This window comes from Canis lupus, chromosome 12 (genome assembly GCF_048164855.1).
Source record: "Canis lupus baileyi chromosome 12, mCanLup2.hap1, whole genome shotgun sequence".
Lineage (NCBI taxonomy): Eukaryota > Metazoa > Chordata > Mammalia > Carnivora > Canidae > Canis > Canis lupus.
The window spans coordinates 52,644,883-52,716,971 of NC_132849.1; the positions used below are offsets into that span (position 1 = coordinate 52,644,883).

Consider the following 72,089-nt stretch of genomic DNA (forward strand, 5'->3'; position numbering starts at 1 on the left):
TATTTTAGAATTACCAGAGAAATATGTATTTTTTTGTTTTTAAATTGAGTTAAAGTAAAAATTCCACCCACAGCTGAATTGCTTGTTCATTCCCTATTAATTAAGGGGGTGTAGAGCTACTCTGATTCCCTCCAATAATTCAATGATTTAGGGTTTACTAAGCATTTTCCCCTTATTTTTAACTGTAGGTTCAAGGGAAAGCTTGTTTCTAGTAAATAAAAGTAGTTTAACCATTAAAACAGTCTGCTCTCTGCTACAGGTATCATTTCATCTTTGGAAATCATTGCCTTCTGTATTCCTAGTCTCCCCAAAACAAACTCGTAGAAATACTCTATGGAGTAATAGAGAATTCAGATTATTGTATCCAGACCTAGTTATTTAGGAAACTGGAGACTGCATCTCTTCTTCTCATCTTCTCATTTACGCTAAGTGAAGGAAATCTGAAGGTCAAGAGCTGGATTGGAGCCTTGTCTCCTGGCTTCTAGGTCAGGGCTCTGCCTGTAGTACCTGATAAGACAGTTAAGATGTGAAAGGCTATAGGGTCCAGACGGCATAAGAGAAAGCTTTAGGTTTTCTCATGATCGCTTCTTGGAAAGTCAGCCTATAGTTCATCTGTTCTCCCCTCAAAAGTGTTAGCAAGGGGAGGGTACAACCAAGGAAAACCAGCTTCATTAATGGGTAAGAAGCACATGGTAGCCCAGACTATCAGTTACTCTTACCACCATAAATGTAGGGCTCTCTGAAAAAAGCTAGAGTGAGAATAGGGCTTTTTCTGGGGCTGATGTTGTTTTTACCTACATCATACTCCACATCTGTACGATGGAACATGCAGTAAATCATACAAAGGTAGTAAGAGATCTATGTCCCAGAACTGAAACTTAGTTCCCATGCTGCTGCATGATCAAAGTCTGATGACAGGGCTCCTGAGTGGCTCAGTCGGTTGAGTGTCTGCCTTCACCTCTGGTCGTGATCCCAGGGTCCTGGGATCGCACCCCGCATCAGGCTCCTGCTCAGGCTCCCTGCTCAGCTCCTCCTCTCCCTCTGCCCCCCTCCCTGCTTGTGCTCTCTGTCTCTCCCTCTCAAATAACTAAATTAAAATCTTAGGGGAAAAAAAAAAAAAAAGAAAGGCTGATGCCAGCTTCACACCAGTCATTGTCAAGGCAGGGAGAAGGAGGGATAACCTCATTCCAAAAGCAGCCACTGCCTGGACTGTGGACACAAAGTCATCAAGTTCAATGCCCCCACCAACTTGAAATTAGACTGTGAAATTAGACGCACACCTGAGTATGAAGCTACTGATATGAGCAGAGTTGTGCCAGGCACAGTAGCAAATGCGCAGTGTTTGCTCTTCTGGGACCATCAGGCAGGAAGGGGACAGTCCAGTGTAAAGTGCAGAATGAGGGCACAAGTATGCGGGCACGGGGAGCCTTTTGTCCAGAACTAGAAAGGCTTTCTGGCATTCATGGTAGGAATGGAGATTTAAGCTTGGAAAATCAGAATTCTTCAGGTGAAATGGATCTAACTGGCATGAAATTTCTAAAAAGGGTGGCCATGGCCCTTCCTGTCCCCAGTGCAGGAGGAGCTAGCAGGCCATTGCTGCAGTGTGCTGTGCTGTGCCGTGGGTCAACCCCAGTGTAGTTATCAAATGGCTGGAAAAGAACTTTAGAAATATTCAGTCCAACTCGCCTCCTTTGTCCACTTGGTATTTTTAAAACGAGGAGACTAGTCTAGAGGAAGTGACCCGCCTAATGTAGCCAGTTCTTTAACACCAGAACTGGACCTAGACATGGATTCCTTCTGGATAAAATTCTCAAGAGCCCAATGTAGTCTTTGCATTATAGGAGCCCTATGGCACAAACCTCCACCTGTCATTTGAATCATGTTGTTTTTATTCTAAAAGTTCTCATTGTCCATTTTTTTAAAAAAAAAGGTTTTATTTATTTATTCATGAGAGACAGAGAGAAAGAGGCAGAGACATAGGCAGAGGGAGAAGCAGGCTCTCTGTGAGGAGCCTGATGAGGGACTCCATCCCAGGACCCTGGGATCAGGACCTGAACCAAATGCAGGTGCTCAAACACTGAGCCACCCAGGTTCCCCCAAAGTAAATCATTTCTTGACTGAGCAGAGCCCATGTAAAACCCTTCCTGGTTTGAATCCTGCTGGCATAACAATGCACAGTGTAGGTCTGAGTTTCCGTCAAAGACATTGCCTTTTCTAACTATAAACTTCCCTTCTCTTCCCTCAACTGTTTCATTGTTTGGTGCAGAGGTACAGATGCCAGAGTGTGCAAGAAATGTGGCTCTGGGGTATAATCTAGCCAAGAGTTTTTCTCAAGGAGAAATGAAACCTAAGTTACTAAGCTGTAAGAAGACTTATTTCGAAAGGATTTACTTTCCCCCTGATGAGATCAGGAGCTTCTGTCGGGCGCCTGAGTTTCTCCTCACGTAAAACATCAAAGGGATCAATTACTGATGCTGAGAACTGAGACTTCATTTTTATAGTTTCAGATGGAGAATTTTAGCTTCTGGATGCCTTTTTTTTTCCCCTCTGTTTTCCCCTTTTCAAGCTAGAGAAGGGAGAGGAGGCACCAATGTGGAAACATCAATCAAGAAAGAACTGAGAAAAAAAAAAACAAAAAGAAAGAACTGAGAGAAGAAAGAAAGAAAGAAGAAAGAAAGAAAGAAAGAAAGAAAGAAAGAAAGAAAGAAAGAAAGAGAGAAAGGTGAGCAAGCAAGCTACATATATTCTTTTCTCCCATCAATTATGCTTCTTTTTCCAGATTACTCCTCAGTTGTCAATCTTCTTTATGTTATGCAGTGACATGCAATATTACATGTTGAAAGTAAAAGGGGCTGTACATTTTCCCACTTATTTTTGGAGACAAAGCACCTGTACATACATTAATAATAATGAGGATGTTCATAATTATGAAGATAATGGCAACACAGCTAACATTTGCATAGCTCTTATGTGTCAGGGGCCAGGAAAAGGCCTTTGTTCATTCATTCCACAGATGTGTGACGAGCCCTTAACATGTGCTGGGCAGGCAGGGTCTAGGATTGAAGGTACAGCAGTGAACAAAATGCAAAAGTTTCTGCCTTTTTGTGGCACTGACATTTCAGTGAAATCCTTCCCATGAATTACCTCATCAATTGCATAAAGGCACTCAGTCCATGCCCTACATTTAGGATGTAGGTATGACTAGTTCTTTTAATTTCACAGAATAGGAAACTTAAGACACAAAAAAGTGGAATATTGTGTCCAACATTACAAAATCAGAATGCCATTAAACTGAGATTCGCACCCAGGGATGGGAATCCACAACCTGTGTTCTGAACCACATTGTCTCATTGAATTCTTCATGCAATCTTCCCTTGTGATTGCACTAATCACTGCATTTTGTATATGAGGAAACTAGAGGTTACATCAAACTCTCCAAATCCCACATCTGCGACTTGAAGACTTCAGTCTCCTTTACTCCTTCTCCCATGAGTGTGCTTCACATGTGAAAGGCATACGCATGGCCCTGCCCTGATGCACCCTCTCCCTCGGTGTGCCCTTTTGACACATGCACAGTGAACATTTCATATTCTTTGTGAAAATGGATGGGCTCTCATTTACAAATGAGGAAAACAGCCTTGTTCACTCTTGCCATTTTCATACCAGAGATGTCGTTTCTGAGTGTTATGTTACCAATTTTGAAATATAATAGGGTTCGTCTGTTCATTTTCATTTGTCAATTTTTCTTTTATCCTGGCCTTGTTGATTTTGTTGTATATTGCTAATGTGTAGAGCATTAGTGTGCTTTCAAAACTGAAAACAGTTGCAAAAAAGATATACTCAGAGACAGGTCTTCTCTACCATGTACCATAGTCCACTTTTCCTTTTATCCCCTGCAGATGACCAATTTCATTGTTTTTGGTTTATCATTCCAGTGTTCCAAGGGGTGGTGGAAAGGGAGGTGGGTGTGGGGTGGGGGTGACTGGGTGACAGGCACTGAAGGGGGCACTTGATGGGATGAGCACTGGGTGTTATGCTATATGTTGGCAAATTGAACTCCAATTTAAAAAAATATGTAAAAAATAAAAAAAAATAAAACAGTTTATATACATATCATTCCTGTGTTCCATCTTGCAACCCTAAGTGGATATATATACGTCTTATTTTATCTTATCTTCTCTTTCTTACCTGAATGTTAACACACTATGTATAGTTCGGGGCTTTTTCACTTAATGATATGTCCTGTTATTCACCCCGTATCAGTTCATGGAGAGCTTCTTTATTCATTTTTACAGCTGTGTAGCACTCATTGGGGTGGATGCAACATAATTATTTAGTGAATCTTCTATATTAGGGCGTGTAGGTTCATCCCAACATCTTGCAATTACAAATAATATTGCAAATAATAACTTCATGCAAATTTATTTTCCTGTTGTTGGACCTGTATTGTCAGATACACTCTTAGAAGATTTTGGGGTTAAGAGGTAAATTCTTAGTGGATTTCTGGCTACATGAACATTCAATTTTTTATGTAGTTCATTGTGTTTCTGGACCTTCTATTTCATTCCATTGGTCTTCTATCTATTTATGCATTAGTATGTTTTAGTAAGTGTGGTTGTATATTTTGATATCTATTAAAACTAATTCTCCTTCCCTCATTGGTCTTCTTTTGCTGTATATTATAACTAATATTATATGTTATTTTATGTTAAATGTTTCCATATGGTCTTTAGTATCAATTTATCTAGCTATAGTAAAAAAAAAAGTTAATTTTTATTGGGATAAATTAAAATTCCCCCCCAATTAACCCTTATTTGGTTGGAGCCCATCCTTTAACATATTCCTCAGAAAGAACTTGAGAATATGGTATTTCTTGTGGCCCTACATGTTAAAAACCAACTTCCTATAGGCTTTTTAGTTGAATGATCTTTTGGCCAATGTCTTTGAGTTACTTATAAAACTCCCACGGTAACATTGCTTGTATTTGTTCTTGAGAAGCCTGCCTGGTGGATTCATGTCATAGATTTGTCCAAACTCATAGAACATACAATATGACCAGTGAACTCTCATGTAAACTTATGGACTTTGAGTGATTATGTCACTCAGTGTAGGTTTATTAATTGTGACAAATGTACCACTCTGATGAAGGATGTTGATAATGGGGATGGCTCTGCATGTGTGGGGACAATGAATATATGGAAAATCTTTGTACCTTCCTCTCAATTTTGCTATGAACCTAAAATATATCTTTTAAAAAGCCTTAATAATAATAATAATAATAATAATAATAATAATTTCTGCTTATTGCAACCAGTGTGGAGGCAGATATTCCAGTGAGAATACTGTTAATAATGGAAGAGATGAAGTTGGAGGGTTTGATCAAAGTTTTAGGCAAGGATATAGTTAGAAGAGTATTTTCAGATGCTTGATTAAAAGTCTAACGTATTTTATGTAACACTTATTTGAAAAAAAAATTATAGAGTAAGTTAACTTTAGTAATCTATCCTTGGAGGTACCTGTACTTTTATATTTGATTTTCAAGTGGCATTTTTTATGAATTACATATCAGAATTGGATAGAATCTTAGTGATTCAAACTTTATAAATGTAATCAGTCATCTTTAGTAGAGCTTGGAGAGAAGGGGACTTGATAAAGTTCATCACGGATCTGAACAGTTCGGTTATAAGCTAATTATCAGGTGGCGTGGGGCTTCTCTGAAAAGCTGCCTGACAGTCTCAGAACAAGTTGTGCCTGTCTTCAAATTCCAATCAGGCTTTTACTTCCTCCAATTCTGCCTCCTTCATTCTAGATAAAGGCTGAAACTCCCACAATGCAATGGAGAATAATACTTGATAACATTTTGTCAATTCCCTACTTGGAGCTACAGAGCCAGAGTAACTAAGTTTGAGGCTGTGCACAGTTTGTACAGACCTGTCTTGGTGGAATTAGAAAATCAGATACTCTTTATGAGATTTTTTCCCTCTTCTTTATTTTTAACTGCTGACTCAGATCAATCTCTAGAGTCATCACTTGACTTTGGTTTTCACCAGCACCTTCCTATTCTGTCCTGTTATTTGTATGTATACAGTCAGCTAATGGGCACAGGGACGTTTTTCATATTGAAAGACCTATGATGATGAGTAAGAGGGAAAACAGGAACTGAAATTATAACGTCCAATATGAACAAAGATGTAATCAAACTGGAATGTATGCACTGCCCGTGGACATTGCTGCAGTCAATTCATTACAAAAACTGTTTTCAGAAGTTTCAAAAGAACTCTTTCCTTGATGAATTTAATGAGCAGTGCTCATGGATGATGTATATATAAATGCCATTCCTGCTGCTGTTTGGATTTTGGGGTGTAGGGGTAATGGGACTTTTCTGGCTCATCATAATGAAACTATGTTTTTGAGCATTTACTATGTGCCAGGCACTGTGCCAAGTACTTTACAAGTTTTTACTTCGTTCCTTATTTAATCCTTACAACAGCTTCATGTGATAGGTGTCACTACCTTTCCCCATTTTACATATGAGAAGACTCAGGCTCAGAGAAGTTAAGTAACATTTTAACAATCACAAAGCTGATGAGTAGCCATAGTTGGATTTAAACTCGTCTCCCTGATGCCAGAACCCTGACCCCTTATGCTTGACTGCCAGTTAATATCTCAAAGTATTAAGAATCCTTTCCAAATCCTATTGGCTTCAGTCATTCCCCAATTTCTCCATAATTTCCCAATTCCATCTACACAACAGAATGCCTTTTCTAAGCAGGTCATCATGTCTTTTTCCTTCTTTCTATTCCTTGCCCATTTGTTGGTGTTCTTGTTCATTTCCTTCTTGGAGTAAAGCAATACCCACCTAACTGGTCTCCTTGCCTGGAGTCTCAAATTCTGCGGTCTATTCTTCTTACAGCATCTAGGATTATCTTCAGCTTAAAACCCTCCATTGGTTCCTTTTTCTTTCAGGGCAAAACATCTAAGCATTCTTGGATACAAGAACCTTCATTTTCATACTGCCTTGGCCAAGAGCATCCACCTCCCTCCCTACCTTACACTTGACATGCTTAGCTGAGCATCCTTCAGCACCTTTGGCTCAAGCTCTTCCCTCTACCTAGAAAATCCTTCTCACCTTATCACCAGAGTCTTACAAGTTCTAAAGGCTCAGCTCAGGTGTCAGCTTTCTCCAAGCCTTGGGCTATATTAAATGCATCTCTTCCCTTTCTTATTGGCCTGCGCTACACATTATCCCAAGCATTATTGCCTGGTACTTTTGTTCATGTGTCTCTCCAGCTGTAAGTTACCCTATTCATCTCTTAATTTTTTTTAAACTTTTTTTATTTATTTATGATAGTCAGAGAGAGAGAGAGAGAGAGAGAGGCAGAGACATAGGCAGAGGGAGAAGCAGGCTCCATGCACCAGGAGCCCGATGTGGGATTCGATCCCGGGTCTCCAGGATCACGCCCTGGGCCAAAGGCAGGCGCCAAACCGCTGCGCCACCCAGGGATCCCATTACCCTATTCATCTCTTTATCCACAATGTGTATAACTCAGTGCCTGGCATAGAGTAGATTCTCAGTTAGGTTTTGCTCAAATGACATTGGAGTGAACCAGAGAAGGCTCAGTCTAGTCCCAGAACTGGCCACAGCACTTCACAGTTTGTATGCACAGTTTGTGGAGAGATGATTTGCCATGGAGAGAGATGATCCTCTATCCCTTCAAGAATGCCTGTGCAGCAAACAACCTCAGAAAATATTGGTAATGTCTCTTTCAGACAGAGGGCAAATTTGTTTCCTTACCAGCATGTCCTTTGGGATAAGTGTTGGGGATATTTGCTGGCAGACCCTTGTAAGATCAGAGTTTCCCAAGCTCAGGTTCCTAGCAGTGACACAAACCCATCATGTGTGAAGCATCCACTTGGGTCCCTCTGTATCACCCCTGTAGGACTTGGAAAGCAAGGGGAACTGATAAAAACATGAAGCTCATGGCATCTGCTGTGCTGTGAATAATAAAGTTATTTGTCTCTGACTCAGAAATTTCATCTTTCCTGCCAGTACCTGTGAGATGGTCATAGCCTCATTTGTTGGCTTTCAAGTGGGGTGAAATCTCAGATACTCCACATTTCTTTATATGGCCCCTAAGGTCCCAAATAGAAAAGGAATCCCCCTCCAGAACTTCAGACATTTAATGGCCACCAGTATATTATCCCAGCTTCCTCATTTTTAAAGAGATCCAGAGAGACTACATCATTTTTCCAAGGTTGCACAGCTTATTACTTGCTGTGTGGAAGCAGGACTGGGTCCTGCAAAGGATAGACTCTGTAATCATTTCAGGCCACATATTGTTACTTAATAGCTTCTGCTATTTATTTAACCTCTCTGAGCTATGTCCTACTCATCCATAAAATATGGTTCATATATCTATGTCAGAGTGTTGTTGAGAGAATAGAATCAGATGAGAAAAAAAAGAAAAGAATCAGATGAGATAATGCATGAAGCTGCCTAGTGAGACAATCTGGGGGCTTAGGTCTTCTTTCTTTCCTTTGCAGGTGTAAAAATAAAGCTCAGTTCTGTTGAGGTCATCTGAGAGTTCTGGGCCTTTATTTTCTGTTGAAACTTGAAGAGTTACAAAGCCTCCTTTCTCTTTGATCCTAGGTCCATTCAACAGGCTCCCATCCATTCCTCATGTGTAGCAGCAGAAGGGACACTGACCAGCACATCAGAGGGGGAGTTTCTTGAAATAGATTCTGGAGAGGGGTGGGGGGGGGAAGACTTAGGATTGTTCCTGCAAATGGTCCAAGTAAGAATGACTTCTGGCTCAGCCTATTTCTCAGCTTCTATGACTCTGAGCCACTTAATTTCTCTGTGCCTCTCAGCATAAATGAGATTAAACAGACTAATCAAACTACCTATCAGAGATATTAACTATGTTAACTAAGAACTTTGGTAATGCACAATATTTCCCTGGTGGGCAGCCCATAACAGAGTTCCCAGTATGTTGCTCCATTACACTTTCTGCCTATTTCAATACAGAAACAATTCTTGTCATCTTGGGAGGCTCATCCTACCATTTTTACATAGTGAGAAACTCGATCTCAATAAATTTTGAAAGATTCATTTTCTCCAACGGTGGAATTCATGATCAGTGTTTAAGGTTGGAATGAGGTGGGAAACATACCACTAAGATTCTTTTGAATTTCATAGACCTAAGAAAACCCATGCTTCTCCTAAACTTCTCAACTGTGAAATCAAATGTCATTTTCTTTGGATTTTATACTCTAGAAGGTATAACTTTTGGGGAGAGTTCTGCTAAAATTCTGAAAACATCCAGATAGGCTAAAAAAAAAAAAAAAAAAAAATACATCATGGTTTCCATGCAGGAGTACAGACTTTCTTCTTCCTACCTTAGGAGGAATAATAACAAAAAAATGAAGCTTGACCAATTGTCCACTCACTCCATTTCCTGGGAAAACCAGGGATAAGTGTCCTTAACTAGGACAAAAGTTTAAGCTGTCCTAACTTTAACATGGCATAATTGAGCAAATCCTGGAAGCCCAACATGTGCTAGGTCCTTGAAGTGAAAGAAAGAAGTTTGAAACTCACTTCTTCCCTTCCAAAAGCCTACAATCATGGTAATGGAAACATGAAATGGACATAATAAATCATTTAGCCCTTTATGGAAGTCTTTGCTAACTGCCACCAATTGTCTCTGACTCTCCTTCAAAGGGACTCTAAAGATGAGGGAGTGATCCTAACTGACATGGAAGAAAAAGGGTAGAGAATATATTTTTTTCATGAACTGCAAAGTCTATTTAGATAACCTTTGGCTTATAATGAGGTTACATCCAGATAAATTCATCATAGGTTGAAAATATTATGTTAAAATGCATTTAATACACCTAACCTACCAAGCATCAGAGTTTAGTCTACCTTACATTAGCCTACAGTTGGGCAAAATCATCTAACACAAAGCCTATTTCATAATAAAGGGTTGTATATCTTATATCATTTCTTGAATACTGTACTGAGAGTGAAAAAGAATAATTGTATGGGCGTGAAAGTATTGTCAGTGTATCCGTAGTTTGCCCTCGTGATCTGACTGGGAGGTGCATTCACTGCCACTGCCCAGCATCATGGGAAGGGTGGTACCATGTATTGCTGGCCCAGGAAAAGATCCAAATTCAAAATCTGATGTATTATTTCCAGTGAATGCATATTGCTTTTGCAGCATTGTAAAGTCAAAAACTTGTAGGTTGAACCATCATAAGTTGGGGACTGTCTATATACTATTTAAATCAGCAATTTTTACAACAACAAACATTGTGCATAGCCCATAGGCTTATTTAAATCGAATAGTACTGAGTTATAACAATTATACCTTTGTAGGTTATCTAAATGGAGGAGGAAATATATACTCACTGTTCTTTATAAATGTGACTTTAAATGTTTCTCAAGATAAATTTTCAGCATCATTCTGGTCACAGAAGAGAGAAGCTGAACCTAAGTATGAGCTGAATTAAATGAGTTTCCCAGTCCCCTCAAACCGTAGTTGAGAAATTTTGCCCCTGTCTCCAGCCCTGTAAGCCTCTGCCTGTTTTCGCCCTCCTCTTTTCCCTGTGTGATTTTTATTTTCATGAACCACAGCAACCAATATCCTGCAGGAAGAGAAAATATCTCCGCCATTTTAAAAGTTGCTGGTGAAGATTGTGGCTTTAGGCCCTAGACTGGACTGACTCTAAAAGGCTTAGTTGGGCCATATTTAGGGGCAAAACTCTGAAACTGGTGAAACTTCTTTGAGTGGCCTACAGATTCCACTATCTTCCTCATCATCAGCCATGACACTCAATGAAGTTTCTTTAGGCTTTTCTTCCTTGTCCATGAAATTATCTACAGCAAAAGCTGCACAATAAAAGTCAACAAAATAAAACCATTCTGCAGATGGGCTGTGTTTGGTCTTCATAAAGGGTCTTAAAAGAATTGAGTTAATTTTGAATATTTATAAGTCTGGATATAACACTTAAAGTCAGAATGGAAGGCTTACTTAAAAGAAAATAAAATTAAGCATGTTGTGACTGTGGACTCACCTTTCTTCACGGTGGCTGATGGCTGATGCTGAATAGCAGTCATCCCCTCTGCATGAGATGCAAACCTTCCTCACTACCATGGATCCTTCCAATCCCCAGGGGCCCCACAGCAAGGTTGGGTGTTGATTTTCATTTGTTGTAACATTGAGTTGTTGTCTTCTTATAGTCAAGTTCAGAGGGAAAGAATCTAGTTCTTTTATCTACACTTCTACCAAATGACAAAACAGAAGATATGTGGTGACATATATTTAACTAGTGCTTCCAGGGTGTCAGTGATTAATCCAAGTATGTGGGGGATAGCAGAGAATATGAAAGAAATATGCATATGGAATTTGTACTCAAGTGGGGATCTATAAACAATAAACTATATTTATGGATAATGAACAACAAATAATGAAGATAATTTGAGGGAACAGAAAGTGTTATTTATTTATTTATTTATTTATTTATTTATTTATTTATTTATTTATGAGAGAGAGTGTGTGCATGTTCATGAGTGGAGGGAAGGGCAGAGGGAGAGAGAAGCAGACTCCCTGCTGAGTTCAGAGCCCAGTGTAGGGTTCTGTCTTAAGAACCTGAGATCATAAAAAAAAAAAAAAAAAAAGAACCTGAGATCATGACCTGAGTCAGAATCAAGAGTTGAACGTTTAACTGCTTGAGCCATCCAGGTGCCCCCAGAAAGTGTTATAACAAAGGTAAAATAGAAAAATGTAGAGTGAATAAAAAGGGAAAAGTGGAGGGGATGATATCAGACAGAGAGGTAGGGGAGAAAGATCAAGAAGCAACTTGCCAGGACAGAGTTTGGATCATATTCCAAGTGCCTGCTTAAAACTCCACAATAGCTATTGGAGCAAACAGACCTGACTTGTTCTTTGAAAGATCAGTGTGGCTGCTATGAGAGAAATGGCTCTCAGGGGAAGAACAGGCAATTAAATGGGCCAGGAAGACATGGCAATAATTTGTGCTAGTCTCAGACTGGCAGATGGTGAGAAATGGTCAGAGGTAGGTTATGTTTTAGAGGTCATAGTAGCAAAGCTTAGTGCTGGATTGAATTTGGGGTATTCAAGAAAGAGAAATATGAAAGTGAACTTTTGAGCCTGAGCAACTGGATGGGAGAGATAGGAAATGCTGAAATGGGATTGGAGGTGGTGCTGAATGGGTGCAAGAAAACCAGATTTGGTGAATAGTGGAAACATTGTCACTGTTATTGGTATAGTGGCACAGAGATGATTATGACACACCAAAGCTTAGATGTTGAGTAAGCAGTAGGATATGAAAGCATGGAATCTAAGAAGAGGTTTGGTCTGAGGGAATTTAGTGCCTGAGATTGAGTTAGATTACCTAGGACAGGGCATAAATAAAGAGAGAAAAGATAGAGGTGGAGTAAATATTCTTGGGTCATCCCAACACAACTTAGAAGAGGACAAAGATGCATGAAAGATGGTTGAGAAGAAAGGTATACTAGGATAGAAGGAAACTGAGTTGAGGACAGTTTTACTGAGCCCTATGTAAGAGAATGTTTCAAAGAGAGTGTTTCAGATCAACTCAGTCATATGCTACTGAGAAGTCAAATAAAAGTGAATGAAAATTGATCGTTGTCTTTGTCAAGATGTAGTTTTGGGTAAAATGATTGAACTATTTCAGTGGAATGGAGAATGGAAAAACCTAGAAGTAGGTTGAGACAGTAATTTTAGGAGACAACATTGAGGATGAGTATTAAACATCACTTTTGAAAGGTTTTGATGTTAAGAACAGAAGAAAAATGTAATTGTATCTGGAGTGTGACTTAGAGTTTCAGAAGCACATTGGTGTGCTGATTGGAGTGGTCTTTTAGAGAGGAAATATATAATGTAGAATTGCAGATCCACGGAAAGTAAGATGGGGTGGAGTTAGAGATAAGTGCAGGGTTTAGACTGAAATCAGAGCTTACTGCTTCCATTTACTAAGATGTCAAAAAAAAAAAAAAGTTCAGATGCTGGTGGTTTAATAGGCTGGTCCTGTGAAAATGATGTAGCTTTCATCTGAGTGCAGTTCTTTTCTTTATGGAGATGATCAGCTGACAAGGGTGATTAGTCTTAGAATTGTGAGTAGAATTAAAAAAAAAAAGTGTGAAATAGCCATCCTGCAGAGTGGGAGAATGAAATCAGTAGAGGAATGGAGTGACATCATCTAGCAGTATTGAGTGACCATTTGAAACACGCAGTCATTGATATGTAATTCTTGTCAATATAGCTTTATGATTTCAATCCCTTAACATTCAATAATTCAAGTTCAGAAGTGAAATGAGCGCTTAGTCAGGTTTCACCAGAACTTGGTCCTTGATAGTCAAGCACAGCAGAAGGAAGATGGGGCAGAGGAAGTGAGAGTGTTTGTAATAGGATATTTATAGTGCTGAGCCATGGAATCTAAACTGGATTACTGAAGGAATAAGGACGTGGGGAGGGATTGAAAGTATAAGTTCTATGGGATCAGTGGTTGAGGGGATGCTGGTGTAGGAATTATAGGGTAAGTTGGAAGGATGGAGATAATGGTCTTCAAGAGTGGGATTTACATTTTATAGGTTGCTTTGTCATACACCATTGTGCTTGTTAATTGTATATGTCAACTTAGCCTGGCTATGGTGCCTAGCTGTTTGGTGAGACATTAGTCTAGCTACAGCTATGAAGGTAATTTTTAGATGGGATTAACATATAAATCAGTAGACTCCATAATGTGGGTAGGTGTCATCCCATCAGCTGAAAGCCGTTAGAGCAAAGACTAAGGCTTCCCAAATAAGGAGTACTCCGCAAAGATTGCAACATAGAAACTTGGCTTGAGTTTTCAGCCTATTGCTCAACAGAATATGGATTTAAGTCAACTCTTACTTACCTGCATTTCCAGCCTGCTTGCCTCCCCAACATATTTCAGACTTTCAGATTCGTGGTCTTCACTATTGCATAAGCCAATCCCTTAAAATAACTCTAGATAGATAGATGATAGATAGATAGATAGATAGATAGATAGATAGATAGATAGATTAGATGGATGGTGGATAGATAGAGATAGAGAGATCTCCAATTGGTTATGTTTCTTTGGAATACCTTAATACAACCATCTATAATTCTGAAGGTGAATCATGACAGGTTATTCCCTGCTTAAACTATCCAGTTGCTCTCCACAGCATTGAGAATAAAACTTTAAATCCGCTTTTGATCGACAAGACCGTATGTGATGTAGCCCTTGCCTCAAAAAAGGATTGCATTTCATGTCACCTTTTCTCTTGCTATATTCTCATCATGGTGCCCTTTTTCCTGTTCCTTGAGCACAACAGACATTTTCTGCCTCAGACCTTTGTACTTGTATGTATGTCCTCGAGTCAGACTGCTTGGATTTAATTTTTTTTTTTTTTTTTTATCTTTTAAATTCATTTACTTGTGGGGAAAAAAAGCTAGAGTAGGCTTGAGTGCCTTCCAGAAGCAGATGATTGGTGAAAGTCTTGACTGGGGAGGGGGCATCTTTTCAAGGTTTCCTCTGCTGAGTGGCAGGGGGTCAAGATCTTTCTTACGAACGGCTGAGAGGTTTGCGAGAGTCTGCACAAAGGGCTAGCGTCCTCTTGTCCTCTTGCCCTAACACCACCCCCAGGCCCCCGCCGGTCTTCACTCTGGGGGTTATTACAGTGGATGACCTCTGCTCCTGTTCTGTTCTCCACTTCCCAGAGGACGCGGAGGGGACGTGACTTCTTGCCAGGAGCAGAGATCTCATTGTTATCGGCACACTCAAGGGCCCGTTCTCCCTCTGAAGTCCTGCCCTTGTGAGAAAGGGTGTGAAATGTCAAGATATGCTACTTCCAGACTGCTTGGATTTAAATCAGAGCTCTGTTGCTTATTAGCCCCATGACCTTGATAGGTCACCTAATCACTCTGTGCCTTAGTTTTCTAATCTGTAAAAAGGAAATAATGGTAGGAAATACCTTATAGTAGTGTTGCTGCATTAAATGAATTAAAACTATTTGTTAACTCAATGCTTAGACCTTACAAGGTGCTCAATACATGTAGGGTATCATGAGGCTGCTTGAATATGCTTTCCTCACTTTTTACCAATGGCCTCCTTTAATTCATTCAAACTTAAGTTCAAATACCACTGCCTCAGAAAGCTTCTCTACTATTTTTGCGCAGGTATCAGATGTGTTTCCATGTGTTTCCATGAGCCCTCTGCAGTTCCAGGGTAGGACTGATGATTAATCCAACCCAATTTTGATAATCTCAATTCCCTTGTCAGGGATGGGTTTAGGCATGGTTATGTGACGCCATCCAACCTCATGAAACTAGGGTATTTAAGACATTTCCTTTTATAACATTTATTTTTATTTTTTATTTTTTATTGAGAGAGAGCATGTGCATAGGCAAGAGAGAGGGTAAAGGGAGGGGGCAGAGGAACAAGGGGAGAGGGAGAAAGAGAGAGAGAATCCCAAGTAGTCTCCAAACCCAGCACAGAGACCATGCAGGGCTCAATCTCACAACCATGAGATCAGGACCTGAGGCAAGAGTCAGGTGCTTAGCCAACTGAGCCACATAATACTCTCTCTTTTTTGTTCTTTTTAAAAAGATTTTATTTACTTATTCATAGGAGACACAAAGAGAGAGGCAGATACATAGGCAGAGGGAGAAGCAGGCTCCCACAGAGAACCTGATGTGGAACTTGATCCCAGAACCCCGGGATCATGACTGGAGCCAAAGGCAGACACTCAACCACTGAGCCACCCAGGTGCCTCTTTTTTTATTTTTATTTTATTTTTTATTTTTCAGAGAGAAAGAAAGACATTTGCTTTGTTTTCACAAAGAAAACAAGAAAGTCCATGCTTTCTTTTGTCATTAAGTGAGGACTTAATGCTTGAAACTGTAGCAGCCATCATATACCAGGAGAGAAAAGCCAGAAACATTCCAGAGCCTGACATTGTTGCATTGCTGCGTCAACCAATCCTCCGGCTGCCTACTCCATGTTTTATTATGCAGGGTGATGTTACTATACTCTAACCTTTAATTGGGTTTAAAGGTTGCTACTTTAATTGGGATTTTCACTTTGTATGATTCTTAGCTGATACGCTTCCATGACTGATCTAGGTATATGGGCCAAATACCTGCCCGCACCCCCCAGTTACTTTATTTTTCTTCCTCAGTTGTAATTACCTGATATTATTACATTTGTTTATTAAATTGTTTTAGTCTACCTTCCCCTTATTGAAATGAAACTCCTCTAAAGCAGAGATCAGCCTGCCTCTGACATTCCTGAGACCTCTAGGCCTAGGAGAGTAACTGGTACATGTATGACTGCGTGTTGTTAAATTTCAAAAAATGAGTGAAAGAAAGTGAGAATCAGAAGTTTAGGCCTCTTACCATACATGCCCATGTTTCTCAGCAACTGGATGACACTGGCTAAGTTTCTTAACCTCTTGGTATTCAAGTACTCTGTGTTTATAAAACTTGTCCATACCAGGCTACAAGGAAGTTTGGTTGAAAGGTCACATGTGAGAGCTTTATAAATGGAACTGCAAGGCACAAATGTGAGGGAGGATTACTTTTCCTTTATGAATAACACATGATTTTTATCTGAAATTACTTAGTGTTATTATTGTTTAAGGTCATAAAAGAATAATTCTCAAGAAAAACATTGAACTTTAACTTATCAAATAGGTAATTGACATGAATTAGAAATGCTATATACCAGCATAGTACTGTAGGGTTTACTTTTCTGGAGTATTGAGATTTTTTTCACTTTTCTGGACACTATAAAGAGCTTTTTCTCCCAGAGTATTCTGTAAGAAATTTTAAATTCCTAATAACAACAACAAAAAGTCATTACTAAAGGCAGCAATAGATTAAATAAATAAACAAATGAATAAATAAATAAATAAATAAATAAATAAATAAATGGAAAAAATACTGTCATTTCCTTTCCACTGGACAGCAGACGTCTTTTTTTTTAAATATCCTATCTCAATCTCTTTATTATATTTTCTATTTTTAAAGATTCAAATCCAGTCTTCATCAGGATAATGGGGCAGGAAGACAGAGCATTTCTCTTAATATCTAAACATTTATTTACCAAATACACAGATCAGACTAACCCACATAATGCCAATGGTATATTAATTTTCACCTATGGCCCAGGGGATGATATTCTTCTTGATTGAATGGATTGCCATTTAAGCCTTCAGCAATACAGGTTAAAGAGGGAGAAAATTATATCCCATGTGTAGCTAATAAGTGAAGCAATTAGAACTATTTAAGAACCAACCCTAAGGTAGTCTGTGGTTCCAAATATTTTAAGTGGGGTGGTGTTACAGGTAGGCAGCCCTGCTACGTGGTTCCAAATATCTTAAGTGGAATGGTGTCACAGCGTGCTATGAGGCTATCATTTGTAAAAGAGCACTTTAAATTAAGAAGAAAATTTTTCCTGTTTTATGTATTATATTTATTAAAATTTGGCTATTTCTTGGACACCAAGTGGCAAGTGCAGATTATGGCAATTCTTGTTTATTCAGGTGCTTGATCTGAATATAGTTGTGATCCGTGCACAAAAGCACCTGCACTTTGTTTATGCAAGAGATCATCAGAAATTTGTTTGGAGTCTGTGAATTCAGACTTTAGAATGAGTTATAATAAACAGAAGAGCTCTTCCTGGTGGATAAGCATCAGCAGCAGCTTTAGATCTGTTCCTTTAATTCTCTCATGATGCTGTGAGGGAAGTGTGTTTAGATGTACTATATTTGTGGCATTTGTTGGAAATGTGACCAAAATTAAGAGCAAGAATGGCCCTACAGAGCACCTCCCTTTCGCTTAGAGATTCCAGATTGAACTCGTGAAAATGCAATATATAATGGCAGAAAGGAAATGAAAAAACACTACCTCATTATTAGATGTGTTAGTGCCCATATGGGCTCCCTGAGAAAAATGCAATGGGCCCCACCTTCCCCCAGGGCTCATGTACAAATTCAGGTATCCTCTCATCCCCTAAAGGAATAAGGAAAGAGGAGAGAGAATGAGCTGGCTGTGCTCCGAGAGTGACCCTCAAGCCTGTATGTGTGTGACCACTTAATGCACATCTAGTCTGTCTACTGGTAAACCTTGCATAATTTGTATTCCAGCCTTTGAGAATGATTTGATGACAAAATCCTCCTCTCATGGGTGGTGGAAGAACCTAGAGAAGACAGACAGGAAGAGAAGAAGCAGCTTTTTCTGTTCTGTAGAGACCATCGCTTTAACTATGTAGATGAGAAAGTAGAGGTTCACAGTGGTCACATCTTTTACTGAGTTTCACAGCTGGAAAGAGGCAGAGCCAGATTCTGAAGTCAAGGCTGCATGATTCTAAGTGACTCACAATGGCCCTGCTTGCCCTTTCCCCTGCCCTGTGCTATTTCTCCAAAGTACCCTTTATTTGGCTTCCTAATGTACACCAATTGAAGAACAAAACATAACAGGTGGTAAAGGCATTGCTACAGACATGCACACAGACAGTTGCCCAGAGGGACAGAAATGTCACACTGGAGTCATGTGACTGACATAGCTGCCAGTGGAATTATATTTCTTATGAACACATAAAAGAACTACACTGTCTGCTGGCCCCTCCACACACACACACACATCCATCCACCCTCTCCCCCCGCCCCCACACAGGCACATTACTGTTTTGCACTGAATGTAGGGAGAAATTACTCCATATTCCGCAACAGCATGTAAGGTCATTCATCGTCTTACAACTCAATATAATATTGATCACCAACAATATATTGCTCACTAAGAGAAATACTCAGTGTACATTATTTTAAAAGGCAGGAAAGACTATAATGAAGAGATTCTATAAGCATATTTCATGATATACCAGTCCCACAGCAATGAATTGCTGAAAAACAGAGGGATTTTATGGCCAGATCAGGGTTTGAACTACTGCATTTTATGTAAGCCTTTGGATGATTCACACTGCATATTAGCATACAAAATAATAAATATGATAATAAATAAACCTTTTTACTTTTTTGCATTAACTCAACACTGCCCAAACTTACTCCATCTTAAAAGCCCTTTAATGACACTCATAATACAAGCCATGGAACTGGATTTCAAGATAATTCCCTATGAAAAAAAAAAGGATAATGAATTTCGGCAATAATAATCAGAATGTTAAAGTTTTCTCTTTTGAAAATCTTCAAAAAGAAAAGTTCTGGCACTCATAGGGTAAACTCCAGGTACCGGAGCTTTCCCTGGATGGTCTACCCCATTCACTGAATAAATGGAACTTTATTCTATCAAGCTACCATATTCTCAGAGAAATTAAAATGTTTTTAGGATAAAATGGTTATTTTGAGTCTCTTAGTTGAATGGATTTATTTTCCTGTAATCCTCTTCCCAAGTAAAAGATCTCAGAAAATTCTAGTGCTTTGCTTACTATGACAAACAAATCTGATCAATGGTCTAAAATCTCACTGATTTTCCAGTAATTGACCTTGAGCCTAGTAAAATTGACCTCGGGTTATTGAAAATCTGCTTCCTCAGAGAAGATTGTTTTCCTCTCAAATCTTTTTTTCTTTTTTTTCTTTAAGTGAATCAATGACAGAAAAAGGTGAATTTCTTCTAGGGGCAGGTTAAAATGAGACCTACAAGTAACACTTGTCATGCCATCTCACCATCTATGTCAGGGGGAAAGCAGAAAAAGGGAAAAAATGCAATAAACAATAGCGTTCAGCACTTCAGGGACCTTATATTTTCTCATTTTTTCCCAAATAAAAGAGTTACAGGGACCATTTTCACTCTAGAAGGCTGTCTCTTCCTCTCATTTTCAAAAATACTTATGTTTAGCCTCTGTGTTCAGACCTGCCCATCAGACATAGAAGGACTGACTGGCTAATGTGATTATCATACAAAAAAAGAAAAGAAAAGGGAAGAAAGAATATTATGTCCAAATGGCAGCGAACATCAAGAAGAGAATAGATCGACACTGTTTTTCTGCATTTGAAACAAGTGCTCACATCAGGAAATCTAATAGACCATCCCCAAGCCAGAAATCAAAAGACGAGCACCTTTTGGTTAGATGCAGTCGGTTCTTTCTGTTGTGAATAGATGCAGTGAAGCATTTGAAACTGCCAAGTGACAACCCAGAGAATACTTGAATCTTTTATTCCTCTCTCTCTCCTCTCTCTCTCTCTCTCTCTCCAGCGAATCAACAGACTATATTCTCTTCTTCTACATTTGGTCTGACAAGCAGCAATTTTTGTATGAAAGGCAGATGAACAAGCGGATGAATGCTTTACAGCTACAGTACAGGTAGCTACCTGCCAGCTACACGGGAGCTAAGGGGAAGTCACATGGTCAGGGTACAAGGAGCCGTATCCCTCCAATTCAAAGGGTTTTCAAATTGCAGTCATCGTTTTACGCCTGATGGCAGGTCCCAGTGATTTTTCATTGCTCCCAGGTGACAATATCCCCCTGAACATACCTGTGAAGAAACTTCCAAGCCCTTGTGCTTGGAATTTTTATTTTACAGAGCACCGCAGCCTTACTTACAGGGTACTGATGGGGAGCCCTACAGGGGCTTCAGGAAAGTAGATGGCCAGAGGGACCAGATAGGAGGGGCCAGAGGGCTAGCCTCTCAGAAGCTTGCCATGTCCTTGATGCCGCCATGCCCCATCTGGGGACTGGATTCTCTTATTTCCTGTGCCCTATTTTAGATGAAATTTCTAGGACATCCTGGCTCTCTCTCTGACACTCCCCACCACCCTGTACTTCTAAAATTGTCACTGGTCTGTTACCTGGGGATCCTTTGATTCTCCATACCTTGTCTAGATCTGGAAAAGATCTGACACAGCACATGGTTAGATTTGATGTCCTTCCCTAGGGGCTGCAGTTCTGTGCCTGAGATTTGCCAACATCCAGTGGAACTCTGCCTCTTGCCAGCAAGCCATGGAACTGATGCTGCATTGGAATGTTCCAGTCTCCTGCGGGGAGTGGGTGGAGAGGGCAGGCAGAGGGTGGCAGACAGAGCAAGAATGGGATGGTGCACTGAATATAGAGACCAGATCATGATACCAGCCAGTAAACACCTCAGGTACCACGTTCAAATGGAAGTATGGAAGTATAAAATCCTGGGATCAGGGACTGAAGCAAGGCCAAACCAAATTGGTAGAAGCTAGCAATAAGCTAAGTGAGTTCTGGGGGTCTACATAGAACAGTCCTGCATTCCCTTTCTTGGTCAGTTAAAATCACACTTGGATAATGCACTGGTTTAAAGATATAATGCCCAGAATATACATATTAAATAAACTCTTAAAAGATAAGGGTGGAATTCTGGGAAGTAGTTTGGAATAAGAAGATGACAGAGCACAGATAAGCTAATACCTTTAAGGACTGAGAATAAAGAGTATCAGAAAATATCTCTGTTCTCAAAGACCTCAGAGTCCAGGGAAAATGTCAACATGCATACAAGTTGTTACAATGCCATGGGATAAACGCTGTACCAGCTCTGTGATGGCCTTAAAGATGGACCAGGTCACAACTATCACAGCTGTGAGAGCTAGCAGCATGTCAGCTACCTCCGGGAACAGAACAGATTTGAAACCCACCCAAAATCCCATACCCAGGGAACTATCAGTATTTGAAATTCCCACTCTCAGGGTATGGCTTGTTTTTTTTTTTTTTTTAAGATTTTATTTATTTGTTTGTTTATTTATTTATTTATTTATTTATTTATTTATTTATTTATTTATGAGATAGTGAGAGAGATCCTGAGCAGGGGGGTAGAGGGAGAAGCAGACTACTGGCTGAGCAAGACCCCGGGATCATGACCTGAGCTGAAGTCTTAACTCACTGAGTCACCCAGATGCTCCTCAGAGGTATGTCTTTATTTGCTCTATGCAAACAGTTGTTTTCCTTAGGACCTTCAGGAGGGACTTTGCATTGCAGGCAGCGGAGGCAGACATACCCCACTGTGGCTAACAACAGGCAGAGCAAACAACTTAAAAGGAAAAACTTACTGGGTGTCTGGGTGGCTCAGTGGGTTAAGCATCTGCCTTCAGCTCAGATCATGTTCTCAGGATCCTGGGATCGAGTCCCATATCAGGCACCCTATCAGTGGGGGCCCTGCTTCTCTCTCTGCTTCCTGCTTCCCCCTTTTTCTCTGTTAAATAAATGAATTGGAAAAAAAAAAAGAAGGAAAAGCATACAGCCATGAAATAAAGATGTTGGCTAATGACAGGCCTCAGTATGGCTCTAAACTTTTTTAAGCAGACATTTTTAGGAAGTCCCATAGAACAACAACCATGATGAAAATGATAGTAAATCAAATACTTAATATTTATTTTGTTCTTGCAAAGTCCTGTTTAAATATTTTATATGCATTTTATCCCCATAAGAATGAGATAAACCTACCTTTGCCTAAGTACACATGAGGAAATAGAGGTACATGGGCATTACATAATTAGCCCACTGCTAATCAAGGTTGGTTTGAGAGCCCACGTTCATGCCATCTCTGTGTCTACTCCATTTAGACTTTCCCATGTAACTGTAGAAACTGCCCTCATTGGGATGCCTGGGTGGCTCAGCGGTTTAGCACCTGCCTTGGGCCCAGGGCGTGATCCTGGAGCCCCAGGATCGAGTCCCACGTCAGGTTCCCTGCATGGAGCCTGCTTCTCTCTCTCTGCCTGTGTCTCTGCCTCTCTGTATCTCTCATGAATAAATAAATAAAATCTTAAAAAAAAAAAAAGAAACTGCCCTCATCGATGGCATCTCTAGTTCCAGTTCTCATGGCCCCATTTCTCAGACAGGACTGTTCAAGTTGGCTGTAGCCCCTTGATCTATTTCACCAGAACTCTTCTTTTCATCTGGCTTATTTCTGAGGCAAATTGGAAATAAACTGTCCACCAACCCAATGTAATCAAGAATTTTTAAAAGTAGATCTTTGGATTCCTCTGGTCTGTGAATTAGCTCTCCTAGTGTGCAAAGATAAACCTTGTGATTTCGAGGAAAAAGATATTCACCCTGCTTTAAAGACCGATTGCAGTACTTTGTCAAAAAGAGAGGCACATAAATCTTAATTCTGGTGAAGTTTCTAGGCAAGCTAGGCGGAGCATAGCTAAGTCTTTGAGATTTCCATTTCTAAATCAGAAAACAATTCAAGTCAGCTGTTGAGACTATCAACCTAAAATGGATTTTAGAGGCCTGATTTGATTTTAATATATCAGACTCTGGAAACCAATTTATGAAAGGGAATTGGTGTGAATAACAAGCTCTAATCTCATAAGCATGTGGATAAGGTGTTCCTTCATCTGGCCCTTCTCATTGTTTTATATTAAAGCCTGTTGAGAAATGCCTGACTATGCATTTATGCAGACAGATTTCACCTTGCTCTGGTAAGAATTATCTTGGATCTTATATAAATCTCTTTGTTATGAGAGTTGGGTCTTCTTAAACCTTAACATGATAATTTGGGCCGCCGTAATGTACTATGGGGAGGGCAACATGTGAACAGAATAATGTTAGTATGTCTCCAACTCCCTCATGTAGAAGCATCTGGAAGGATTGGGACCACAGCTTTGTGGGCACTTTTAGGCCTATTGACTTTCATGAACAGGATAGGGAGGCTGTGTCAGGACGGTTCACTGTGCAGACCCCTGGGGTAACAGAAAGGTAAACACCTTGGGTACTTTGTGCATTGAGTGAAAACCTTGCAAATGCTGTGTCTCTACTAGTCTACACTCCTGATGTAATGACACCTAAGGGACCGACCACCTTTCATACGTCAGCAGTGGTTGTGAAAAAAAAAAACAAACTTTCTCTTTTTTCTTGCAAATCAAACTTCTGCCCTTATTCCTGCCCCTGCTCTCTCAGGCTCCTTATTTCCCAATCCAGAGATGGTTACTTGTTTCTCAAAGCAGCTGCAATGTCTCTGCTTCCCTGAGTTTATAACACCTTTCTTGCCATGCCCATGATAGTCTTGAGTGTTTTCTTTCCAGAAACAGTATTCATATTTTGTTTTCAGCACCATGAACACTTTCCTACTCCTGGAGCCTCTTGATCTGCGTAGTATGAATGAACTATATTTTTCACTCTTGGAATGTTTCTTTTGATTCTGAGTATGTGTTTGTGGCCCTAAGACTTCTTAATTCTAACCTGTTAGGCAAAGTCTCTTCTTTTTTTCTTCAAGGGGAGTCTGAAGCTGTCCTCTGGAAGGAAGATATGACCCTGGAACTCCTTCCTCTTGGTCTTACATCTAGGCTCCTCTCTGCTCATCAATCCACGTGGGATGTACTGGAGGTGGCTTCTTGATAGTAGAATGAAGCTACCTCATTTTCTAATACAATCACATTGTATTACTGGGATTCTCCAGCAAAACAGGACCAATAAGATATACATGAGGAGGTTTATTATAGAAATTTATCACATGATTATGGAAGCCCCAAAGTCTCACATTCTGCCCTCTGCAAGCTGAGTTACAAGATCTGAAATGTGAGGTTAATGAGGATGGGGAGGATATTATTCAAATCATGCCTTGAGAAAAGAGATATGGGTATAGAGGTCAGATAGAAGAGTAAGGTGGCACAACAGTATACCGCAAAGATCAATCACCTCAGTTTGAGCTCCCAAGATGGGACACAAGAATAAATGGAAAGAACTTTCTAATGTGTTGGATAGAATTGTCAGCATTCAATTTTCCTTGCATCTGTGAGCTGTGGTCCAACTAATGGGATTGACTGATGCCAAAGGAATTGGTGTGTTTATTTTCCATGTGTGATCAGCATATTTCTTTTTTTTCCATGTGTGATCAGCATATTTCTGAAGCAAATCCTACCACCTGACTATGTCCTGCTTAGGCTAGCAGTAAAAATTTATGTTGCATAATTAGGGTGGGCATGGCTGCTAGGAAATTGAGTGAAATATAAAGACAAACTTCCTGGTGCTGAAAGTCAAGAGACAGGAGAGTGAATGTGATCGAGAGGAATCTTCACTTGCTTTGCTGGTGTGATGTTGATACTGGCTTTTCATTTCACCAATTCTTTGTGGACTCCTGTGTGGCAAGACCAACTTGGTGCATGAGGTTGAAATTTACATAGGATGATCCACATCAGTTACATACACACCTCTCCATCCTCACTATTCTACACTAACTGAAATAAGCATAACTATGTGCCTCTAACAAGAGGGTTTTCATAAATGTAAAATGTTGGTGATATTTACTTCATGAAGCCATTAGGGATCCCAAAAGGCAATAACATGAAGGCCTTTAGTACAGGCCTTGGCATGCGAAAAGTGCTCAGGAAATACTGGTTCTTTTGTTGTTCTACCTTCGTAAAATGAAGAAGTTGGGCTCATGGATCTCAGAATCCTCTCCATCTTATTATCCTAAGGCTATGAATTCTAAGATTTTTGCCACTGGCCACATGTAGCAGCAATTCAATTTCAATTTAAAAAATCAAAATGAATTAAAATTAAAGTTTTACTTTCCCAGTTGCACTAACTACATTTCATGTGTTCAAAAGCCACATGTGGCTAGTATACCCTGTGTCAGAGAACATACAGAATATTTTCATCAGAATAGATAGTTCTGTACAGTAGCATTGGCTGAGTTTGAGACATCACGTTGGGGCTCATTATTTAGAACTTAACTTCAAGTCGTTGGGTCAGATAGAAGTTAGAAGAAAAAATATGTACCTCTGTTCCAATTGAATTGAAGCTCCCAGGGGATCATTTGTTTCCTTATATACTCATATCTTAGAGCCAAAGCTAATCTCTATCCCATGCATATCTGGGAACTTCTAAATTAATTCATGCTTTTCTCAAATGGTCATTGTATAGCATATAAAAAAAAAATCCTGGAAAGAATCTGGTGATGCAGAGTTCCAAAGAGCACTTGGAGCTTATAAGCCATCCCACACTGTAGGGAGAAATGCAATCAGAAGGGTTGAGCTCACATCCTAAAGCCTCCATACTCTGTCAGACTTGGTGCATCTCATCTAAAACTTCACTGTCTATGATAGCCAAACTATGGAAAGAGCTGAGATGTCCATCAACAGATGAATGGGTAAAGAAAATGTGGTATATACATATATATACAATGGAATATTATGCAGCCATCAGAAAGGATGAATACCTACCATTTGCATCAATGTGGATGGAACTGGAGGGCATTAGGCTGAATGTGAAGTACATCGATCAGAGAAAGACAATTATCATATGGTTTCATTCATATGTGGAATATAGAAAATAGCACAGAGGATCATGGGGGGTGGGAGGAAAACTGAATGGGAAATCATCAGAGATGGATAAAAACCATGAGAGACTCTTTAACTAGGAAATAAACTGAGGGTTGCTGGAGGAGAGATGAGAGGAGTGATAGGGTAACTGGGTGATGGCCATTAAGGATGGCACGTGATGTGATGAGCACTAGGTGTTATATGCAACTGATAAATTATTGAAAACTAAATCTGAGACTAATGATGCATTGTGTATTGAATTTAAGTTATAAATGAATAAATAAATAACAACTGTCCTTCAGAGGAACCAGATGGTTAAGTTTTAGAAGAGACAATGTGCATTAATTACCGAGCACCAAATAAAACATGAGGAAAATAGAGAGGCAGGCAAACTATAAGAGACTCTTAACTCCAGGGAACAAACTGAAGGTTGCTGGAGGGGAGGTAGGTAGGAGGATGGGGTAACTGGGTGATGGGCATTAAAGAGGGCATTTGAAGTATTGAGCACTGGGTGTTGTATGCAACTCATGAATCACTGAATTCTACCTCTGAAACTAATAATATGGTATCTGAATTTAAATAGAAAAAATTTAAATATATGTATGATGTATATCAATTATCCTTCAATTTAAAAGAAAGTCATCTCAAAAAAAAAGAGAAGAAAAGGGATCATTGTTTCAATTTTACAGAGGAAAATTTGGTAATTAGGAAAGTAACTTATCTGAATCATACTGCTAGGTGACAGGTAAAATCAGGATTCAAATCTAGAGTTTTCTGCCAAAGTCTATATTCTTACCATTGGAAAAAGCTACATGAAAAGCCAGAGTATGTTGAGTTCTGCATGGCTTATACAAGTGCCACGCAAGCACAGTGAAGGAGGCATTACTGGAGGCCTCATGCACAAGAAAGCATCTGATCGTGATGGCAATAGGAAGGGAAGGATGGGAGAGGACACTGCAGGAGAAGACAAGGGCATACAGAAAGCCACGTAATGAGTGCCTTTTCAATTTAATGTGACCGAAAGAACCAATTCGTTCTCTTTTCCCTCTTGGGACTCTTCTTGGGACTTAAGGCTAAGTGGCTTGGCAGCAGCTGTCTCAGTGCCTTGGCACACCTAGCTGGTCATGATGAATTTCTTGATGTAATTCTCACCGGTGTTGTGGATAATGGCATCTCATAGCTGCTGGTCTATTTCACTGTGGCATTTCTCTCTTCACCTCATCCATCCTTGGAAATCAACCAGGACTTTGTTGTGGTCAGTGTGTCTCACAGCTCTGTCGGCAAGCAGAGAAGATTAAGATGTAGTCAGATTCCCTTTTCTGTAATTCCTTAATTAAACCACTGAAGCCCCTATTATTTCCCTTAGCAATTAAAGCCAGTAAAGAGGGATCTGTCCTCATCCTCTAGGGAAGGACTGTCCAACAGAATTCTCTGTGATGATAGAAGTATCTTTTATATCTGTGCTGTCCTGCATGGTAGTCACTAGCCCCATGTGGCTATTGAAAACTTGAAACATGATGAGTGATTTTTTAACAATTTTTAATTTTAATTAACTTAAAATTTAAACAACCACACATGGCTAGTGGCTACCATATTGGACGACATAACTATAAGGGATCCAGATTGTTGATCTGTTCTACTCTTTATAGTTTCTAGAAAGTAATAATAATTCTAAGCCAAGTTTACCTTTACTTTTGGAAGTGGTTCATTGGTGCTCTACAACTGAAAACAATCTGAGGACACATACTGTTTTTGAACTCTGCACTATCACTAGTCTGGCTACTTGTAATGCTCTCTCTAAAGACAATACCTCAATGTTGCCTAAACCTATGATCATTTCTCTACCCTTAACTTACTCAAACTCTCTACAACATTCTACAATGATGATTCTATTCTTATTGAGATCTATCATTTCATTGGCTTTTAGAGCACTATACTCTTGATTCTTTCCCTGTCTCCCTGACTCCTCTTTCTCAGTCTTTTCCCATTTCTTTTGTCAGTTGTGATCTAGAAGCCTCTTCTTCAACACTTTCTCCCTAGGTGACCTACCATTAAATGATATCTATGTGTCAGCGATCTAATACTTTTATCTCCAGCTTTGACCTCTTCCAAGAAGCACAGGTTCAGACTCATATACCTAAACCCTCCTTGCCATATCCATTTAAATGTCAAATATACATCTAAAAATGAACATATTTGAAACAGAGCTCTTGATTCTTCCCCAAGTACTACTCCTACCCATTCTAAAATCTCATCCATTCTGTTCTTTCCTATCTCCTTCCAATTTCTTAAGCCAAAACCTTAGAGCTATCCTTGATTACTCACCTTATATAATCCTCCATAAGCAATGAATCAGCAAGTCCTCCTGACTCTATATCCAAAACATTTTGCTAATAAAACTTCCTTGTCATTTCCCGCTGCTATGGCCCCAGTCTAAGCCACCACCATTTCCCTTTTCATCTTACCAATTCTTACCTGGACTATTGAAATAATTTCCTAAGTGTTCAACTGTTCCATGATTTCTATCTCTCTATATATAAAAAAAAAATCCAACTTCTTTCTCTAAAGCAGAAAGCCTTCATAAACCAGTTACTTGCTCCCTCTCTCTGAATTTATCTCTAGCAGGTTCCCACTCTCTCTAGCCACATTCTCCAGCTTTCTGTTCCTGGATCATATTGAATGTGTTCCTGACCATGAACCTTAAACCAACTGTCCCTCTGCCTCCCACACTCTACACCCTCATCATCTTGACATGGAGGGTTCCGTTTTTATTATGGAAATCCTGGAAGAAAAACAAAGTCTTTGGCATGGGCATCCATGACCACTGAGCCTAAGGAGCACCTTGGTTTCTCTTGAACACCTCATTCTGTTTTAAGTGTATCATATATTTGTTTAATGTCTTTCTTCTTCCATAGAATGGAAGCTAAATGAGAGCAAAAATCTTGTTTGGTCACTGGCTATATCCTCAAAGGCTAATATAGCGCCAGACACACAGTGAGTTCTAAATATTTATTAAATGAGTAAATTAATGAGTCTTGCATGTGGAAGACAATTAATAATGTTTTTAAAAATCTTTTTGAACTATTGAATCATGTAATTTTTAAAAGCATCTTGTAAGTAAACAATACTACTATGTACATCTTAAGGATGAAGCTCAGAGAAGCCTCCTGATGTTCCCAAGTTAACAAATCCTGATAGGATGAAGGTGGCCATGGATTTCTACATTCAGTATTAATCTAGAGCAGCACTCAGCATAAACAATGACATAAAGGATGTACTTAGGACATATGTGCTGAATGGAATAATCTAACACAGTGAGAAGGTTGAGCTATGTCTTCTTATACTAGATCACCATACAGTGTAATTAGTTTCTGTAATTAGTCACAGAAGTTTGATGGAAGAATGTGTAAATAAAAGAATTAATAAATGTGTTGATTTTCCTCCTTCTTTAGTACTCAGTGGTTCTATATCATGCATACCAGGAGTACTTGTTAAATTGGTTAACTAATTGAATTATTATTGGAGGAATTTTTTAAAGATTTTATTTATTTATCTGAGAGAGAGAAGAGAGCACAAAGGGAGGAACAGACTCTTTACTGAGCAGAGAGCCCGATGCGGGGCTCAGTCCCAGGACCTTGAGATCAAGACCTGAGCCAAAGACAGACACTCAACCACTGATCCACCCAGGTGCCCTAAAATTAGTTTTTAAAACATCTCCTGCAACTGAGCTATCCAGGTGCCCCCACTGGAGGAATTTTTAAAGAGAATATCATGATAACTTTGAGACCTATGGAATATCAGGATTACAGATTTGATATTCACTGATCTAACATAACCAGAGCCTCAGCAATGATGCCTGTGTATGAACTAAAATGTAAACTAATTGGAGGTAGTTCTAGGAAGATAGCTGTAATAGCAACATTTTCTTTCTTCTGTCTCATTGTTAGTGTATAGAAATGCAACTGATTTCTGTGCATTGATTTTACATCCTGCCACTTTGCTGAATCTAGAGAAATCTATACATTCAATGCAACCCCTATCAAAATACCATCAACTTATTTCACAGAATTGGAACAAATAGTCCTAAAATTTGTATGGAAACAGCAAAAACCCTGAATAGCCAAAGGATTGTTGGGGAGTAAAAAAAACCTAGAACTGGTGGCATCACAATTCTGGACTTCAACCTCTATTACAAAGTTGTAATCATCATGACAGTATGGTACTGGCACAAAAACAAACATATAGATCAATGGAACAGAATAGTGAACCCATAAATGGACCCTCAACTCTATGGTTAACTAATCTTTGACAAAGCAGGAGACAATATCCAATTGAAAAAAGTCTCTTTAACAAATGGTGTTGGGAAAATTGGACAGACACATGGAGAAGAATGAAAATGGACCATTTCCTTACACAAGACATAAAAATAGACTCAGAATGGATGAAAGACCTAAATGTGAGATGGGAGTCCATCATAATCCTAGAGGAGAACACAGGCAGGAACCTTTGTGATCTTGGTTGCAGCAACTTTTGGTAGGCATACCTCCAAAAGCAAGGGAAACAAAGGCAAAAATGAACTATTGAACTATTTGTCAATATAAAAATCTTTTGCACAGCAAAGAAAAAAGTCAACAAAACCAAAAGGTAACCAACAGAATGGGAGAAGATATTTGCAAAAGGCATATCAGATAAAATCTATAAAGAACTTATCAAACTCAACACCCAAAGAACAAATAATCTATCAGGAAATGGGCAGAAGACATGAATAGACATTTCTCCAAAGAAGACAGTAAATGGCCAATGGGCACATGAAAAAATGCTCAACATCACTTGGCATCAGGGAAATACAAATCAAAACCACAATGAGATACCACTTCACACCAGTCAGAATGACTAAAATTAACAAGTCAGGAAATGACAGATGTTGGCAAGGGTGTGAAACAGGGGAACCTTCTTACAGTGTTGGTGGGAATGCAAGATGCTGCAGCCACTTGGGAAAACAATATAGAGGTTCCTCAAAAAGTTGAAAATAGAGCTACCCTATGACCCAGCAGTTGCACTACTGGGTATTTACTCCAAAGGATAAAAATATTGTGATCCAAAGGGGCACCTGCACCTCAATGTTTATAGCAGCAATGTCCACAATAGCTGGAAAGAGCTCAGATGCCCATTGGCAGATGAATGGATAAAGAAAATGTCATATTTATATATGTGTGTATATATGTGTGTGTGTCATATATATGTGTATATTTATGTGTGTCATGTATATGTGTATATATATATGTATATATGTGTATCTATATATACAATGGACTACTATTCAGCCATCAAAGAAAATGAAATCTTGCCATTTGCAATGATGTGGATGGAATTAGAGGATATTATGCTAAGCAAAATAAGTTAATCAGAGAAAGAGAATTATCATATGATCTCACTCATATGTGGAATTTAAGAAAGGAAACTAAGACTCATAGAGGAAGAGAGGAAAAAATAAAACAAGACAAAATCAGAGAGGGAGACAAACCCTAAGAAATTCTTAATCATAGGAAACAAACTGAGGGTTGCTTGAGGGGAGGTGGGTGGGGGATGGGATAACTGGGTGATGAACATTAAGGAGGGCACATGATGTAATGAGTACTGGGTGTTATATAAGACTGATAAATCACTGACCTCTACCCCTGAAACCAATAATGCATTATGTTAATTAATTGAACTTAAATAAAATTTTTTTAAAAGAAAAAGAAATAGGAAAGACAAAGGTGGAAGACTTTTAAATAAAGTACAAAGGAACAAAACCAAGTGTTTTTAGAAAAGAGGTTGCTATAGCTTTGAACTACATGAAACAAGACAGGCGGTAGCTCAGTGAAGCAATATCCTGAACCCCACCCGTTTCTAAAAGTTGAAGGAAAGAATCAAATATTTTTTTTACCTGATCTATGTGCACTGTACCACTAAGTATACAAAAAACATATGAAACATTTTCTCTTTATAAAAATATTCCTACTAGTAAATGCAAAGGAAATGCCAGAATTAGAATACCAACATTTTGTAATCCCCAATGAATTAATGGACACAGGCATGAGTATCAACATTTACTGATACCATAAAGAGTGATGACTCCACGTTTTGTGCCTCATGATGAAAGAACATTACACCACCTCTAGTCGTGCCAAAAGGGTTGAACATCAGACACATCAAGCTTCTGGATTCAGCTGCTAATTTGCAAGAAGTGCAGAGGACAAAAGTGTTGAACTGTACCAGGAGTATGTAATCAGCAAAATCTAGACAGTGGGAAACTCTATAACCAAAATGACCCAGTTTTTTTAAGACAAGATATGAGGAAATGAAAGAGATGTAGACTATTAAGATAGACATAACAGACATAACATAGTTTTAAATTGGAAGATTAAACTATGGGCTATAAGAATGCACACTTGGGTAATAAAACGATAAAGAAGTGCTTATAGAAATTGGATTAGTGATAATGTTTGGATCAGGGTACATTAAGAAACTTCTATGTTAGCTGACAAAGCGCTCTTCCTTGACCTGGGTTGTAGTTGGTGAATTGTGTATGCTTTAAAATAACTGATTAAACAATGCATTTTAAGAGGTGTGTGTATGTTTGTATGTGTACATATTATATATTATAGTAAAAAACTTCAAAAATAGAGTAACTGATGTTTTAGACTTTTCTGAGAAATATTTGAAGTCTACTAAAGGATTTTCAGGGACAGGTCACTGGCAATTGAAGTCTTCGGTATTGTGAACATTAGTGAGTGCCCTGCGGGCCTGAGCGAAGACATGGCACCAGGGAGGGCTCAAAGCACTGCTATGTCTTAATTTCCTGTCCCCTCTGGGTCAGGAGGGGTGAGGATCAGGCCACTAATGTAAGACAGACATTATGAGAGAGTTAAGTGAGGCTCTTCCTGAAAAGGACACTGGAGGCTAATCACTGTGCTTTTCTAAACCCAAGTCAGCAGGTATTCAAAAGCCAGAAGCTGAAGAGGCTGTAGGAGCTGCTGAATCACTGTGTAATTCTCCTCATCAGTATGCCAGGAGCTCCACTAGGACCCTGAGCTAAGCAATACCCTGTGCCCTATAGTGAAACCAAGTCCTGTAGAAATGCAAAAACCAGAGCCTTTGTGAGGGTAATTGTTTCTGTAAGATTCCAAGAGTCAGCTTCTCTTTCCTAAGGCATAAACAGGTCTCAGAGAGAGGATTCTTTCAGAAAGCATAATTTCCTGATATGTCAGTGCTACAGAGAGAAAAGGGGCGGGGGGGGGGGGCAGTGAGTAAATTGGCCTTTCTAAAGAAACTATCTATAACTAATTGGCTAGGACAACCTTGCAAATAATTACTGGCCCAGAGTCAGAAGTAGTATTGAGCAGTCCCATGAAATGGTGCCATCATTCACCCCCTGGCCGCAAATCTATTATCTTATCTCCCACCCTCCAAGTCACCAGCATCTCTTATGGACTACTGGAAGTCACCTCCTAACTGGTTTCCCTGATTTTGGTACCACCCCATTAAATCTGTTCTATTCAGTGCAGTTTTCTATGTAAAATCTCTCAATGATTTTCAATGACATTCAGGAAAAAAATCCAAACACCTACCAACGCCTAAAATTTAATTCATTCCCAATTGCCTTCCTGAATTTATTTACTATCTTTCCTCCCTCTGCTCACTAAAATTCAGATACCCTGTCTTCTTTTTGTTCTGGAATATGGCAAGCCCAATCTTACCTTTAATTTTGGCTTTGCACTTTTTATTTTCTTTACCTAGAATTGTGTGTCTCTATATCTTCGGGTACTTGGTTCTTTCAAATCATCCAGGTCAATTCAAATGTTACATCTTCAGAAGGCCTTAGATAACCCAATTTAAAGGAGAATCCTCAGTCTTCTTATATATCGTTATTTTATTTTCACTGTATTTTTGACTTTTGGAAATTACTTTGTTTATTTTGCTTATTTGCCTGTTCATTGTCTTGTCTATCTCCATCTTTTGGAAGTTAACCTCCATACGAACAGAATGCTGTTTGTCTTGCTCTCCATGCTTCCCCAGGGTCTAGCCCTGTGCGGTCCACAGTAGATGCTCAATGAATACTTACTTGCAAATGAAAGAATGAAATCAATTACTTACAGATTTATGAAATTTCACAATGTGCTTTCTTCCTGATGCCATTCATTTGACAAGTTCATATTTTGATTTATATAGTACTCCATCTTGTTTTTTTTACACTGTATTTGGTTATAAGAGTGGACTACTTATATTTCTCTGATGGGATCATTCTATCTCATGCTTTTGTGCATTTACCCCTTGTCTTCCATCTTTAGGCCATGTCCTCCATGTATTTCCTTGACAACCTGGGAAACTTTTTCATCTTTACAGTTCCTGTCCAGAGCCAAGCTCTATGACATTAATTAACCCTTTCTTCCCAGTATATCATCTTACCTTTTATACTACTTTGGAACTTTGTGTATTAGTATTGTGTATTAGTATAAAATACTCTATTTTAGTATATTTCACAATACTTCAGACTTCTTGTTTGCATACTTGTTCCTTCTAAACTTTAAGACTTTTGAGAGTGAAGATGGAACTTTATTCATTGATGTATCCCCCAGTAAGTACATCATGTAGGCATATGATAAGGACTCACTGATTCACTCAAAAAACATTTTCTGAGTAGCCATTATGTGCCAGGGATGGTGTAAAGTACTGAAGAAAGAACAATGAACATGAGAAAGTTTCCATGCTCAAGAAGCTTACATTTTGCTGTAAATATAATAAAATATGTGAATAAACCCAGGTTCTAATATTACATATGAGCTGAGTTGGGTAATGGTAATATATATGATGTGATATCGGCTGTAATTTTTTAGACAGTTAATAAATAATCCTTATATAAACTATTACGAAAATGCATTTAGAAACATTTTAAAATGAAAAAATAACTTCTTTTAATGCACAGATCTATTCCAGTGCAACAGCCCAACAGTGATCATAGGGAGACTTTGTTTCTATACTGTGCTATTAAACTAAATTTGGGATTAGGAATCTGTGCTTCATATCTGTGACCTTATAGTACCTTAAATCATACATTAATGTCTATTGACATTACCTGCACATTGGCATTTGTATAAATTTGATTTCATTTAGTACATGTTAATTTTGTAGATTGAAACTTTAGTTTTTAAGGAGCTTACCACCCTGTCTGCATACTCTTCCTGTGTATAAAATGTAGAGTGTAGTGTGGGGATTCCTCCAAAGCAGAATATTTAAGACCAAAGTTTTTAGAATCAGGCTTTTTAAATCTCAGCTCTGCCACAAGCTAGCCATGTGAACTAGAGCAAGATAGTCAACCTGTTGATTGCTCAATTTTCTTTTTGGTAAAGTGGAGCTAATAACAGTATCTGCTATAATGGATTAACGTGAATATCAATGACTAACACATCAAAAGTGGTTGAATAGGGCATTGCAAGGTAAGGACTCGACATGGTTATTAACAGTGCTTTAGACGGTTCAGGAGAACCAATGTTTTCATAATGATGCTGAAGTTGGACTCAGAGCTTTTATATTCCTTAAAAATTTTATGGTAATCTGCATCATATATCATAAAATGTTTTCACACTTTGGCTTACTAATTAGCTCTAGGCCTATTCTCAAAGAAACACGAATATAAACATGTTCATTGGGGTATTACTTATAATAGTAAATAATTGGAACCATGATCAGTATTTTACAAGACAACAAGCATTAACAGTTTGTCTAATGAAGTATCATAAGATAGCTCTTAAAATAAAAGTTATGTAGGCCCCATCAAAACATGAAAAAATCATTGTATGATAGAGTAAAAAATTAAGACTTAATGTCGTAAAAATTCCATACATTTATGGAGATTAAAAACTTATAAAAATCTAGATTCATTATTAGTGATAAAGTTTATATACTTATATAAAATGTTCTTGAAGGCAAGACATATGGATGTACATAGTATCTAATACTGGTTAAATGCCCTATAAATATTAGATTGAAAAATGATTCAGTTGATGATAATTCAGCATGAAGTTAGATAGTGATGACTATTAATGGGACCTATAGCTCAGCTTTTAAAATTCCATTGTACTGAAGCAGGTTTTCAACTTGGGCTAATTCCCCCTGCCCCATCACGCCTGGGAACATTCGGCAATACTAGGAGACATTTTTGATCTTCACAACTGGCATCTATTGAAAACAGGCCAGATACAGTTCAATCCCCTTCTACACACAGGAAAGTTCCCTACAACAAACAGTGACAAAGTCCAAAATGTCCATAGACCTGCTGTTGAGAAACACTGCAAGATAGGTACACCTCTCTTTGTCAGAGTACCTCAGGGTTAAATCATCATGGGGAGGCAAAGGCAGTCCTGCTAAAGAGAAATCTAGTTCTTTGGGGAATCTTCCAGAAACTTAGGAGTTATTAGCATTTATCTGATGGCTTAGCTGTAATTAATTTACATATATTACAGTGACCTTATCATGTGGATGTTTAGTGTTTATTTTTATTATTTTTTAAAGATTTTTAATTTATTTATTCATGAGAGACACACAGAGAGAGAGAGAGAGAGAGAGAGAGAGAGAGAGAAAGGCAGAAACAAACACAAGCAGAGGGAGAAGCAGACAAAGGGAGAAGCAGGCTCTATGCAGGGAGCCTGACGTGGGACTCAAACCTCAGTCTCCAGGATCATACCAAGGTGGCGCTAAACCGCTGAACCACCAGGGCTGCCCCTCATGCGGATGTTTAATTCAGATTTTTAATCTCCCATTGTATTAGCTTAACTCTCCATGAGCAGAACAGGCTAGGCCATATTTTCTGGTTGCAACATTGTGGGCCATAAATGTGTGTATCTCCAAGGAAACAAATGAAAAAGAAATTCATTAGGTATACAGGCATTGTATCTGCCTTCTCCTCCGTTCTCCTCACTGTGAAACACATGTGCTTGCATATGTGCATGCTCACACACACACACACACACACACACACATTTGAGTGGTCTTGGGCAGGTCACTTCACCTCTTTTTGCCTCAGTCATTTCATCTGTAAAGTGGAAATTATACTAGTATTCTTGCAAGTTGATTCTTACCTAATAAATGTGTGTGTGTGTGTGTGTGTGCACGCGATCTATATGTCTCTAGGTCACAATGTAGCCAAAGACACAGAATGTCTATATTTCTATGGCTCTCCTTTATTACACTTAATGCCTAAATAGCTCATTGTGGATAAATCTGTCAGTAACCACATGAGATTATTTACTCAGTTTTATGGATTTTCCTTTGACTTTTGTCTATGAACAGGAATCAGGTATGACTGAGCTTTAGGAGCTCAACAAAGCCCCTCAGCTGATATTGCTCGTTCAGAACCTACATCTTCAGAATACAAGAGGGTACAGATCAATAAAAAATATCTCTTACCAGGTAACAGTATTAGAAAATGCTTTATCTTTAGTTAAAATACATTTCTTAGTGATAGGATATGACTTTTGAATGGTCCAGATGTATGTTCTCTTATTTTAGACTAGATGCTAGAAACAAAATCATATATTTATATGTATATTTTATACTTTTATTACTACAAATTCACAGGACATCAAACAGTCAATAATTGCTACCATAATTCAGCTAGAAGGGTCTATGAATCAAGTTGCCCAAAATGAAGGCCATTATTCATGAGAGCTGCTACTAATTTTTAGCTATTGTGTTTTTAATAACAACATGTAGAAAGTCAAGCAACTGAGTTATTATTCCAAATATTTTGCAACTGTTAATACTGGTATGTATGGAGGGGGGTGGGGGAGCACTTAGACCATGGGTGTAGGATTCATATTACCTAAGTTCAAATCTTTGCTCATTACTTAATAGCTGGGCAAACTTGGGCAATTTACTAAATCTCACTAAACCACTATTTCTTCCTCTTTAAAAATGAGGATATTAAGAGCACATACTTTGTAGGGTTGTAGTGAGGATTAAGTAAGTTTATGATACAAGATGATTACCACAGTGCTGAAAAGCTGTTACCAATTATTTTTATTGTGTTGCTCCAGCTGAGGATATCTTGCTTGAGAATAAAAAGCTTCCAAATCAGTCAATTGAAAAACTCTTTGGAAAATTGAGTAGTTTTGTCATGAATAAGGTAAATCGATGTTGATATGTCCTTCTCCGACGCTTCCATCACCTTGAACTTGTATCTAGTCTATAGCCTCCTTTCCTGTATGACTTTGGTTCTCTGCAGGTTTCTTTTATGTCCTCTGTTAGACATTCTTCAATGGGAAGCATCTTTAGACTCTTACATTTCCTTGTGGAAAAACTTGAACATAATAAAATTATAATAAATATTTACAACCCCAGTTTTCAATATTATTGTTAACAATTTAATGTTTAGGCATTTTTAGGTCAGCTATTATTGTATTTGAACTGTCTTAAAATGTTACAACACAGGCCATGAAAATGATCAAAGCAAACCACATGCCATTTTTCTGCCTCTCTTGTTATTATGGTTTGGTTTAACTATCTTCAGTATAATAGGCACTACATAGAAAAAAGCAGTTTTATGTCTTCTACTTTTTGTGTTTTTGTCAAATACAGCATATTGGTTAGGTTTGCTTAGCTAAGGTATGTCCAGAGAAGATTAGCCAGTTATACATCAGAGCACTTGGTCTCACACAGAGTGAGAATTTATGACCCTCCAAATCTCTGTTACCTGAGGGAACAGGGAACTGGGCTAAGACACTGCTCCACCACAGATTGGTTATGTGACCTTGAGTGTCTTACTTAAATTTTCAGAACCTTGGATTTCTCATGTATGAAAAAAGTATAGGATGAGCAGACTCCTCAATTATATCCTTATTCTAATATTTTCATTATTAATTGTATGTGATGAATTCTTTAAAACAATCCTTTTATTTTGCCTGCATCAAATTGTGACATTTTATTTTTTTTTTATTTTTTTTTTTAATTTTTATTTATTTATGATAGTTACAGAGAGAGAGAGAGGCAGAGACACAGGCAGAGGGAGAAGCAGGCTCCATGCACCGGGAGCCTGACGTGGGATTCGATCCCGGGTCTCCAGGATCGCGCCCTGGGCCAAAGGCAGGCACCAAACCACTGCGCCACCCAGGGATCCCAAATTGTGACATTTTAAAGAAAATATAGTTAATAGATATATTACTAGGTCGTGTTGGTGGTGTTTTAGTTTTATAACCAAGAGATCTGAGTTTAAACTGTCATTTTCAGAATACTTCAGTACATGTACAGTCTTTAAACATGGTATGATTTGTATGGAAGTTTTGAGAGACTCAACAGAAAAAAAGATGATTTATTGGTCTAATTTTTCTAGGAACTCAAGCCTGGGCATACAGCATATTGCGATTTCTGATAGTTGGTTTTCCCATCAAGATTTAAAGATGGACTTTTGAAGCGAGAACTTTTAAGTCGTCTAAAAGTGTTTGGAATACACATCCTTATAACAGTCAACTCTTCTGCATTTTCTTTCCCCAGTCAACCAAAATAGGGCATGTCCTGGCTATGCTTCCACAAAGTTTCATCAGAGATCCAGGCTTTAATGCTTATCTCCTCCCACCCAAAAATAAAACAAAACAAAAATACAATAAAACATACAAGTCCATAAAGGGCAATTTTCTGAAGATTATTTGCAGCAAAAACAGGAAGATGTTAGAAACCTCAAATCAGAGCTTACTTAAATACTTTTCTCAAAAAAAAAAAAAAAACTTTTCTCAAAAGTGAAGACCTTATTTATTTATTTATTTATTTATTTATTAAGATTTTAGTTATTTATTCATGAGAGACACAGACAGAGGCAGAGACACAGGCAGAGGGAGAAGCAGGCTCCATACAGGGAGCCCGATGTGGGACTCAATCCCAGGACTCCAGGATCATGCCTTGGGCCGAAGGCAGGCGCTAAACCGCTGAGCCAATCAGGGATCCCCTGAAGACCTCTTTTAATAAACAGAATCCTCTTTTGTATGGAATGGTGGAAAATGAAGGGAGGAGAGATCAATAGGGAGGAGTTGAGCATTTTAGGCCTCTGTAACTTTCGCCTGTAATCTAATGGATAAAACTGACTCCAGTATAGCAGAGAGACTTGAAGACCTGACGTGATTCATGCCCAAGTTGTATCAATTGTCTTAGGCCTTAATACCCACGTATGGGCAGGAACTGATCACCCCTTTAAATGGATGAAAAAAAAAGAAAGACCCATCTCCTTCCATTCCTTTCCCTTTCCTAGTTCCATCCTTTGCAAAGAGAAGAAAAGCAAGACCCAGAGTCCAGAGGCTTTATCTTAGAAAGTTTTGCAACATCCTTCTTGTTTTGTCTCTGCAAAGAATGGCTTAGGAAAGCTGTTAAACCAAGCGTTGATTTAAACAGAATATACAGGGAACTTCTCTGAACAGAATCTAGATGATGTTAACAAGAATTTCTTCACACATGTTCCTCGTGAAGTTACCAGGAGCTGGCTGCCAACCACATACACCTAAGTGTAGATGGCTTTGATGAAAAGTTGAGTCAGGAATACTTTATTTCTTATTGATGAAATATTTCTATGTTCCAGGCCAAAAAGTTAAGGAGGCATGCAGCATGTGGTTTCCACGTACAAAAAGAGGCATATGGGGGATCCCTGGGTGGCTCAGCCATTTAACGCCTGCCTTTGGCCCAAGGAGTGATCCTGGAGTCCCAGGATCAAGTCCCACGTCAGGCTCCCTGCACGGAGACTGCTTCTCCCTCTGCCTGTGTCTCTGCTTCTCTCTCTTTCTCTCTCTCTGTGTCTCTCATGAATAAATAATAAATAACTCTTTAAAAAAAAAAAGAGGCATATGTCTTGCCTCTACTGCACCCATTCATAAAGTGGCAATGGGCCATGAGTGGTGGTATGACAAACCATTGACTCCACCTTCTAAGCCCTAATCAATTCTGTAAAAGATAAATGTCATCTCTCTCACCTGCCACAGTAAAGCACCACATGGTGATGTGCTTAAACAACAGAAATTATTTTCTTATAGTTTTGGAGACTAGATTTCAAGATCAAGGTATTGGCAGGCTCATTTCTAGAGAGAACTCTCTTCTTGGCATATAGATGGTTGCCTTTTGCCATGTTTTCACACTGCCTTTCCTCTGCATGTGCACGTTCCTGGTGTCTTTTCTTCTTAGAAGGACTCTAGTAGTCCTGGATCAGGGCCCCACCTTAATCTTATTTGCCTTCTTAAAGGCTCTGCTTCTAAAGATTCACATTGAAAATGAAAGCTTCAGCATGTAATTTTGGCAAGACACAATTCAGTCCATAACATGTGTTTATATATAAAAGAAAACATATGCGAAGTACCTGAAGCAGTGCCTGACACATCACAGACTGACCTTCAGTGATTATTAACTTTTATTTTATTGACTTCAATGATTATTCAAGGACTTGGCAACCAATAAATCAATCAAAATAAATGAGCAATGAGCAATGAGCAATTAGAACACACAGGGCTGAGGGTCAGCCTTGGGGAATGGTGACCTCATGACTATAGCTATAGCAATAATGATCCCCTATTTTATAGGGGAAGAAACTTGTCACTTAATAAGTCCCAGGGCTTATGAAGTCAGAGTCAACTTCTGAGACAGGTTGGTTATCTCCAGAGCTCTGAGTCTGTTAATTCCACATCAGGTTTGGAACAGCTATATTTGGTTACCTTTACATCACACAGCCACCTATCCCAGGGCCAGCCCCTGCCATTTGCCTTTATTGAAGTTTGACTACCCCTGAAAGAAACCATACAAACTGATAATTTACCACACAGATTCAGCTTTGGATAGAAAACCCTTGCCATATTTGTGGAAACTATTCCAACCATGGAGATATGTTGGCTGATGAAGAAATGTTATTACCCTTTGAAAATTGAAGATTGAGGTTAGTACATATGGGAGCTAGGGATGTCTAATTTGTCCTTAAATTTGATTTATGGAAACCTCTAGCTTCAAAGCTCCCAACATAAAACCACTTAACCATAAAAAAAGCAAAGCTAACATTCACATTCTCAGTTCATATACAAGCAAGAAAAGGTTGTTTCAGCCTTAGGCTTGAAGGGTGAGTACATGGCCCAGAAGTATACATATTCCCCTGGCTCCCTGAAATGTTCACAAGACATCCCAGGGGAGGACCCAGGTTCCTAAAGCCCAAGCAGAGTTTGCCTTGCCAGACAATGCTGGGGAGTTAACTCCAGCCTCCTTGTCTTCTACCCTTCTTTCCCATCTTTAGATCTTTGGCTCTCTTTATACTCCTGCACTTACTCTACTTTTCATTGTGGATTTACCATCAAACACTTATTTTGGGGGACATAGAGATTATTGAACCAAAGAACCTAAAAGGTGGAAGGGTATAACTGGTGATAGTATGTTCAACATAATAAAAGAAATAGAAACTCAGTGAGGTACATTCTATTCCCTGAGGATACTCAACATTTCAGCACATGGCAGGGATGTCATTAAAAAACAAATCTCTTGAGTCTCAGGCCTAGACTTTATATTATGACTATGGTATGGTGAGAACTATTCCTTAATGTGGTCTGTATATGAGGCCTATTATGATTTGCATGAAGTGAAAAGCTGAAAAAAAGGTGTTCATGAGCATGAAATGGAAAAATGTACTGGATCTTCTTACATGCTTAAGTACCTTCCCAAACTGTTGTAAGCAGAATTCTCAGATGGCCCCCAAGATTCCTGCCCTGTATGACCTTTCCCTTTGACTGTGAGCAGGATGTATGATAGTTTACCACTTCCATAAGTACCTTACACCATGGCGAAGTTTAAGGGATCTTGAAGATGTAATTAAGGTCCCTAATCAATTGGCCATGAGTCATTAAAAAGGGAGATTGTCTCAACCTTATCAGATGAATCATTAAAAGAAGTTAGAGGGATCTAAAGGAAGATTATCCTACTGTCGTTCAAGAACTAGCCAGATAGACGAGATAGTGCACTGGTATACCATAAAGGGTTTATATGGAGGAAGGAGTAGTCCTGAACAATGATGCTAAAAATAAGGCAATGGACCCTCGGGTATGGTGGCCATCATCAGTGTAGTATTGCCACCAGGTGGGCAAACTTTGGTCATGTAAATTGGTGATTGATTAAAAGTCCTAAGACAAAGAAGAAGCAGGTGATAGGCAGGGCTAGAGCAGGAATGCAGATGGCCTTGATCAACAAATTCCCTTGAGACTCATCTGGCCCGTAAGGAAGCTGAACTAGTGATAACTGTATATCATCAGAAAGAATCTTCTGGACATACATGGGCTACGTCCTCTGAATGGACCAGATTTTCACTTACAGCTAAGACTCTCAGAAAGATTGGGACATATAGAGATCCACTGAGATAATTCATTGCTCAAAAATCCATTCCTTTTTCCACATCATCCCTAAATATATCTTGCACAGGGCCCTGGATCCTGAGACATACAGAATTTAGATCAGTGGAGAGGGGAAGAAAAACCATTTTGTTTGAAGAGGACAGAAGAAGGTACATAATGAAGGAAGGAAGGTTTTAGCTCCTTCCTTCTTTTCTTTCTTTCTTTTCTTTCTTTTCTTTCTTTCTTTCTTTCTTTCTTTCTTTCTTTCTTTCTTTCTTTCTTTCTTTCTTTCTTCTTTTTCTCTTTCTTTCTTTCTTTCTTTCTTTCTTTCTTTCTTTCTTTCTTTCTTTCTTTCTTTCCTTTCTTTCTTTTTTTTTTTATCAGAAGAACAAATTTGTGACCCCAGGAGAGAGCTTAGCATTGGGACAATCCTTCATCTTTTTGGAGGCCACAGAGTTAGTAGTGAATCTTGGCTCCCTGGATTCCAGACCAGTGGTTTTGATATACCATAGCGGATCATGTTAGCTTGGTCAAGTTCCTCTGGTCAACAAAATCCTAACAGGAATATTTGATGACAGACAATAATCAACCATAATGATATCCTTGTAAATCTCAATTGCCCCTAATAATAGCTAACAGTCATTCCTTACCACATGCTTCTTACTTTTCTAAACACTTCATGTGTTCTAATTTAAGTACTCTTATTATCTTCATTGTTTAAATGAGAAAATTGATCAAAAGTTAAATCAACTGCCTAAAGCTATTTTGGTATTAAGTAGTAGAGCTGGGATTTGAACCCACGCTACTTGGCTACTTGCCCACACAGTCTGCCTGCCTGACTGCTAAACTCTTCTGCTCTTCATTGCTGGTATCATTTTTCTGTTCTGGCTTCTCTTTTTCCACTGATCATTTTCTTTGGTAACCCTCAGTAAAAACAAAAGCCTTTTGTTTTTGGATCCTGTGTGTGTGGATTTCCTTCAGGCCTTTACCTACTGCCAAACATGGAGTCAATATCTTAGAAATGTTTGATTGATGAATTATTGAAGTTAAACTCTCACAGTCTTGTTTAAAATTCTCTACACATCATCACTAAAGGCAAACATGAGAGCATTCTTACCAATTTCCTTTTCTATATTCACAAGGAAATTGCCCAGACATTACATTAAGAGCTAATAGCAGCAGCTCTCATCCTACCTCCTGGCAAAGAGGTCAGAGTAGCACCCCTCAATAGACAGCCCACTGCAACACCATCCTGACCCGAGCTGACACCAGTGAGAGGGCCTTAGAGAGTGAGGTACTTTGGGCTTCTTTTGTTGGCAGCGTTTCGCCTTTTAGTCCACCTCATCCCTCTACTCACTGGGATATTGCATTGCTGAGACCTAAGATTAGTTGCTTGTGGAAGAATGAGTAGGCGTTTGCAGCAGGCTCTGTTAAAATCATTACCTATTCTCCTCCCAGCATTGCCTGGACCAAATGCCTGGATTCGTGACTGTGTTCAAAAAGCAGTGCTCAAATCCATAATCCCAGCCTTTAAAATAGATCTTTCTAGATGAAGAGGAAAAAGTGGAAGCCATTTTCTTTGCAGTTATTTTGGGAAAGTGACCTGAGAACATTAAAGGGCACTCAGTAGCTATTTGTTGAATGAATGTGTGAATTGAAAAATGCCTGCAGAATTTTACATTAAGATCTCATTCCCAAAGGAGTTGCTTTCTGTCAAAGACAGTTCCCTCCTACTTAATACACTGCCACCTTCCTTTTGTAAAAGCCACCAATTCTAGCATATGTTTCTTCATCTAGCCTTTCCATTCATTCATGAATCACATATTAAGGGCCTTCTCTGGATCAAGATCTATGAGAACTTGGAATGCAGAGTTGACAAAATCCGTGAGCACAAGATTATTTGTTGGCTTCTATTCCTGGACATCAAGTCTCTGTGTGAAATTGTTGATTTACATTCTTAATGACATTCTCAAGTAACAGGTCCTTATTTGAAAGTTCCTCTCCCGACGGCAGAAGTGACCACCAAAAGTACTTTCTCCCCTTTTATGAGCCTGATACCTTGGCCACAGTTCATTAGACTAAAAAGGAGTGGCTCTCTTATAGATTGGAGAACTCACCAAATCTAAACAGAGTGTTAGTCAGCAAACAGAGAGTGTTAGCAAAAACAAAAGTCAGCACGTAAATTATATAAATCACTCACTCTACCTGCCCCCTCCCTAAAAAATGAGAGTAGGTCTCCTTTATTAGTCAGGAAAAGTTATGTTATTCTGCAGTAACAAATAGCTCTCATATTTTTGTGGCTTAGCCTAAAGATGTTTTATTTCTTACACACATTTTTTTTATCTAGTGCTAATGGGGGCTCTGCTCTACATGGTTAATCAGAGACCCAGGCTGATAGTTGTCTCCACCACTCTATAGCTACGTGCATCTAGCAGAATACACAGACTTCTCAGTCAGAGCCAGAGGCAAGGGACACCGGAGAATTATGTGTGGGATTGTCATGGCCTCAACAGGCAAATGATGCGGGTCACTTCTGCTCACATTTTGTTTTTCAAGTCTTGCCAAACAAACCCATTTAATTGCAGAGGGCTGGGAAATGTAGGGAAGCAATATTTGGTAAGCATGACTCTCTCTGCCACATGCAACAAGTACTATATTTTTATGTGTATACGACTTAGATGTCCATCCTACTTTATGATGCATGTTATTAGAAAACCATTCAAGGTTCAAAAAGGATAAATAATGAGATTTAAAAAATGTAAATAGAGGCTCTAATATAGTTTTTCCCTGTGTTCTATCTAAACTTGCAGATCACTGAAGAGCATGATGCTGGAGTTACTAATATATCATAATATTCTGGTTCCCTTTACGGCATGGCTATATCACTGCTGAAAGAATGTCTCTTTTTCCCTCTCCTTACAAAGGATCTCCATTTATCAAGATAATCTGAGTTTACCTTTGTTTTAAGCAACCTGAAAGAGCTTGGCTCTCTGAGACCCATTAGAACACACCAACCTGGAAATACCATCTAGCTGCTTTTTGACTCAAGAGAAACAGCAATATTTGGGCTGCTTATACTTTCTTGGATATTCCTTAAAATCCATATGAATCCTTTCTGTATATCTACCTTGGTGCCTCTCTCGTGCAGTGCCTTATTCCTGACATTCTTTTAAAGATAATCCAATGATGATCATTCATCCTCAAGGCAAGGTTGATTCGCAGCACATTAGTTCATTATACCTAGTGCCCCCCTACATATGGAATCATAAATCCTTCAGAGAAAAAAAAGGACCTTGAATTTAATTCTGCACCACATCTTTATTATTCAAATTAGGAATTTAGCAAGTTGAGGCTCAGATACCTTGAATGACTGGCCTAAGATCAAACAGCTACTTAGCAGCAAAACACATTATAAAATAGAGTTGCTTTGATTCTTAGAACTTGTCAGGGGCAATAGGGATGGGAGCATATAAAAAAGAAATACAAAACATAAAAACACAATCACAATTTCACTTAATCTTTGTTAAGGCCTTTCTTGTGTCTTTTATGAAAATTGAAATCAAAGATAAAATGCTAATTAGAACTCAGTATAAAAATAGGGATAAGAGAATGTTTGATGAAAGATTGGAAAAGAAAACACTATTTGAAGCAACCCTTCCATCTGTTCCAGAGAAGTCCAACATAGCAATCCCACCATCTTCGTGCAGCATAACCTAGAATTAATTCAGGCAGTAAGCTTGGCATTTATAGAGCAGTCTGCTGGGAAAGAGCAATTTCATTTCCAAGGACTTCACCAAAGTGAGGACCTGACTTTATACACCATTAGATTTTTCTGGACGGTTCTTGAGAAATTTCTTAGCGTTTAATAATCTGATTTGTGTAATTCTCATTAAGTATTAAATTATAGCTATATTTCATGGCCTTATCAACTTTCTTTGAATGGCCAAATAAGTTGAAATTATATAGTGAATTATATAGTGAATGATGCCGTTCATTAATTCATCCATTCAACAGATATTTCCTGGACACTTACTCTGGGTAGACACTATACTAGGTGCTGAGGATAAAACGGTGAACAAATACGCTTCTGTCCTTACTAAGTTTACAACGTTAATGTTAGCATTATAATATTAGTGCCTTGGGAATGAATCCAAGTTTTGGCTTCTCTAGGTTTCTAGAGACCATGGGAGACCTGTGTCTTGTATTCCAGCTGAACTTCAAGGACAAAATACTAGTCCAGTGTCCTGGGGTAGAGCTTATATCAACTGACTTTGAAGAGATAACAACTGAGTGTGAATCTCAGCTCTGCTATTCACAAGTTTTATTACTTTAGTCTTGTTACTCTCATTACTTATGAACTTCTCCATCAGTTAGCTACAGCTACACAAAAAACCAGCCCACAACTGAATGTCTTAGCATCACAGTCACTTATTACTGATTAGTTCTTTGGACCTCACAGCACAGCTAAGGAAGGCTCAGCTAATCAGAGAACCCCTACCAGCCTGAGCATGTCCTTCTCATGGATATGGCGAAGATCCAAGAGCTCCTAAGATTGAGTTAGATGAGGTATGTGCATACTACATGTTACCACAAAAGGCAGTATCATTATCACTTCATGTTTCTTCTTCTACATTTGGAAAGCTCTCTTGCACATAGCCTTGATCTTCTGACTTGAGCTGCCTCTTACATTTTTGCTGCACTGGTAAAACTCCCACTTCCTCAGATTAAACCAACTCCTGCCTTTTAAGAACGCTTTATACTTGGCTTGTGATTATTGGCTATTCCCTGAACCACTTCTGGAAGAACCTCTAACTCTACAATGTCCTTCTTTTGGCTTTGCCTCCCAGCTAGAGCAAAGCTACAAGGACCAGTTCCCCACTGCCAACCAAGCTGACCAGTGAAGTTCATGAGTGGTGTATGCTAAAGTCAGGTAATAACCCTCCTGTTGAGAATGCATGGTATAGATTTTTATAATTTATCCTCATAACAGTATATAAGGTCATTTTACTATCCTTCTCCAATAGATGAAGAAATTGTTGACAGAAACTAACTTTATAAAGTTTGAATATAAATTAGAGTGAAGTAATAGTTGCTGGGTTTTATGGAAACTTAAAAAAAAATAGTGTCCTTCTTTTCACCACCCAAGTTCTGTATCAATTGAGAGATAGACAAAGAAAGCAGACAAATGGAGGTCAAAATGTCAGCTTTAAAACTGATAGTAGTGGGAAAGTGGCTCACAAATTTAGCAGTGATAGTCTGCTACCACTGAACCCTAAAATGAGACAAAATTACCTGTCTAGTAAAGTTGGCTCTATGAAATAGCAGTGCTCCTTCTCAAGGGGAATATCCTATAGCCTATGGTGAGAGGGGACCAGACACAGGCATATCCCAAAAATAATGATATGAGTTTAGCTTTTGGATCTGTTCCTGCTTTCAGATTTGCCAGACAGTTAATTCCTCTTCCTTGCAGGGATGCAAGGAGGGCGTTTTACTAACTGAAGTCTCTCCAGGAATACCTGAAGCAAGAAAAAGGAGATACCCATTGTCCCTATTCCAACAGTAAATACAGATCACAGTACTTGAGAATTCACTTCTCCTCCCCATTGACTCCTGAGAGTTTGACAATTACTCTGAGATAGAAGATTTAAATGTCCCCACATCTGTGTATTGTCACATTAATCATTTTACTAATAAGGGGGACTTATCCTGTGGGCTTTTATTACCTGACAGGGAATTAGTTTTTCATTTTATAAATACAATTTGGATAGCTTAAGCTTTCAAAAACAAGGACAATATCACTCTTCACCTCTAAATTTCTGTGATTGTCAGGCATGGATACCATAAAATAATACATAACAGTTAAAAGGATGCTCATTAGAGTGTCTGGGTGGTGCAGTTGGTTAAGCATCTGACTCTTGGTTTTAACTTAGGTCACAATCTCACTGGCTGTGAGATTGAGCCCCACTTTGGGCTCCACACTCAGTGTGGAATCTGCTTGAGAGTCTCTCTCTCCCTCACCCTCTGACCCTCCCCCCACATGTGCCCACATGTGAGCCCACTCTCTTTCTCTCTCTCAAGTGAATAAATAAATTTTTTAAAAACTTCTTTAAAAAGATAATCATTTATACCTTTCCTGCTGTACACTCAGGAAAGGATATCCTTCTAATGCCTACATAAATGTAGGTCAAAATTTACTTTGTCTTGCACATGAGCACCAAGATTCTTCTTGCCCATAGAACCTCCCGAAATCACAAAGATAATGAAATGTCTCTCTTTTTTTAAAAATTTTATTTATTCTTGAGAGACACAGAGGGAGGCAGAGATAGATACAGGGAGAAGCAGGGTCCCTGTGGGGAGCCCAGTATGGGACTCAATCCCAGGACCCCAGTATCACAACCTGCGCCAAAGGCAGACACTCAACCACTGAGCAACCCAGGTACCCCCAATAAAATGTCTCTTGGACAAATGTCCAACTTACATCTTTGTCTTTCGTTAAGTAATCACATGATCCTCAAATAGCCATGACTTCTAGGGAAGAAAGTACTGGACATGTTAGAGATTGAGGTTTATAGAGCTGACATGACTTGCCTGAAGTCACACTCTAGGTAAATTATGGACCTGGGATTCAAATCTACCACAATGTGATCCCAAATAAACTTTGCCAAAAGTGTATTTCAATACCCATTGTGGCGTCATCAAATTATCCATTTGTTAATGTTCTAAAGCAATTAGTAAGTTGCAAATGAAGATATACCTTTGGAGAACAAAGACCCACAAAGTGTATAAGACACACATGTAGCTCTTATTAGACTGGTCCCCCTCCTAAGGGAAGTGGATGGAAAGGACTTATTTTAGCAGAATCAGACAAACATCCTTTGAGCAACAGCCATCTTTCCCTGAAAGCCCCAACATGAGGGTTCAAAGCAGGGGCTGCAGGTTTCTTCACAGTGGATGCTTTGTGTCACCAGTTTCTTGGTTGTATTCACTGAAATTGCTGAAGTCAAAAGTAAACATGGACATCGATCTGCCTCCTGGAGATAGCTTCCCGTCACAGACCCAGACTATGCCAAGAGTGACTAGCCCCCACCTTGCTGGGCAGAAGTGATTGTGTACACACTTTGCAAATCACCCAGTGTCAGGTAGGTGTGAGCACTGTTATCAGATCCTGCAGTGACAGGACCATAGGGAAAACACTAAGCAGATTTTTCGGTGTCTTCTTGGCCCTTCCTAGAAACAGCCCATGTGAGCTTTTCTTATCTTCATGATATGTTTGGGTGGCATTTATCACCTTAAGATGTGAAGCAATCTGTTCAAACATCCTATAGACAGGAATATCACAGTCCTCAGTGACATGTTGCTGTGCAGAGGTATAAGTCCTATGGTGACAATAGTGTTATTTATACACAGACCCTTTCAAGATCTGCTAATTGACTTATGGTCATTCATAAAAATTCATGATATGATGTTAATGGTCTTTCATGCCTCTAACTAGTCAGTCAGTGAATTGATTGAGAAAATATACTTACCATACTCCAGATATGGCCTGTTATCTGCCTACTTGTTGCCCACTTGTCTTACCCTTCTTTTCCTTACCTTTCTGTTCCTTGAAGATCTCAGTAAGGACAAACTTTCTTGCCAAGTTACTGTGCTTCTGTTTTCCTAGCAAGAAAACATTGGGAAAGGCCTTTGAAGAATCAAAAGAAACACCTTAAAAAAAAAAAAGAAAGAAAGAAAAAGAAAGAAAGAAAGAAAGAAAGAAAGAAGAAAGAAAGAAAGAAGAAAGAAAGAAAGAAAGAAAGAAAGAAAGAAAGAAAGAAAGAAAGAAAGAAGAAAGAAAGGAAAAGAAAGAAAGATATCCGTGGAGATTTGAAGGCAAGGTTACACATAGGGATAAAGGAAAGTGAATAAAGACATAGTTATTTATTTTTTTTTTAAAGACATAGTTATTAAAAAAAAAAAAAAAAAGGCATATATACATTTGTCCCCAAGGCTGGTACACTGTAGAACTTGTCACCAGGTTGTGGAATGGAGGAAGCAAGAAGGGGAGGAAGAACGGAATAAAAGATTAGAAATTAGGAGTTTGGTCCTCTGTTATAAAGAGGATGCTGTGATGCATCAGGAAGAAAGATTTTGTTGGAACAGAGTGTCTTGTTTTTTTCTGCAATGAAAGATAAGATTATTTTGATTCTGGAAATGCAAAACAAGGTTTCGTTACGAAAGCAATCTTGACAGTCAACTCAGCCTGCAGAAGTTGAACAACAAGCAGTGGCTTATAAATTGAGTTTATCTTTCTCATTTCATTCTCTCTTTTTAGAAAAGAAACAATGATTACCTATTTGTTTGTTTACTTGTTTTCCTGGAGTAGAGGCATTCCAATAGAACATTACCATGGCCCTGATATCTCATTGTTTGATGGTAATTCAGTATTGCTTGAGTGACTTCTTGCCAGAATTCATGCTTTCCTGAGTCTCTTCTGGAAGTTTGAGGAAACTCCTGGGTTTGAGAGAAGGAAGGGAGAGTAAGTCATTATAACAAGTCATTTTAAACTTAATCATTTTCACTTTGGCGACTATAGGGTGAGGCTCAAGAACACAGGATTTGGAGCATGTAGACTCAGGCCTGAAACTCCTGGCACTTACATTGACTGACCTAGGCTAAGGAACAGCTCTTTGAGCCTTGGTTCCCTTGCCTGTAGCATGGGGTAACCAACTACATTGTTTGCTTCCATGAGGTTGCTATGTGATCAGTTGAGGTCATGCGTATACTTATATTCCGTAAGCCTCAAAGGAAACATAATAAAAAAAATACAAAGTTTTCAGAGATGGAGAGGGTGTGTGCATAGATGGACTGGTATAAGGAATTTAGCTGCTTAGAGAAATCAGTGTTTTAGATGGAGGGCTATGTGATAAATATATTTCTGTGAGAATATCTAGGTGTCTCATGATAAGAATAGAGAAAGCTACTAAAATAGTGTAGGTCATGATGATGTATGTGTGTGGGGTGTGTGTGTGTGTTGCTGCATGAGCAAGGATAGGATAGGGTTCTTATATTCCCTATAATTAGAGTTCCACTGCCCATGGCATTGAAGTACAAGAAAGTGACTTCAGGGGGGATACCTGGGTGGCTCAGTGGTTGAGCATCTGCCTTCAGCTCAGGTCATGATCCCAGGATCCTGGGATTGAGTCCTGCATCAGGCTCCCCGCAGGGAGCCTGCTTCTCCCTCTTCCTATGTCTCTGCCTCTCTCTGTGTCTCTCATGAATAAATAAATAAAATCTTTTAAAAAATGACTTCAACACTCAATTTATCTGAGTTAATTTTATTTTGACTCATAAAGCAGCTGACATTGCTTAGAATCTCAGCTTGACCTGTCATCAGAGCTCCTTTATGATTTCAGAGAGGGAGATGGTATTGAGTGTAGACAGGTTCCAGGACAGCCCAGTGCTTTGTGATGTTTTCCCAGTTTGAGTTTATTTTCTTAACATTTTTCCATTTCTTTCTAAATGAAAAAGAAAAAGATTAAGCCCATATGCTGTTATCTGATGGCTTCTCTCTTAGATAAAAATTAACTTCCTTCACAAATTGCCCATGGTTCAGACAGATGGACCTTTTCATGTCTTAACTTATTCAGTCTAGCCAACAGCTCTTTGAAGTAGGTATTAGCATTATCCCCATTTTATAGATAAAGAGGCTGAGACACACAGCTTAGTCCATTCACCAAAGTCTCACAGCTGGCAGGCAGCAGAGTTGGGATTCAAACGTGCCATCTGGGGCTTCAGTTTGTAGCCTTTACCATATAGAGCACTGCCTCTTGTACTAAGTTAGAGGAGCCAGCTTGTTGGTCCTGTTCTTCTCCACACATGCACTGATGCTAACAGACACATCACGTGTTGTTACTGAACAAGAGCCTGGGGAGTTTGGCTCCCTTGCTTGAAAGGCTATTAGACACTTCCTCATTTTGATAATTAACAGTCCCTCTACATCCCTTGGGCACTATATATACATCTACATATCTTTATATTTATCCATCTATATATAAATATAATATATATATAATATATTTTTACCATTCTGGGCCCAGTTTGTACACACCCCCACAGCCTTCATGTAAAGTGTGGAATCAGTAAGCCAGGACTAAAATCAAGATCGTTCTGGGTAAAGTTAGAAAGTATGTATCAGGGAAATATGAGGGATATATGAACAGTAATACAGCGTAAATAGTACTATCAATAATAAGATTTTCTGCTGTCCTGCAAACAACTATTTCTCATATTCCGGATGACTAAAAACCACTTATTACCCCTGGATACTGTTTTATATATGGGAAATTTAGAAACAAAAGAGATGTCTGGCCATGCCATACAAAAGAGTACCATAGACTCCAGTGTTCTGAATACCCACATAATCATGATTCTAATAGATGCCAGTCATACCCAGAATAGTTAATCCTACAAAGGCTTTAACTGAGCATCCAGAAATGATGGTTCATGAAGCAACTATTGACCTTGAGGAATTCTTTTACAGGTTCTCTTAGGTAATAATCATATGAAGAAAAGCCCTTTTGATCTGCTTTCTTTTTTTGTATATTTTTTAACATATTACCAAAACAAAGCCAGTTTGCAAGCCAATTCTGTATTTTGAGAATTGGCATAAAGCTGCCTCTATAGATACCTGATCATAATTACTAACAGAACCATAATTCAAGTGCTTGACTGATATCACAATTGTTAATATTTTCTTTTTTTTTTAATTTATTTTTTATTGGTGTTCAATTTACTAACATACAGAATAACCCCCAGTGCCCGTCACCCATTCACTCCCACCCCCCGCCCTCCTCCCCTTCCACCACCCCTAGTTCGTTTCCCAGAGTTAGCAGTCTTTACGTTCTGTCTCCCTTTCTGATATTTCCCACATATTTCTTCTCCCTTCCCTTATATTCCCTTTCACTATTATTTATATTCCCCAAATGAATGAGAACATATAATGTTTGTCCTTCTCCGACTGGCTTACTTCACTCAGCATAATACCCTCCAGTTCCATCCACGTTGAAGCAAATGGTGGGTATTTGTCATTTCTAATAGCTGAGTAATATTCCATTGTATACATAAACCACATCTTCTTTATCCATTCATCTTTCGATGGACACCGAGGCTCCTTCCACAGTTTGGCTATCGTGGCCATTGCTGCTAGAAACATCGGGGTGCAGGTGTCCCGGCGTTTCATTGCATTTGTATCTTTGGGGTAAATCCCCAATAGTGCAATTGCTGGGTCGTAGGGCAGGTCTATTTTTAACTCTTTGAGGAACCTCCACACAGTTTTCCAGAGTGGCTGCACCAGTTCACATTCCCACCAACAGTGTAAGAGGGTTCCCTTTTCTCCACATCCTCTCCAACATTTGTTGTTTCCTGCCTTGTTAATTTTCCCCATTCTCACTGGTGTGAGGTGGTATCTCATTGTGGTTTTGATTTGTATTTCCCTGATGGCAAGTGATGCAGAGCATTTTCTCATGTGCATGTTGGCCATGTCTATGTCTTCCTCTGTGAGATTTCTGTTCATGTCTTTTGCCCATTTCATGATTGGATTGTTTGTTTCTTTGGTGTTGAGTTTAATAAGTTCTTTATAGATCTTGGAAACTAGCCCTTTATCTGATATATCATTTGCAAATATCTTCTCCCATTCTGTAGGTTGTCTTTGAGTTTTGTTGACTGTATCCTTTGCTGTGCAAAAGCTTCTTATCTTGATGAAGTCCCAATAGTTCATTTTTGCTTTTGTTTCTTTTGCCTTCGTGGATGTATCTTGCAAGAAGTTACTATGGCTGAGTTCAAAAAGGGTGTTGCCTGTGTTCTTCTCTAGGATTTTGATGGAATCTTGTCTCACATTAAAGGCATTCAAATTGGCAAAGAAGAAGTCAAACTCTCCCTCTTCGCCGATGACATGATACTCTACATAGAAAACCCGAAAGTCTCCACCCCAAGATTGCTAGAACTCATACAGCAATTCGGTAGCGTGGCAGGATACAAAATCAATGCCCAGAAGTCAGTGGCATTTCTATACACTAACAATGAGACTGAAGAAAGAGAAATTAAGGAGTCAATCCCATTTACAATTGCACCCAAAAGCATAAGATACCTAGGAATAAACCTAACCAAAGAGGTAAAGGATCTATACCCTCAAAACTATAGAACACTTCTGAAAGAAATTGAGGAAGACACAAAGAGATGGAAAAATATTCCATGCTCATGGATTGGCAGAATTAATATTGTGAAAATGTCAATGTTACCCAGGGCAATATACACGTTTAATGCAATCCCTATCAAAATACCATGGACTTTCTTCAGAGAGTTAGAACAAATTATTTTAAGATTTGTGTGGAATCAGAAAAGACCCCGAATAGCCAGGGGAATTTTAAAAAAGAAAACCATATCTGGGGGCATCACAATGCCAGATTTCAGGTTGTACTACAAAGCTGTGGTCATCAAGACAGTGTGGTACTGGCACAAAAACAGACACATAGATCAGTGGAACAGAATAGAGAATCCAGAAGTGGACCCTGAACTTTATGGGCAACTAATATTCGATAAAGGAGGAAAGACTGTCCATTGGAAGAAAGACAGTCTCTTCAATAAATGGTGCTGGGAAAATTGGACATCCACATGCAGAAGAATGAAACTAGACCACTCTCTTGCACCATACACAAAGATAAACTCAAAATGGATGAAAGATCTAAATGTGAGACAAGATTTGTTAATATTTTCTGACCGTTCATTGATTTGGTATGTGTTTCCTCTCTAAATGACCAAGAATTGCATTGTGTTAACTTTAATGGTGGCAAAATGACCAAAAGTCCTGACTTATGTTACAGAAATGTTAATAATATTTTATCATTGCCCCACACAAAAAGAGCCCTTTTGAGATAACACCCATTGGATTTCTAATGATTCAGGGGATTCAGCTTCAAAATTAGATGAAGAGGAAAAAGGATTGAAGACGGTAATGACAGGGCAAGTGCGTGTGCATGTATGTGTATGTGTGATACATCTCTACACACATATACACCCTAGTTTGTTTACAGTGTACTTACCTATTTAAATTTTGAGAGATTTGAGAAGTATATGAATGTGTGACTTATTGTAAAGAAATAGCATTATATTTGTAACCTCAAAACTCAGTCATTTATGCGACATAGATAAAGGAATACTTATGAACACAGCATAGAATTAGGAATCCAGAGGCCTGGGTTCTAGACCTGAAAAGTTTCCATGCATAAGTAGCTCTTCTGGATCCAACAGTCTCATTTATTTATTTTTTTTAGTTTTTAAAAATTTATTTATTTGACACAGAGAGAAAAAGCACAGCGAGGGAAACATTAGACAGAAGCAGAGGGAGAAGCGGGGTTCCCATTGAGCTGAGAACCCAACACAGGGCTTAATTCCAGGACCTTGGGATCCTGACCTAAGCCCAGGGTAGACAATTAGCCAACTGCACCACCCGGGTGCTTCCAACAGTCTCTTTCAAAAAAATTTCTATACTTCTATTTCTTTTCAGTAGAAGCCAGATAATGATGTATTTGTACCTTTCAAGATCAAAATAAAATATGTGAGGATGCATTTTGGAAAGGAAAATGTCTTCTTTACATTCAAGGGACTAGTACTGTGCATTAGGAGAATATATTAAAATAAGAGAGGATGATTTACTCATCCCCAAGTGATCCCAAATTTGATTGCACTTGATTTTCACACTGGTGAACCTGTTCCACTTTGAAATACCCAGTCGCAAGGGCTGCCGCTGGTAGACCTCATTCTTCAAAGGAGACTCTAGAAAAAATAAGCATTGCACCGTCTCAAATTTTGGCCTTAGGAAGCTGTAAGTAGTAAGTTAGCTCTGGAGGTGTCTGGCCAGCTGGAGAAAGGTCGAAGTTTATCTGTGAGGTTTAGTATCGCACTCCAAAGTATTAAGTGAAGAGAGATAAAAGTTTAAGTGTAGCTTACTAGAAGCACATGTATAGCATCCTTCAGAAAGCATGTACTAGAATAAAAGTGGGGGAATAGTTATGCTTTTTCAAAATTCCTTAGTTCCTATTTATACATTATGGTTACCGAATAGATAATTCTGCAAGTTGATATCTACATGTACCTAAATATGTAGATAAGTGTTCGTTACTAGAAAAACTCTTTCTGAGACAAACACATTGTTAGAATGAGAAGGCAATTTTAATCCTTATGTTCAAACTGCTCACTGCACAGAAGAAAAGCAGATGCATATCCCCACAATAAGGCAAAATTCTATTTCTGTTCATATAATCTCTATTAAAGGCTTAATAAAGCATTTGCATGTTATTAAAGGAGAAATGAGAAAGAAAATGAATAAGATGTTAGGAGGTTTACCAAATCAGTGATAGAATTTGAATACATTTGGAAAAGATATTTGTATAATTGGTCTTTTAAATCTGGTATCTATGGAAACAAACATATATTAATACCCAGAATAGATCACTGTGTCTGTGTTAGTTCCGGACAGAGTCCATCTCTTCCTGCTGCCACAACATCTTGAGAGCCTAAAGCCCAGGTCTTCTCCCCAAAGGTCAGTCCTGGATCTGAGCAAGGATGGCCCAGTCTTGGTATTTGATCAAATCTGGACACACTTTTTTTCAGACCATGTGAGTTCACCCCCTGCAGCTTTTTCAAAGCTTAAAGTATAAATTTCAACCACCTGCTTTTTAAAAACCAAAAGGACAGAAGGTTACAGTAGGAATCCTCTGTATCAATATGGATGAATTAAAGACTCAATTGCAGGTTAGTTCACTTAGGAGGAGGTTTGTTCACCACACAGACGTTGGAGCTGCCATTCAGCCTCCAGAGAACAGGTAAGAAAGGGCAGCAGAAAATGGTGTTTGGCTGGTGAGAGGATTTACGTCTACAGTTCTGACCTAGACACCTCCACTTTTTTTGTTCCTTTGTTTGCATGAGTTTTGCAATTTTTCCAGCACTGGCAGTCTGCCACTCAAAATAGCACCTGACTACCTAACCATTGGTAAGTCTAAACATGAGATGCAATTTTCTCTTTTGATCATTAGCAAGCAAGGAAGGGACCGTGAATTAAGTTGGCCTTCCAGCAGCAGAGAGATCATGATGTTTGCTGCTGCCAATACAACGTTGTTTAGACCTGTACTGATGAGAACTAGGAGTGCTGTAAAGAATTTAAAATATATGTAATGAAAAAAATATATATATATGTAATGTGTTCATCAAAGAAAGTGAAAAACAATATAGCCCATTTCTCATCTCTCAAAAATGTGTCATTTAAGGTCCTTTCCATGGTTACAAATGACCAGTCTAAGGCTAAAAAGAAAAGTATTATTTGCCATCCTGGAGATCCAGAGTGTGATAATAAGGCCCTGTGTATGTGTATGTGTGTGTGTGTGTGTGTGTGTGTGTGTATGGTGAGAGGGGATATTAAGCATCAAATAGTTGATTTTAGGGTTGCCATAATTGACCACGATTCACTATTTCACTAGCTTTTAAAATATTTATTGAATACCTACTAAGTGCTAGCACTCTTTTAAACGTTGAGGATACAGTGATGATATACACAAACACAGTCTACACTTAGAAACCTTGCGTTCTAGTGGAAGTACTCAGATAAGAAACAAGTCAGCACGTGAACATATAGTATGTCAAACCCCAGGCAGTGCTGGAGAAGGGATGAGAAAATGATGGGACCCCACTTAATAAGTGTGGCCCACAAAGACCTCTCTGATTTGGTGCCATCTGAAGAGACCTGAATGAACTGAGAGAACCAGCCACATGAGCATCTCAGGGAGGATGTTTCTAGCCGAGAGAATAGTAAATGTGAAAGGATGTAAGGAAACACTTAAGGGCAAGCTGTTATTAATCTGTCAGATCCAAAGTAAGTTGGTTCAGGGAAGCCTGCTCTCTGCTCACAATGGGCAGCTTTGTAAGGGATCAGCGACTGGCTCCATCTTCCCTAACCACGACCCACAAAGGATCTCATGATCTGCCAGCTGGCAATGCATTTCCCACCCTTTACCTTCCATTCCCCTTTCTAGATTTATGGGGTTCACATAAAATGTAAACAGAAAAATATAATGATAACACAAGCATGTATAAGAGGCTTCCTCAGAAGGGATTATTCAGAATCAAAATTAAGCAATCATAGGAAATAAATAATACACATGAGATCGTGCAGGAAGCAACTTTGATAAGATGGCCCTTGATCTGTCAGGGCTGGAAATGTGTGATAGGATTTCAGAGTGCTTTCCAAACACAAGGCACTATGCCCAGTGCTGGGATGGAGGGAAAACAGAACGGATGCTTAATCCACGTCCCCATGGAGCCAATGGCTGTGAAAGAACAATAACCCCAACTATATCTTCAAGGTGTCTCTGAGGAGAATAGGATATCTCAGTCTTTGATGTCAAGCAGGAAACAGTTCAGAGCCCAATCTGCCACCTAGAAGCTGTCAGAACATTTGTGAGCCTTTTAACACTGCAGAAACTCAACTTCCGAGAGGGGCGGGTTACCTACCTTCTAGACTTGTTGTCAGAATAAATTTGATAATGTGCATAAAGCAACTAGTGCTGTGCTAAATGTTGCCTTCCAAGGTTGTGAGGTTATTCCTAGGAAGCTAGGTATAGCTTTCAAAATACCCTTTCCATAATAGACTATTTATCTAAAACAGTAGCCATTCAAATGCCTAGATTTATTGGAGCAGCACAAAGGGAATGGATTTAGCATGACTTACGAACTTTATTTACAGCTACAATCACTCATGTATTTTATCCATTTTTTACATTTTAGATGAGAGTTGTCATATCTGTGTGAATTGTATTCATTAAATGTATCAATCCATTTCCACCTAGAATGCATAATCACTAAATCTTTTGTTTGCCAAAAAAAAGCTCAGAACATGTGGATATAATAAATTCATATAGCCAATCAGATAACTATCTCACACCCATTAAATAAACCTTACTTTATGCTAGATCCTGAACATATATAAAGTCAAATCTGATCTTACTTGCCAGGAAAACACACTCTGGTGACAGGGCAGGAGATGTAAACAGTTAACAAAACAATATAATAATCATGGATACAGAGAGAGCCTCATTCGCCGTGGAAGTGCTAAGAAGTGACCAATCTCCAATCAAGTGTTGGGGGTCCCTAGGGAGTCTGAAGCTCTTAAGAGAGGTGAGAATGGAAATTCTGTCTGGAATTACAAGTGTATGTGCTAGGTAGATGAAATTAGCCTGGAAGGGTCTTTGGTGAAAATGTGGAGAAAAGCAAGAAAAGAGGAAAATTGATGGGGAAATACTATGCTTCATATACAGCTTGATGCTGCAGATGTGGAACTAAATCTTGTATGACCACAGAGACATAGGTCATTGACCCCCTACTTTATATTCCTTGAACACACCATCACTGGCGTGCAAGGGGGGGATCTTGCCAGACTTTCCTAACCTAGAATAAACATTTACCTGTCAATTTTGCACAGAGAAGTATATATGAAGTAGAAAATGTTGGAATCAGTGATTCTAAAACATAGTTGTAAATCAGAAAGTAGATATAGAAGCAAGGAGCTACGGGAGTTGAAGATGAGATTTAAAGCTAGCGGGATGCTCTGGACGTCCAAATAAGAACATATACCAGCTATTCCTCTCTTATCAGAAATATACAGAGGTTTGTATTAGGATTCTCCAGAGAAACAGAACCAATAGGCTAATAGAGTGTGTCACATACGATTAGAGAGAGGAGGATGCAAGAGGGGGATTTAAGAAATTGGCTAATGGGATTTGGGGGACATATTTGAAATTTGCAGGACAGGCCAGCCATCTGGAGGTCTAGGGAGACTTGATTTTGCAGCTCAAGTCTGAAGGCAGTTTGGAAAGAAACCTCTTTTCTCTTTGAGGAACCTTAGTCTTTGCTCTTAAGACCTTTCACTGATTGGATGAGGCCCACTCACATTATGGAGGGTAATGTTTTTACCCAAAGTCTACAGGTTTAAATATTAATCAGACCTAAAAAATACCTTCACTATAACATCTGGGCTGCTGTTTGACCAAACAACTGTGCACCATAGCCTTGCCACTTGACACATAAAATTAACCATCACAGATCTTTTAAGGGATGTTAACAGTTCTCTAAACTGAAGCTATATTTTCAGCCAATAGGCCATAGGTTGCTAATGAAGAGGATGGTGCTAACCATCAGCACTTGCTGAAATTCCATTTTTTTAAGATGTATGTATGTATGTATGTATTTAGTGTGTCTGTGTGTGTGAGAGAGAGAGAGAGAGAGAGTGAGCATGAGTGAGGGGAGGGGCAGAGGGAGAGAATCTTCAAGCAGACTCCCAGCTGAGGACAGAGCCTGACATGGGCTCAGTCTCACCACACATGAGATCATGACCAGAGCTGACATCATGAGTTGGATGCTCAACCAACTCATACACTCAGGCTCCCCTGAAATTCCATTTTCTTTCATTCTTTTGATAAATATTTATTGAAAGTATTTCATTTGTTAGGTCCTGTCATTTGAGAAAGATAAATACATTATTGACTTGGCCCAAGAAGCTCACAAATAGAAACAAATATCAAAGCTAGAATAACCCTTAGAAATAATCTATTCGGCCTCCTCCTTTCAGAGAAATTGGAAGGCTCTCACTCCTGATCACACAGTGTATTAATTCCAGGTCTGGAGTCATGCCTCAGAAAGTCTGATCTCCCTCAGTACTCTTTTCCCTAATTGGGAATTCAGACACTGCCCATATTTCTGTGCTTAACTTCATTTGCCAACCATGGTGCAAGCCTCCTGAGAATGTCTGGGTCTCATTGCACAATGAAATGAATCCTATTAGAATTTTGAGAAGTATGACATTGATCCAGAAAAGCAACAAGACTCTTATGTGCTCCTTAGGTGGGCTCCTAAATAGCAGATTTTAAACACAAACAACAGATGGATTTTCACTCTTTGCCTCACCACTGAGAAATAAGACAGAGAGGGGAAAGTTGAGAAAGCAGCCGTGGGACCCTGGAATGCTATTAGGGGAGTTAAGAGTAGAGCCAAAGGAAGAGGCAGGGAAGGGATCCTGCTGTGTAAGCTCTGCTAGTTCATCTGAACTCGTGTTTCGGATCCTAACCAATGAACCGGTCAACTAAGGCTTTTGAAAGCATCTACTCGCACTGCCTGGCTGAATAGCTCTTTAAAAATAAACTTTTTTGAAGACATTCATAACAAGCCCTTCATGTAGAATTTAGTTTCTTCTCAGAAATAAGAAATTTAGTAAAACTAAATGAAAATACCTAGTGCTGTTTTTTTTCCAATGTCTTGTTCCAGTCTCGTTCATCTATTTTAAGGAGGTTTTATGTATCTCTGAGCATAACAGGACTAGTTGCTTCTTCTTGAGAAAGCAACATCAAAGCACTTGCATGCCTTTCTATTAGATCAAGCGGTGAATTGTGACAGCGAGGTTGCCCTGTCTAGAGGCAATCTTTGCTAGTCAATCTTTGGATAGCACCTTGTAAAGAATAACTTCAAGCATAGTTGAATGAAATAAATAGAAAGGGAAGATTTCATTGTTATCTTCAAAGGACCATCTTTTCAGATAGCTATTACACATTCATTCCCTCTGGATCAATATAGAGATGAGACACGGATAATTCTAGCACATGGAATGATGGCAAGGCACTAAAGAACATCTTCTTAAACAAAACTCATGACAGCCAGGTGCAGACTTTATCCCACTGCCTCCTCTCATGGTTCTCTCCGATTGCAGCCATTCTTCACCATCACATCAACTGCAGACATGATCAGTAGAGAAATTGGCCTGCCACTGTGGGCTTATCTTTTAAGAGTATTTCTTGTGAGTAATATTTTCCAAACTTGTGGAGATCTATCAGTATCTTGTGACATTCAGCATGATATCTGGGCACTTAGAGCTCTACCCACATGCTGTGTCAGTAAATTAAACTTCCTAAGGAAGGTGCCAATTGTGTTCATTCTTAAAAAACAATTAGCAGGACATGAGGAAATGGCGTAGATCAAGTATGCATTCGATTCAATTGATGCACCACTTCCTCCACTCTAGTTCAGGGGCTGCAAACATGAGATAAGTGTTGTGATGTTTACACGGAGATCAGGATTTCTAAGTGGAAATAGATGTTAGTTTGGTTACAAGAGTTTGACTTGTCTTCTGCTTTATTAGCTTCAAGACTTTGTAAAAAAAAATAAAAATAAAGACAAAACGAAAAACTGGATCATGAGTTTCTCATGTAATATCTGCCACTGGTGATCCATGGAGATTTAAAGGCCATTATGCTAAGTGAAATAAGCCCAGCACAGAAAAATAAATACTGCATGATATTATATATGGAATCTAAAAAATGTCAGATACGTGGAAATAGACAATTGACAGGTGGTTCTGAGTGGTGGGATGTGAGGAAATAGGGAAATGTTGATTAAAGGGTATGAAGTCTCAATTATGTAAGATGCATAAGTCTAGATATTTAATGCAAACCGTGATGACTATAGGTAGTAGTACTGTACTGAATAGTAGAAATTTGCCAAGAGAGTAGATTTCAGGTGCTCTCCTCACACACACAAAATGGCTACGATATGAGGTTTGTTAACTGGCTTACTGTAATAATCTGTTCGCTGTTTGTGGATATATATATATTTATCAAATCATTATGTTGTACACCCTAAAAATATACATTTTTAGTAATAAAATATTTTTCGAAATGTGGGCCTAGAAGAATGTCAAAATTTTTAACAAGTCTTCCTTCCTTTCCCTTTTCTTTCCCTCTGTCCATCACTCCCTTTTCCTTCCCTTCCTTCTTTTATTCTTTACTCTTCCTTTTCTTTCCTTCCTTCCCTTCCTTCCTCCCTCCCTTCCTCCCCTCCTCCTTTCTTCCCTCGCTTCTTCCTTTCCTTCCCTCCTTCATTCCTTCTTCCCATGGCTACAGTATAAAAAAGTGACAGAAGATTTCAGGAAATAGAAGGAAAGGAAATGCTCCAAAAGAGACCAATAAGACTCTTCAAAGAAGAAAGCATTGGCAACAGAAACTATAGTCTCTCCCACCTCATAGACATGAGAAGAGCTCTGTAAATTATCTGAATATTTTTGCCAAGAGATGCAAAAGACTAGCACAGCTGAGCTACACTGGTTGGAGGGACCCAAAGAGAGGCAGGAGCCCACTGTGCTGTCCCTTGGGACATGATGATAGCAGCTGCTGAGTATGAAATAAACTCCCATCGTGTCAGTTAAGCTAGCACCTCAGGAAAGAAGCAAAGTAAGTTTTGAGAGCCTTTGTGAACAGATCATCAAGTTAAAGTTAAACTTTATCTTTCAATTAAAATTTTGGTTTAGCTCTGCTTTTCTTTCTAGCATTCCTGGGAGTTCTGGCAAAGAAGGTATTTGGGGATGCTACCCTGGCCACAGGAATATTAGAGGATCATCTTAGTAGACTCATTGGAAATTGTACCAAGAGAGATTCTATACTTTTATAGCATATAGCCACTTTTTACTCAGATCTCACTGTATGAGCCAAGCAACTTCATTTAGAGGAAGTAGCATTCTCTCAAGGGCAACATCCTGAATTGCACTCAGGCCACAGAAATAAAAATATTTGATTCAGAAACAGCACAGTTCACTCTTGAATTTAAAATTTTAATTTGAATGTTGCTCTCACATTGAATAAGTGCCCCAAATCTAACGTGTGAAAGCATATGGCAACGTCTCACACACAACCTCTCAGTCTCTCACAGGCTGTGAGAGCTCATAACAATAAAAGTAACCATGTTTTGGTATTTGAACCGTTGCACAATTCCTCTACATATATTATTCTATTAGACACTCACAAAAACCCTTTGTGGTGGGCAGCACAGGGAGCGGAATTATGCTCCTCTTACAGGTGCAGAAACTAAGACCTAGTTTGATTAACCAGCCAGGCCAATAGCACATCACGGTTGGTGACAGAGCCAGCTGACAGGCCCATGGCACAGCTGTCAGCTCTGATGCTCCAGTCATTCTACAGTGGGGCTGTGACAAGGTTCTGTTGTTCAGTCCTCCCTAGAGAGTAAATTTAAAATTCTTAAAAGCCCAAAGACCATATGTGCTCGTCTTTAGAAATAATATTAAACCGAGAGACTGGGCAAAGTGTGTCCTACTACACAGCTAGGAGCTAGGAATAGATGCCATGGAAGCACCTCAAAGGACAAATGGGAAGCAAAGGCCCTCACCTGAACTGAGAAAAAGGAAGAATGCTGGGCTCGGCCTGAGCTGAGAATGTCACTCAGTCATCTGCACAGGTTTAAATAAAAGACAGAAATAAGAGCCTCAGTGTTTCAGATTTTCTAGAAGGTTTGCTAATGAATGGGACCATTAAAGAAAGGTCTAGATCTACCCTTTTCTCACTCTATGCCATGTCTGCTGAGCTATGTTTATAGTTTCTGTTTTCTTGTTCCATTGTGAGACTTCTTCTGCACTAGAAGTAGCTGCTGCCTTAATAGAAGCACTAGTTTCCTTTCAAATGTGAGCATGGTATCATGATACCATGATGTAGTTTGTTGTTGTAAGTTCCTGTATCGATATGCCAAGGTCATTGGGAGGGCAGAGGTCAGTATCCTTGTGCAAGAACACTAATGGTCCACTATACTAAAGTTCTTTTACTTACTGCTCTTAGTTATATTAATAATAATAATAATAATAAATAGGTAAAATTTTTAACAAATATTTAGTGAGTATTATGTTCCTCACACTGTTCAGATGACATCACATGCATTTATTCATTTAATCTGCACAACAAGAGTATGAGACAGGTTCAGTTAATATGATTCCCATGTTATAGATGGAGAACCTAAAGCCCAGAAAAATTAACTTGCCCATAGTTATAGTTAGTGTTGGGGATACAGAATTCCAAAACCAGAAAGTCTTATCCCTAAGTGACTTTAAATTTGTTGATAACAACAGAATGTATGAATCCATCCTCAGGTGTTAGTAGAGAACAAGTACAAGAGTCTCCAACCTCCTTCTGGGACAGAAGAATTTCCCCAAGTAGGGCAGCCAGATTTCCCAATTGAAAATATAAGATTTCCTATTAAATTTGAATTTTAGGTAAACAATGAATAATTTTTTAGGCTCAGTATGTCCTGTGCATACTTAGGACATACTGATCCTAAAAAAAAAAAAAAAAAAAAAAAAAAAATTGCTGTTTATCTGAAATTCATATTTAATTGAGTATTCTGTATTTTATCTACCTACCAGTTTACTAGATAACCTCGCTCCCAACCTACTATTGCCCCTCTACGTCATGAATCATGTTCTCCTTATTTGAATGCTCTTATAGATGAACAGTTCTGAATATTTTTGCTATAGTCAGATAATTTCTATGGGATCTTTGTCAATCAAGATGGTCAAGCCAACTAAATTAAACCCTCTGGGGTTTTGTCACAGGCCTTCATAATGAAAGCTTGGGATTTCCCAATATCTTCCCCAAGTCAGCTCCCTGAGAGATGGCTTATCTGGTATTTACCCTCAGGTAAGGAAACACCCTAAGGGTAGTGGTTTGATACAGTTCTTTCAGCAACTTTTCCCATATGATATTTTTCCTAAAATGAAATTAATCATGAGCAAGAGTTTAAATGTATTGAGACTCTTCTCCTATTCATCAGCAAGATGCCGAGACTGAGAATTCTTGGTCCCATCATTTCTGGGAACAACCAATCCAGACTAGTCTCTTCAAACCCAACTTGCTGTGATTTGTGAAATTTTCCAGGAAGTGAGTCACTTCATGTTTTACCCTCCAGGGAAGTTGATGGGTTTTGCATTCCACTCCCTAAAAGGTAAATTAACCATGGCCTTTCCCACCCAGAGTCCTAACATGTTGGGTGTGGACACAGACTTAGGACCATTTCCACCACTTAAGTAGAAATTCAGTTTAGCAAAGCTGGTTTTTTACTGTGCACTTTTAGTCAAAGGCCACCTAAAGTTCCTACACCAGGCATATAGTCAGCACCTAGGAATGGCTTAGGAAGAGGAAGGGAAGAATAACAAGGTCATTACTGTGTAGGAGAACTAGACTGATGGTGGACTTTGTAGCCAAGTGATAGCTATTAGGGAAAGATCATTCCCAAATATTTCTCTTGGGGAGCAACTGGCAGAAAGGTGAGCATCCAACCTGGCACGCTTCTGGGGTTATTTGGCTACGGCCAGGCAGCAGAGTGGAAACCAGGGTAGTGAGAGCTCTTACATGCATAATAAAGGGTCCAAGGTGTAGATAACTGGAGTGTGTAGATAACTGGAGGTGTCAACATCTGCCTATTTAGAGACTTCATTCAGAAACTATATATTTTTTTTTCTTTCAGAAAGAAAAAGGTTATGAAATTGCAGAAGTGGAATATTAGTTTTCTGTCACATCTAAAACCTTTCCAAGTTGGCTAATTAAATTATACCTTCCAACAGAGAATGCAAACACAATTTCAGGTTCTAATCTCTCAGTAATCAAGCATTCTATTATTAATGTCCTCTTCCTTTTTCTGGGCTTAATTGCTCATTGTACTACATGTGGCATTGATTAGCAGTAGGAAGAGTGTGTTCTGTTTTGTTGGCTTGTGAGAAAAGTGGCTATAAAAAGGCATTGAATCAGAAAGCAAGTTCTATCCAGCTGTGATATGGTGAGTGGGGGGTCTGAGGAAGCAAAGCCAACCAGCTTGTTTGGTTTGAAATAACAGCATAAAGTTCCATATTTGCCTGTGAAGCAACCCTTCTTGATCAAGCACGATCCCAAATTAACTAGGAGCTTTTAACAACAATGATTTGTATAGAGCGTTACAGCTTACAACACGCTTTTTTACAGGTATCATTTTGGTTAGTCTGAAACATCAATCTCTGTGTTAACCATTTTAAGAAGATATTGCGTATAAAAAGTCTGATGCTTAGCAAGATTCAGTAACTTGTCAGATCACATAGCTAGTGTGATGAAGATAGATAGTGTTTGAACAGACATTTCAATTTCAAATCTTGTCCTCTTTCTATTATCTTACACAATCTCCCGGCAATTCACCAAACACCAACTGGGATCATACCATATTCCATAAACCAAGCTATGCACTAAGATAGAAAAGAAAAAAAAAAAAAAACCTAGTAGAGGCAGACAACTCTAAAAAGGCACATGTTTGACTCTGATGTGTTGTATTACAGATACAAGATACTGAAGATTCAAGAAGGAGAAAGGCATTCAGCAAGGAAAACTCTTCAGAGGAGGAAACACTTCAGTTGGCTTTTGACAGGAAAATGAGTTCTGATGATCCTAAAAAGGGGAAGGCAATGGGGACAGCACTCAGTAAAGGGATATGGTAAGAAAGTGTGTGTTGGAGAGAAGTGAGTGAATACAATGGATAAGACTGTAAAGTAGGAGAGAGACAATGGTTGAAACACAAAGTTGGGCCCCACGTGAAGGAATTTAAGTTCATTGTGTAAACAACAAAAACTTCAGATTTGTCTAAAAATATCACTAACACAAGTGGTTTTCAAATTAACATTTTTTTTCTCTATCTAAGGAGAAGAGAGCCATTAAATCCAAGGGCCAGTTATGATGGGTAACTAGGAGCAGGATGGTGTGACAGTGTGCTTGGATGTGGCCCTTCTGAGAGTAATGTACATCTGTACACATAGAGTCTCAGCAGCAAGGGCACACTCACTCTGCCAAGTACCTAGTCATTACTTCCCATTCTAGATAGATTTCTTTTCCAAGATGTGGACCAGATAATCTCCATGCTTCTCTCCGATTCCAGTGTTCTGTTCTACATTTCCATAATATGGGTCGGCTTTTAGGAAGGCAAAGTTAATTCATCCACTTGGTTTCTGACTACAGTATAACTGCTTAGAGCCCACTGAGTTGAATTGGAAGAAGAAAGGCATGAGGCAGATCTGTGTGTCTGCAAGGAAACCATCTGTCCTGAGATGTCCCATCAATGATAGTTCCATTTGTATATGCACTACCTGAAGGACATGCCTTCCTGGGCCACCTGTGCTCCTCTCTCTTTTAATGACTTGCCTGAGATTGAAGAGGTCTTCCCATTTTCATGATTTGGGGCATATGGTCAAGTTAGCGGAGAACAGCATCTTTTTCCAACTTTTCTTACCAATCTCCTGTTCCTATTCTCATTGCTTCCCCCTGGTGCAGGTGAGATCTGAAGCTCTGGTCTGCTTATCTCTACTTCAGATACTGGGTGTCACAGGGAAATCCAGATAAGACAGCTGAAAGCTAGAAACCTAGGGCTTCCAGGCTCCTGTAATTTTTCTCTCTGGTGAGGACAGACTCCATAATTTCTGGCCTTTGCTAATGGTTCAATTATTAATTAAATGTTTGTTTATTTCCCCTGTGCATCTGGCACTCTTTAAAGCGTTGTGGAAGATCATAGACAATGAGAAAGGACACGGTAGTGGTTAAATGCTGATGCTGTGGATCAGGACTCTCTTTAGATGGTAACTCCCTGTGCGATTTTGGGAAAGATCCTCAACCTTGCTCTATCTCAGTTTTCTCATCTGTAAAATGAAGTTTGTATTATTGGTACCTTTCCATAGGTACCAATAATACATAATTATACCAATTATACACAACCAATAGTCTCATGACTATTAAGTAGATTAAGATATAGGTAAATAGCTCAGAAAAGTATTGGTCACAGAATAAACCTTTATACATTTTAGACACTGCTTATCATTATTATCATTATTATTCTATATTCTATTATTCTATATATCTATTATTCTATTTATCTATTATTCTATCATCATTATTCTCTATACTAATATCTAGTTATTTACATATATGTGATATATATGTACACATATACATATAATTATAAAATATGTGTCTTCTTATAGAATAACTGGTCATGAACACCAATAATTGGGATAAAAGGTAGAATATGGCAAATGCTAAATGTACATTCAGTAAATGAAGTAATACAAGAATTAAGATAGTGTGATGGAAGAAAATCAAAGGAGACTTTACAAAGGAAAGTGTATTTGAATAACTGTTGGATGGATTTATGTTCTAGTCCCATCAGTTTAAAAGTTCTGAGGATTCCTTATCTCTGATACCATGCTGTCTTGTAGCATTTTTCCCTTGGATGGTCAAGTTCTTTGAACCACGTGACATTATTTGGGACTCTGTTTAGTGTAGAAATCAGGCAGCTGCTGAATTCACCAGATAATTCTTTTGTGATAGATGAAAATCAGAGTATTTTAATTATTTCTATCATACATGTTCTACTAAAATGTGAAGATACCTTGGAGAAACCAGCGTTTTTGTCTTTCTGAAAGATGATATATTTTCACATACATATTTTTTAGAAGAGTATATTTATTATATTAGTCATGCTTTTTACAAGTCCCTCATATTAGCACCAATACGGTAATACAAGAATTTCGTCCAAACATATCATGTCTTCCAATTTTCATCACTGCTATGGAAACTAAAAATTCAAAATGTGCCCATGTTAGCTCTAACTAAAAACGTCATCATCCCTTCTCAAGTCCGCAGTCCACTTATTACTCAGCCCTAGGTCACAAAACCATCTTCCTCTCTATCCTTCCTGATGCTGTGGGTACACAGAACTCTGTGACCACTCATCTGAATAACAATAAGAATTTTCTAAATGGCTACCTGGCCCATTTTTCATACTGGTGTTCTCTTTATAGTTATGACTATCTGACTCAAATCCTTTGGAAATTCTGTCTTCTACATAGTTCCAGAACTGCTTAGCATGGTATGCAAGACTCCTTTTCACTATAACTTTTCTCACCAGCTACGTCATCTCCCCTGGCAGCCTACACACCCTGAGTTCCAACTACATGTACAATGTCATATTTTCCAAAAGCACACTGACATTTCAAACCATGTTCATGTAGAACATCTCTTTCTTATCTGCCTGGAAAGTTTCTCTTCGTCTTTTAACACACGCTTCAACTATCACATCATCAGTGTAAATCTTCTGAGATGCTCCAAGCATGTAGTTGTTATTTGCTCTGAGTTCATACAACACTTTAATATGTACTACCCCATTGCACATAATATGTTGTATTATTTTATTTATTTATTTATTTATTTATTTATTTATTTATTTATTTTTGTTGTATTATTTTAATTCGCATGTCTTTAATTATGGCAAGACAAAGATATTCCTTTTTCAAATTTTTTTAAAATTCTAGTAAGTTAACATATAGTATAATCCTGGTTTCAGGAGTTGAATTTAGCAATTCATCACTTACATACAATACCCAGTGCTCATCTCAGCAAGTGCCCTCCTTAATCTTCTTTCACCCATTTAGCCTATCCCTCCACCCACCTCCTCTCCAGCAACCCTCAGTTTGTTCTCTATTGTTAAAAAGGACAAGCATGTTT

The 72,089-nt window shown here is 38.8% G+C and overlaps 1 long non-coding RNA gene across 2 annotated transcripts; it reads right to left on the reverse strand.

The window, feature by feature from the left end:
• Nucleotides 1–38,345: 38,345 nt before the first annotated feature.
• On the reverse strand, nt 38,346–52,921 carry LOC140600745 (uncharacterized). Of its 2 annotated transcripts, none has more exons than XR_012003911.1 (4): nt 52,785–52,921; nt 52,001–52,161; nt 51,262–51,327; nt 38,346–38,636 (listed from the first exon to the last, which is right to left on the reverse strand). It is a non-coding gene; the product is annotated as an uncharacterized lncRNA (long non-coding RNA). The 2 variants fall into 2 exon arrangements; XR_012003910.1 differs by lacking the exon at nt 52,785–52,921 and adding an exon at nt 52,308–52,370.
• Nucleotides 52,922–72,089: the final 19,168 nt, after the last annotated feature.